This window comes from Arvicanthis niloticus, chromosome 2 (genome assembly GCF_011762505.2).
Source record: "Arvicanthis niloticus isolate mArvNil1 chromosome 2, mArvNil1.pat.X, whole genome shotgun sequence".
NCBI lineage: Eukaryota > Metazoa > Chordata > Mammalia > Rodentia > Muridae > Arvicanthis > Arvicanthis niloticus.
Genome location: NC_047659.1, coordinates 14,794,820 through 14,866,908, shown reverse-complemented (window position 1 = coordinate 14,866,908; position 72,089 = coordinate 14,794,820). Strand labels below are relative to the sequence as shown.

Below are 72,089 nucleotides of genomic sequence, written 5' to 3'. Positions count from 1 at the left end.
AGAAACTGGTCAATGTGGGGCAAGCTGGTCAGCAGGTAGGCCATGGCAGTTCCAGTGACCTCATCAGAAGTCACTTCCCTGGACAATGTCTTGTATCCACTAGAACCTTAGAATCTTCTGTGATGTCACCAGTGTTGTGGTGACACCAACTGCCTGTGGGGTATTCCTTCAGAGCCTCTGGGTTCACAAGCAGTCATGTTGTCCATGCTGCTCAGGCTGTTTCGTAGGGACAATACAATACAACCAGAGACCAGACCTAGGCAGAAGGCATTCTGTAAAGCAGGAAGAAGGAGATGGCCCTGGGGAAGACACAGTGAGTCCTGGGCAGTGCATGGGGAAGCTTCCTGGAGGAGGGGTCTTGAATAGGTCCTTACAGGAGAAGGGCTTAGCATCTGGAGCCTCACCATTCCTCAATGGCAGACCCAGAGTCCAGAATTTCTGATGATTACTTTCTCAGATATCCAAGAATTGACAAGCCTGTAGTTGGTTTGCTGAGAGATCTGAATTTCCTGCTGAATGGCAAAGGGTGCCAGGAGAAAGTTCTGTGAGAATAACAAAGACTTGCTCTCAGGAGAGAGTGCTGAAGCATTTCATCCTCAATAGATTCCTGTAGGTTATATAAATATTTGATGCCAAGTACAGAGAGGGATAATCCCCTTGTCAAGTATCAAGGTCTCAGAGACTTTGGTCTGGAACACACATGATGTGGGCTGAATTACAGTCTCGGATAAGTGTAGTAGTGTGTGGTTTCTCATCATGCATTTAAGAAGCAAGGATAGGTGTTGGCTTGTGGGACACGTTTGGTGCTGGTGTTTATGGTCAATATGTTTGGGCTAAGCAGTACAGACTACATCTTCAGATATAAACTGACAATGCCCTCAATTTCTTCTTGACTGGGAAAGCTTAAGCACATCAGGGTTAGTGGGACTGCAGTAGGGACTGAGCCATATGTTTAGTGATGGTGGTTGGGAGCAGGGACATAGGTGAGGATTCCAGCTTGAAGATAGCTTTCCTGCTCTTTCAGGAATTCACTGTGTCTCTAGAATTCCCTCTTCCTCAGGCTTCTCTGTGGGAGTAAGTATGGTTTCTCCTTTCCCTGTCCTATTTTCCCTACAAGTTTCCTTGTGTTTCTCTACCTGAAGGGTCTGTTGGGAAAGAGTCCTCCCAAGCCTACACCATCAGTGAGCAGGAGCAGAGAATGAAGAGGTTGGAGAAGCTCAAAAGGGACCTTGAAAGGATGAACAATGAGAGAGACGAACTCCGGGGCATCCTGGCACTTTATAGTGACAAGAATTTGAACAACAGGTAATCATTATGCCCAGTTCTCGGCTGTCTATCTTGGGCCCTCTCTGTTGACCCCAGATTTCCACATATCACAGGAGGCTACAACTCCAGGCTGTCCTCATGTCCAAATGCATTTTGCTGATTGGATATTAGACACAGAACTTGAAGTTCAGACAGGAGTGAAATGGGGTCACAAGCTCTTTTGATTCCTCCAAAAGAAAACTATAGCCTTTGGCATGAATCATTCAGGAAATAGCAGTATTAGTGTGTGAGCTCTTATCATGCATTTTAAGATGCCTAGACTGGTATTGCTTTGTGGGAGATGCTAGCTGCTGTGTGTTTATGGTGAATCATTTTTGTAATTTTCTGGAGCTGCTTTGGGTCCATTTAGTCCTGTCAACAACTGGGAGGCCCTGGTTCTATATGCTGCCCCTCAGTGTGAGTGAGTGGATTTCTGCCAAGTCATCACTGCTTTTCTCAAATTCTGTTCATTTTACACTGGTATAATGTCACATCACTGTATGTATTTGGCATTATGACAGTGCATGTGTGTGTGTGTGTGTGTGTGTGTGTGTGTGTGTATGTCTGTGTGTGTATTCCACTTAAGATCCAGGGAGTCTGTGTAGTGTGATGGGGCTGGAGAATTTACCTGACTGACTTTTTAGGTAATGATAGTGATGAGGCCATGGAGGGTCACTTGTAGCATCATAACACATGACCTCTGTCTGCACCTCTGATGGGCATTAGAAAATCCTGATATAGGCAGTAAACCCTTTTCCCTGTAAATACTGAAGTTTGGGAAATTATGTAGTGATAGAACCAAGGATTGAGAAAAACTTGTCTACAAGGTGAAAAAGTGTCATCACAGGTTTAAGTTGGACCCAGGACTGTGGCACAGGCTCCTGGAAAGTTCTTGAAGACCTAATCTATTCCTTCAAGACCCCTCATGAAGCCAAAGCAGGTCAGCTCCCATTTTTTAGTTCCCTAGCTCTACTGTGCCCAGATCAAGTGTAACAAGTTTAATAAGCACCAAGAGGACCCAGTACAAAGGCATCAGGTTGTGGCATATATGGGCTGGGGTAGTTCACGATTCAACTTGAATTGATGTAATCCTTGAATCCTTAGTTCAGGGATTATTTGCTCCTTGGGCCACATTCTTTCACAGGTTCAACTTTGAGATGATGATGCTGGTGACGCAACACGACCAGGTGATGAGCGAGCTCAAAAACATTCCGCAGCAGATCAGTGAGGCCTTGTACAAGTGCCAGGAGTTGACCAAAAATAATCAACTTTACAGGTGAGTGAGTAACACTGTTGTTTTCCCAGCACTAGGCACAGAATGTGTCCATCATTGTCTTTAAAACAAAGTGAAGACTCTGGTTCTATACTGTTTGCCTCTCAACAGGAAGCTTCCTTCCTCAAAGAAAGGCTCTAGGATTGTGATCTCTTGGTATCATTTTGATCAAGTGTGATGAGGCTGCGAGCCCCTCCAATCATTGTCCTTCCCAGCTCAGCATCTTCTAAATAGAAAAGGTGTGCACCTTGATGGAGACATCAATCAACCTTGAGTCTCTGGGGCACTGAAAACACATTTACAGATCTGGTTTGCATGAGACCCTTAGAATGATGTGTATCTGTTGGGTCTTCTCTCTTCTCCTAGAGAAGCTTTGACCTGTCTCTACCTAGAGGTGGTTCTCTAATACCAAAGACATATATGCAATCATGGGTCCCATGTCCTCTTCTGGGAGATACATGAGTCCCTGTTGGTGTCAGGGTTTTCAGAAGTACCTTGAGTCTTCTGGAATGTTGCTTTCTTCTGGATTTGACCTTCCTATATGTGAGTTCCCATGGCTACTCTGGTCTGTAGTCTGGGGCTGTCTGGGGATCAGGGCCCATGATGAGAAGGGATGGTACTTGGAGAAGTGGGAGGAAGATGGATGGTACCTGGGAATAATCACCATTTCTTCTTTGTGGTTCAGCATCAGGAACTGTCACCTCCTGACGGAGTCTCTTCATATGAAGAGTGAAGTAAAAATGCTCTGGAATGCAAACAGGCAGCTGCTTAAGGAACAGATTACACTGGAAGTGTGTTCTAAGGAAACAAGGAGGCTATGTGTTGAGGCCAGCATGAAGATCTATGACAAATTTTCCAAGTATATCCAACAGGTAAGATGCATGGAGGATGCTTAGGAGCATGTTGCCCTCATGTCTAACCATAAACACAGTCAAGCCCAGATAACCATCCTCCACCTTGTCCAGGCACTCTCCTAATTCTTATCCAGTTGTTCTGTGATCATTTACAAGACTTTCTGTAGAGTTAGGCACTCTCAAAAACTGGATGATTGGCAAGCACACCCTCCTGATCAACTACAAGCTGAAGTTCATTAAGACAGATGGGGTGAACACACATTACACTCCTACATGCCATTGTACTAGAGGGGTTCTATGTGGCTGCCTCCTTTGCAGTAGCACAGAACATTGAGTGATGAAGTCAGGGCCTGTAGCTGGTTTGCTTTGGACCCATGACTCGAGCTGCATATATAGGGGAGGATGGCCTATTCAGATGTAGGTGGGAGAGGAGGTCCTTGGTCCCATGAAGGCTAGATGCCCCAGTGTGGGAGAATTCAAGGGTATGTAGGTGTATGGGGGGGGTCAGTGGTGGTACATCCTCATTGAATTAGGAATAAGGGGATTGGAAAGGGGGTTTCTGTGTGGGGAAGATGAAGAAAGGGGATAACATCTGAAATGTAATAAAATATCTAACAAAAATTATTTAAGTAAAAAAAGGTGGGGGTGGAGGGCTTGTGTCTTTTCTCTTCCTCAACTCCTGAATTGCAAGATGGTCTCCTATCTGAGCCTAGACCTTGGTTCATACTGACAGAGCCTGACAGATAGCTCATCAGTCCTGGTTTCTTTCAGTGTCGCTAGAGTTCTTTCCTGTAGCTTGTATTCATGAGCTGACTGGATGAACAGGGATGTTTGAAAGACTTCTCTCAGGCTGAGAGTTGGGGTGAGAGATGTGAGGCTTCAAGAAAAAGATTTCTCAAACTCTCTCAACCTAGTCTGCAGAAGTTACTTAGTTTTATTTAGTCCCCACGGGATGGATTACAGTGTCCTGTGTCTCACATGAAACATCAGATATTCACAGTCGACATTCAATGATTCCTCCTGCATTTAGTTTCCTTACTGTTTCCTGCTCACTTATGATTTCTGGTATGTGTGTGTGGGGATGGGGGTCATAAGCATATCTGAGACAATACGTATATTGATGCGTGTGTTGAGTGGCCAGTTAATTACATGTGGTTTTGATCAGTCTTTCTGTTTTGGTTAAGCTGTCTGACCAGCATCTTTGAATCTTCTGTCACCTCCCAGGCAGAGCTCCTGGAATTGCTTTGTCTCAACTAACTGCTACAAGTATTCATTACTCACAGAGAGGAAGAAGATGTTCACATGTTTCACTGTTTTGAGATTTCTTGTTGCTGTTGTAAGAAAACAATTTCTTAAAATGGAAGAAGCTAATGCTGTCTGCTTCCGGTTTCAGACACACAACTTGGCCCACTGTGCCTTCTTATGAGCTTTCTTGTCATTCAGCTGAAATCAGCAGGGAAAGGAGGAGGGCGTTTGTTTGCCAGGATGGGTCTTACCCAAGACACATAGGCTCCACATAACCCACAGTTGAGTTATTCAACCCTTTATCAAACAAACAGAACCCATGTTGCCAACACTTAAAAGTCAATAATTTCACATTTAGCCTAGCCCACCCTTCTGAAATCTTACCATGTGACTTCAGTTTCTACTTCCTTGTCCTTTTGTCATTCATTACAATTTCCTAACCCGGGGTTTGGAGGCCCACCCATGTGAGGAACAACCACAAAGCAGACATGTAACTCTTGTAAGCACAGCAGGATATGGGGCACAAAGGGGTGCACAGCAACAGCTGGCTGCACACATGAGACAAAAGGTGGCCCCAAGGATGTCCTATTCAAAGGAAACTTATGGACCTGAACACCAGCCTCTTGTTCTAAGATGGGAGTGTGGGGCTCACCACAGTGTCAGTTCACTTTGCACCAAGGAAACATGAAACAGAGCAGCAGGTCATCATGCTGCTACACCTAGCTCAATAGAACAAAAGGAGACAAATAGTGGTGTAAAGTCAGATTGTCAACCATTGGTAGTGGGAAATCTATTTATCACTATTGAAACTGGTTATAGAGGGAAATCTATTTACCCATATTGAAATCACTTGTAAGAAAAACAAATACTTTAGTACATGGAGGTGAGTAGGAGGCTGCTGTGTCAAATCCATGGGCCTGAGAGCAAACAAGGCTGCCTAAGGGTCTGTGTCCACCTCTCTGCTCTTGGTGGATAGTGACTGCCTGCTGGAAGGTCAGGTGGCTCATTGCATCTTCTCAGCATCCTAGTTTGATTTCCTCATTACCTCCTACCATTTTTCCAACTTTGCCTAAGCTTGACTCAGTTATCTTTGGCCTTGGAGTTTGTCCTGGGTATAACTCTGTGAAACACTGAGTTGCTTGGTGTTGCATCTGCATCAAGCAGAAGGCCCATACCTATGGTGAGGTGCTAGAACAGGGCTGCCTCAGACAGCCCCTTAGGCTCCTGGTAGTCTAAAGCACTCACCCTGTGTTCTGTCTGTAGCACTCTGTAAAGGCTGTCATTCAGAAGTGATTTGCTTTGAGTTAAAATCATCCTCAAGGAGGGCTGGAAGAAAAGAGGAACTTCAGACATGGCTGATGATATAAAATGTGGCAGCCCTTTGAGAAGCCATGTACAACTCTTCAGAAAGTGTATAGTTTCTGTAGTCCCCATTGACCCAGCGACTCCAGAACAAGAAGTAGGTGTCCACAGAGAAATTAGGGCAAATCATGGTTGTAGTGGTACTCCACAGAGCTGCCCTGAAGTAGAAACTATCCAGATGTTCTTCAGTCAAGGAGTGAACAAGTATACTGTAGACCAGCCCTTCCATGGACTATTGCCTAGGGTGATCATACAAACCACCATTTGGTCTTGAACTAGTCAGACTTATTTTCCACAAAATATCCCTGAGAGAATCTCTTTACATGAAGAAAAGTCTCACTTTGCATCCTAGTTACAGAGATTTCCTAGTTGTCTGGGCTCATAGTTTTGGTTACAAAGCCACACAGGTTGTGGAAAATGGAGGGCCTATTGGAAGATGCTGCTAACTTTAGAGTCCCTGAGAAACAGTGAGCAACAGGCAGTAACTGACTTGTCCACCCTGATTCCATGTGCCTTTGCTGGGAACCAAGCCGAGTCTGCACAGCCTTGGGAACTTCCTAAGCAGGCTTGCATACCAGGCCAAAACCCCATATTTCCATCCTTTGTTTATTAGGGAAAAGCATTTATTTTATTGAGCTGTCTATAGGCTATGCCTACAATGTTCCTGTCCCATTCAAGTTTCTTTTTCCTTTTTTTAAAATGTACTCAGATTATGTTTGTGAGTACACTGTCTCTCTCATCAGACACACCAGAAGAGGGCATCTGATTTTACTAAGATGGTTTGTAGGCCACCTTGCAGTTTTGGGGAATTGAACTGAGGACTTCCAAAAGACAAATCAGCTCCTAATCACTGAGATCTCTCTCCAGGATTTTGTCAATTCAAGGGTTTATTTCTTATGGCTTTATAGTGTCCTGGATGATCTCTTACATTAACATGAACAGGGAAAGACAAAATGTTTCTGCAACTGTATGTATGAACATGTGCTTGTGTGTGTTGAGGAATGTGTGTGACTGTCTTTGGGTGTGATTGTGTGTGTCTATGTATGTGTTAGTGTGTGTGTGTGTGTGTGTGTGTGTGTGTGTGTGTATGTGTGTGTGTCCATTGCTGGGCTCAAACAATGCAGGATCATTTTGCTGTCTCTGAGATATGAGGTACTAGGATGTGATAGCAGGAGCCAAGAAGATTTCCTATACCTGTATAACTGTATTTTTGGGTCTCAGGCCTTCCACAGGATTCTCTGCCTCAGTCACCTAGGAGCAGCTCAGAATATTGTTCTGATCTAGTTTAAAAGAAATCCTGTCCATGATCATTCTTGTGATCCACAGAGTTTGTGTCGATTGTGTACTCTTTCTTCACTTCTGAGCTCTCTGGTATGACCTGAGCCTATTGTCCCTTAAGTCACCCCACAAATAATACTACAGTACCTATAAACATAGCAGGGGTATCCTTTTTCCTTCATGAATATTTGTTTTAAAGTTCAAGGCTTTCCACTGGGAAGATTTGCATGCAGCACACTTTTGCTGATTATAGTATCTCTTCAGTGAGCATGGATTTCCTGGGAGATGGTTTCTCTGGGGATTCACAGATGGAGGGGTTCACAAGTAGAACCAGGCAGGTTCCTGCACTCCAGATATAATAAGAGCCTTCACTTCAATGGTGGCTAGGTTCCCTGGAAGGCCTCTGTATAGTGTTTGATTCAGACATTGCTACACAGTTATTTTTCAGTATAATATATATGGACCATTGGAGAAATGTGGTGTTATATTTTAACTCCAGTAAAGTGTGTAGTTCACTGTTCACTTTTAAGCCATTTTTTAAATCTGAGAAAAAATCCCAGGCCCAGGTGCTCTGTGGCCCTTCTCCTTTGAGGATACAGGGAATGACATTAGGCTGAAAGGTCATACTGAATTGTCCTGCTCAATAAAGCTGGTGTTTGTTGGATAGCTGACATGGCAGGTCCTCAACAGGCCTTTGTCTCTTCCTCCCATAGGTCTGAAATACTCCTCCTGAAGCTTAAACAGGCAGACCAGGTCAAGATTTCCCTCAGACACAACTCTTCACAAGGAGAGCACATGTTGACGTGATTGTTACCATCATTGGCAGCCTTTAGACAATATTTTCAAGGCCAGTAACAGGCTGTAGGTCTGTGCTGTAAAATCTGCAGATAAAGAATGCTTCTTAGTTTAATTATAATGTTTTGTATTTGGTTAGAATTTTGATTGCTTTGAGTATATGGTTTCCTTGTTTTCTTTTGAAGTTTTGTTGTTTATTTTTTGTTATGTTATTAATTTGTTGTTTTACTAATTTTATATACTATATATATTGACTCCCCCATTTTAAGTTGGTATTGAATAAATTTAATGTATTTTCATGGATAAAAATGTAATCACTAATTTTTCCCTCATGAGACCTTCTGTATTCATGTGTGGTTCACTGTCTTCTAACACTGGAAGTATGAGGCAGGAATGGACATCTTCAAGTAGCATGTGGCTTAGGCTTCATTATTAGTTCCCAGCCAGTCACAGATACACAGAAAATTGTGCTTTTGATATGGATAGTGTTTCAAAATCTGTGGATCCCAACTTCATAATGAAAAATGTATCCATGCTGTATCTTTGTTGTTATAAATTTAACTATTTAAAAATGTACTATTATGTGGATGATTAAGTTGAATAAAGTAGAAACACAAGTGTATTTCTCTACTACATCCCAAGAAATAAAAATATTCAATAAAGGAGTATAAAAGAAATCAGTAAACATGGAGCTGTATGCCTCTTGTTTTCTTGAAATATAGCATCACTTATGAATTCCCAACAGAGATAATGAATTTCAAGACACTTTTGGAGATGTTGGTTATTTTTTTTTTAGGTTTGATTTTTTTATCCTTTCTTTATTGTTGTTCTAATGATAATGATGGTTTCTTTTTCTTTTTGCTCTTGGTCTGGACAATGTATTTGATGCTTTTATAAAAATTTGTTTTTTTATAAAAAAATTTGGAGGCATTGTTTCTGTTTTTGAGTTATTTCTTTTATATGTATGGATGTTTTTCCTGCTGTAGGTTTTTGCACTACATGCTTGCAAGTCCCCAGAGGCCAGGCCAGAAGAGGTCAGTGGATTTCACCTGTAATTGACATGACAGAGGATTGTTAATCATTGCTCTTTAGGTTCTCTGAGAAACAAATTCTCAAGTGGATAAGCCATCTGTTAAACCACTGCCTGGACTTTTGTCCTTCCTTGAGTGGTATATTATCTGCACTGGATCACACCCAATCAAAGAGAAAAGATTTTTGAGACCTGTAGGGTCACATTCCTGGGGTAGGCATGCTCAGTGTTTAAACTTTGAGGCCTCCATGTAGGGCATTAGAGTGGCTTCCTGATCATGCGTCTGGATATCTTATTGTTAGGGTTGGAGTTGATCTCTCATGTCTCTTCCTGCATGACAATGCAGATTGGGTTTATCAGATGAACTGCAGAATTGAGAACTCTCCTAAATGTGGTAAATAAATAATGTTAAAGTTCCATCAAAACAGTGTTTAGAGTAAGCGTCATACAAACCCAGGGAATGGAGCCTGCAGCAGAGGACACAGGAGTGTGGTGGTGAGTATTTCAGTTCAAGACTAGCAAGGGAGAGGGATGGTAGATGTTGCCAGTATATTTTTCATGTGGTCTGGAAATTTCATCTGACATCTTTTAGTTTTGAATTTAGCTTTATTTATAACTTAAAATTGAAAGTAGAATGCAGACATATTTTTCTTGCTTCTCATTTCTAGATCCACTAATTATGATCAGTTGTAGGCTGATCAGGACACTATGGGTAGGTAGTCAGATCCTGAATAGCAGATGTTGTCTTTGGTTGCCTCCCAGGATCTGAAGGTAAGTCCCCATTGCTGAAGATGCTTTAGATTTTAACATAAGACTTAAAGAATTCAAGCAAGTTCTGACCCAGAGCTTCCACTCTGAGTAGTTTTCACACTACCAGAGGTTGAAATGCAAGCTGTAAAGACAGGAAAGCAGTCAATACTTCTACCTACAAAGCCAGTGAACAACAACATGGCAAGTTCTCTCCAAAGGTGTAAAAGTGGTACTTTTATCTTGGTGGTAACCAACAACTGTCTAATTGGACTCAAGGAGTGCTCAACAGGAGGAAAATGACAACTGTCAACCTAGCCAACTGTTTGTGAGTAGTCAGGACATGGGTCTTGGGGAACATGCTACTGCAGCTTTCCTAAACCAGCACAAATCCTAACTGTATTCTGAGTACTTATCCTTCTATCCACGGATAAGTAAGGCTCTCACCCTTTATAAAGGAAGCTTCTTATTGCAGCAGACAAAGACCATACTCATCAAAATGCAAGTAACCACTGACTGTAGGCTGCCCAGCACCATTTGATACATCTAAAACACAATCCCTATACATTATGCTGTGGGGCCATCTCAGAAGTGGGGGCAGAAAGGTTGTAAGAGTCTGAGGACTAGCAAGTCTGCTGTGAGACTTTGTTTTCTTGATATCACAGGGAAGCCACATCCATGATATTTCAACAATATGGCTGCTAAAATGAGACCTGAACAATGATAACATCTGCTGACATGCCAACATGGATGGAGTAGTCTCACATGGTTCCAGATCTAAAGAGCTGTGGGCAATTAACAGCAGCTGAGAGAGGTAGAATTAGTGTTCCCCAGGACGAGCCCTCTTACTGGTTATCTATTACACAATAGACATCTCTAATAGAATAACAAAACATCAACAAGTAGACAACAATACATGGACTTATCAGGCTACACTTATATATTTATTCTAGTGTGTATAACAAGTGTAATTTTAAAAAAAGAGACTGTGTAGTTGCTAGTGAGTAGGACACACAGGTGTAGTTGAAGTGAAGAGGAGGGAATGTTATAGATATATTTTAATTAAAAACACAATTAAGAAGGAGACATGGAGAAAGCTAGAAAGTTAGCTGTGTGCTGGAATTCCATTTACCCCTTCTCCTAATTGGCTAAGACATGAACAAGCAGCTTTACATGCCTGCCATCAAATCTTCCACTCCATGATGACCCAATAGTGAACCAAAATAAGACTTGTCCTAACTTGCTTTTTGTCAGGAACTTGGTTGCAAAAAGGAAAATAGTGACTAAGGCACAGATCCATCTGACCCTTCTAAGACCCCATCTTACATTGTTATGACTCTAATTTGTCTGTCCTAGATAATATTCGAGTGCTGTGCATAGCCAAGGCAACTCTTGTGAAAGAAAGCATTTCATCGAGGGCTCGATTACAGTTTCAGGAGTTTAGCACATTATGCTCTTGGTGGGTAGTATGTCAATATGCTGTCAGACACTGGAGCACTGGTAGAGAGCTACATTCTGAGCTGTAGGCATAGAGGCAGGTATAGAGCTGGGCCTAGCATGAGCTTTTGAAACCTCAAAGTCCATCTTCTAGAAGGCCACACCTCCTAATTCTTTTAAAATATTGCCAGTCTCCAGTGACTAATCATTCAAGCATATGAGCCTATGAAGGCATTCTTATTCAAACCACCATACAGTCTATTACTAAACAAGGTCACAGATTTAGGAGACCGAGGCTTCAATTTTTGAATCAATCAAATCAATCTATAAGGGGGCCATAGTGTTTTCTAAGGGTATTTATATAGGTTTGATCCTGGGATGAAGAGGAAGAGTAAGAACTGGATTCATCTGGGAAGAATAGATTGCTGTGTGGCGTGGGGAATTAGCATGATTGCTTCAGGCATTGGAGTTCTTTTCCCTTGAGGCACAATCTAAATAATAATTTTTAAAAAACAATGCTCCCAGAAATCTTGTGTTTTTCAAAACTGGTAAAAGTAATTCACTGTGTTCTTCAGACCCATTATCAAATGTCAGAGTAGGACAAATGTATCATGACTAATGAGAGGATAATTTCTCTATTTAATGAATTAATAAAAAGTACTTACAGAAGCTAAGGTAAGATGAAGTACAATAAGGGTCATCAAAGATAAGTTGTGACCATATGTGTATTTTCATTAAGTGTTTGCCATAATGGCAATTATATAATGGGATCATTCTTTGGGTGTTGTGATCTATTCCCTTGGTTGTAAACCACAGGATCTCCAGGCTCTGAGAGACCCTTTTTAGGAAAGGAGCAGCTGAGGTTGGTCCAGTGGAAGCTCCATGTGTAAGGTAGGGAAATGCTAGGGGCTGAGGCAGGAATGGGTGGGTGGGTGAGGCAGCACCTGCATAAAGGCATAGGGAGGTGGTATAAAAGTGTGTTATGGAGGAGAAACTGTGGAGGGGGATAATATTTTGAAATGTAAATAACTAAAAATACAAGAAAACACAAGAGCAAAAGAACCTTAGACAAATCACAGATGTAGGCAACCCTGGAGATGGACAACCTACAACAGAGATCAGGAGCTAAAGATGCAAGCATCACCAACAGAATACAAGAGATAGAAAAAAGAATCTCAGGCATAGGAGATACCACAGATGATATTGACAAGTCAGTCAAAGAAAATACAAAGTGTAAAATACCTGTAACCCAAAACATTCAGGAAATTCAGGACACAATAAAAAGATAAAAAATATTAGAATAACAGAAATAAAAGAGGGTGAAGAATACCAGTTTAATGGCAGAGAAAACCTATTCAACTAAATCATAGAATTTTGGGCTTCTGCTCAAAGACCATCTGTTGGACTCTAAAGATACAAAACCAGGAAATGTGCTCCCCCAGAGACACTCAACGACAGGATTCCTTGCAATGACATGAGGTTTATTAATGATAAGGTGACCAGATGACAACCAGGATACTAGGGTTCTCTTGCATGCAGGCAAGAAGAACCCCACATTAAAGCTAAGGGCAGCTTATATACTATTTTTACAAAATTGATGAGGGCAGTTATACAGTTACTTCTTAACAATAACCATAAATGCCAAACTCCAACAGCCATTCCCAGGCCTAGTTTCTGTTCCCAGGCCTGGTTTCTAAGTAACTCAAATTTACACCTTATCTTTTTTATTACAAAGAAGGTCAGCTTAAGTAGCTTCTGTTTACCAAGGTTTACTTGTTAATGTCTCATAAACTCCTATCTTGGGTCTTTTTTCCTGGAATGTTTGTTTGAGTCTTTGGAATGTGCTCTTCCTGGGATGTGCCTCTGGGGCAGCTAATATTTGACTCAAACTTAAGAATCTTTTAATTTTAAGTTCAAGCTGAGACCTGAAATTACATTCTTACACATCCTTGTGTTGTGCAAGGCTTTACCTCACCTTTCTTCACTACCTGCCTTGCTTGTTCACTTTTCCTTCCATCTTGAATGCCTCTCTCATTGTGTTCCTATCCTTGAGTCTGTTAGTCCACTGCTGCCCCAACTACCTCCTTTCTCTTTCCCAAACCATTTTAGATTACTAGGAGAACATGGTGAAGACTCCCTCTGCCCTTTTCCCAGTTCTTCCTCAGTGCACAGCCTCAGCAGGGCTTTCCATCAAGGTAAGGCAAGAGAAGATGGAGAAGCAGATTTGTCTCCATTTCCTCTTCTCTCTAACAAAAGTCTGTCCTGTGTTTAACCATAGCTCCAAGTCATGCATTTATTTCCCCATACGTTTATAGACACTTACACACAGACAGACATTGGTTACTGTCTTTAAGGGATGCAGAAGGATTTGCATCAGTATACTGAGTATATACCCACATTTCAAATGCTTTCAAAGCAGCAAAATGAAGCTGATAGAAAGTTCAAACTTGGAGTGAAATTAAACATAGCTTCCCCATTTCCTTCTTTCTGTTTTTTGCACTTTGATTACACATATTTGTCTTCCAAGTACAATGTCTTTGCCGGACTCTACGTAACGAGGTTGAATTTACGGGTTTTAACACAGCACTGCATATAACACAGTGTTCTTTAACTATTTGTTCTCTCATAGATTATTAGATCCTGACCACAGTTGCCCCTCCTTCCTCTCCTTCCTGTCCCTCCCCTTATCTCTGCTTCTGGCACATCTACTCCTCCTTCATTTTCCTTTAGAAAAAGGGAAGACTCTCAGCATATCAAACAAACTTGGCACATCAAGTTGCACCAAGATTAGGCACCTCCCCTCATATCAAGGCTGGAACTACACAACTCAGTAGGAGTCAAAGTGTCCTTAAAGAGGCAAAAGAAAGAGATAGAGACATCCTCTTCTCCTGCTCTTAGGATTACCACAAGAAGATCAAAGTAAACACAACCATAACATATGCAGAATTGCCAAGGGCAGATCCATGCTGGCTTCCTGGTTGTCAGTTCAGTCTCTATGAGCTTCTGTGAACCCACATTAGTTGATTCTGTAGGTTTTCTTGTAACACAGTGTTGTTAGTAAGTACTTATTAATAGACTGAAGGAATATATAGGGGGTTGATCCGGTACTGCTATGTATTCAAATGGTAAATACTGACCCCCAAGATCTGGCTACTACCCACTGTATTCCCCAAATACTTGATGTTGAAAATTTTCTGGGTTCTTGATGCTGCAGCAGTCTGGCATCCTGGAGAGGCATCACAGTCTGAAACCTGCTGCTGGTCCATCAGGACTAAAGGAGACCTCCTGTTTTCTTTGTCTCCTTCTCCTCCTCTTCCTCCCCTGCATTTTTTCTATCTGTATTTTTATATTATCTCCTCCTATCTCAAGCCTCTCTTCTCCTTGTGGTCCCTACCTGTGACCCACACCCCACCTCCACAGCGTGGTAACTCACACTTTACCTCACTCTTTTCCCCCCAGTAATTGGCTTTTGCCAGTTTTATTTAACCAATAGTTTTAAATTGGGGAGCAAGATTTACACAACAAAGGCAGGTGTACATGAAGATCCTTTTATCTTGGAGCAACCAGGTCTTGGGGTTCAGAACTTAGCATTTCAATTGCACCTGAGCAAACCCTTAAAAATATGCATATTAGCACTTAGGTAGTTTTATGTTTAAAATAAAACACGGAATAGGAGCTAAGGTGCTATGAGAACTCAGAAAAGCTGCTGAGAAGAGGTCTGTGTTGCTGTGCATAAGCGATCAATCCTCTCTTAGGAATGTGAAGGCCCTGAGCAAGCAGAAATGCATGGAAATGAACAGATGCTACCCGAAGTAGAATGAAGGACAAACATGACTATTGTCAGGACATCATCAGCAATGAGAGAAAGCAGATCCTGATCAGACTCCTTAGTGCCTGCATGTTCTGGATCAGTAGTTCTGCATGAAGTCTTGGGCTCACATCCCCAGAAAAAAGAACAGAAAGAAAGGAAAGGAGGAAAAAGAAGGAGGGGGAGAGATGAAAGAAGGGGAGATTGGGGAGGAAGAGATGTGTTATTACAGCTAGGGTGGTTTTTCAGTTGTGATAAAGTGTTTAACTACTTCTTTGTGATTAAAAACAAAATCAGATTGTGTTAGGGTTTGGAGACCTGTGTTGGAGCTAAGCAGTACCACAACTAGCTATTTCTAATTTTAGTTCTTTAGCCACACTAACATATCTCAATGTCCTCCATGTGATATTCAGCCCGTGATACAAAATGTAACAATCACGTTCAGCCTCTCTTTATCTGGGCTCTCCCATTATAATCAGTCTCAGTAGTGTCTTCTCTCCTTTTTCTTTCATACCACGTTACTCCATTCACCTCTAAAATGGCATCCCACACTCTATAGGAGTCCAGAAATTATTCTTCAAATGCACATAGATTCATCAAGTTGGGAAGCCCTTGACCTACAACCACATAGAAAACAATACTCGGGTTGGAGACCCAGCTCAGATGCTGAATTGCAAATGTTTCCTACCACCTTGGGAGTTACAGTTTCTGGAGTCTGAGTTGCATCTGCAGAACTTCCTGGTGAGAGGAAAAAAGTCTCTGGAGTTGGAGCTACAGGTTTATTTGAGGTCCTCTCAACCCTTGCTTCTTGTGACCACCGAGTGATCATCAGACCTTCACATGAGTACAGTGACATTCATCCACATGCCTACAATAAATAAATAAATGTGATAAAAGTATTTGAGTGTAGTTTAGGTGTACAGACTTATTTGTAGGAGCTAATTTCTTTAAGCTTCTTGTGTATCAACTTTATTATAAAGATTCTAGCCAGCGACGGGGACACTGAAGGTCAAGCTGGGTGCTCAGAACTGGACCTTTTTCCCTGTGGTTGTGTGGCTTATCCCACTCACTAGCAGTTTCTCTAACCCTCCTTTTAATGATTTTTCTTCCATCCTTAAAAATAGAAGCTGCAAGAGTCTATTTTACCACAAGGTGTCAGCCCAGGGTAACATAATCTTCAAAGGCCTTTTACACTCTGATGAAAGTCAGGGAATTCAAAAATTATATAAGAAGCATTAAAATATACAGAACAGTGGAGTGCAGAAAATCTGTTTGATCCCAGCACTCAGGAGGCAGAAGCAGACTGATGTCAGAAAGAGGGGAAGTTTGGGAACCAGGGTCACATTAAAAACAAGACCCAGACCTACCTTGGGAGTTACAGTGTTGAATCTGAGTTGAATCTTCAGAACTCTGTAAAAGGGTCCCTGAAGTCAGAGCTACCGGTATATTTTGAAATCTTCTCCACCCTTGGTTCTTGTGACTGCCACACCGAGTTATCATCTGACCACCACCTGTGTATCATAATATTCTTTCATGTACCTACAATAAATAAATAAATAAATAAATAAATAAATAAATAAATAGCAAGATCTAAGCTAATCAAAGCTCATGATGACCCTGTCTCAAAAAAAAAAAAAAAATTGAAATGATATAAAATTAAATGGTTTTAAAAAAACACCATTTGGCACTGTGGCAAAACAAGGATAATCATGGAAAATGTTGACAGGCATTTATTTTTCTTTACATTTCCTAATCAGCCTAGTCTGGGAATGCTGTGCATGAAATTCCTGAGATGCTGTTATTGAGATCTCAGTCAGTAATTTCTGAGGACGGCTTCATTCAGAGGAGTAGATTACCCACTGACACTTTCTCTACTTCCTCCTTCTAAAATTTTCACGTTATTGACAGCAACATTTTTTTTTTTTCTATTGGTTTGTAATACTTGAGTGCTCCGGGATGTCCTTAATAGAAGAGGTTGAAAGGTGAGATGGGAAGGAGTAAATCTGGTGTAAAAGTCACTCACTAACTCAGATTAATTCTTTGACTGTGCTAACAGTTCTCTGGGAAACTGCTACATGTCTGGACACCAAGCACATGTTAGCTGCAGAGCAGTTGGTCTCCAAGTGTGATCTAGGATTAGTGCAGTATCACCTGGCAACCGGCGAAATGCACAATTGCAGATTTCTTCCAGACCTGATCCCGAATGGAATGTATTCCAGGAGTCAGTAGGTTTCCAGGGATCCCTCCAGTTAATTCTGAGTTCTCCTGCCTTGAGATGGATCACTACTGGGGACCCCTGCTGGCAGTTGCCAGCAGTTGGCATTGTGCACATGGAGGCCGAGGGGCGGGGTCTGTGGAGCAGGCTATGCTCTGCAGTGAGAATCAGGCTCCACATGGGACTGTTAGTCAGGACACCAAGTGCCTTTCCTTGGGATCCCACGGAGAAGTGGGTGAGTCCCAAGTCTCTTTCGCAGGCCCCATGCAACCTGCCTTTATAGGCCTTGGAAATCTGCTTCGGGCCTAGGAGTGGTGAGGTTGGTCTCAGGACTGGGCAAGCATGCAGAGGTACTCAAGGCAGCCCAGCTCTGAACACCTCTTCAGCCCCTACAGGCCTCGGGAGGAATTGCATGCATGTGGTGCACAGACATCCAGCAGGGAAAGATACATATAAATAAAAGAAAACAAACAACAACCTTCCAAAACCAAGCAACACCACAAAAGCTCCAAATGTGTCGCCACACTAATATTACCTAAAAATAAAGCCACATCTCAACATGTGTGGGAATTCTCAACATGGAAATTTGGGAAGTCTTTATCTGGGAAGTCATTATTTCAACTTTATAGTTATCCCCGAGGCTGTATTCAAGGACATGAGAGGCAAATAGCTCTGTATTTCCCTTTTTTAAACACTCTGAATGAATACTCCTTTCCTAAGAGGCTTTAGAACAATACAGTGGTGGCTCTCATTAATTTTGTTTGCATCACTGTTTCAGGACCATGTGAATGCCTGCACCATATTTTAGGGGTATCTAAACATATGACCTAAAGGGTACGGTGTGGATACAGTTTTCATCAATAAGTGGGTGTTCACAGAGTAGACCATGATATCCATGCCCCCTAAAAACTACTGTATAGAACTGGCTAGCTGGCTGGGAATTCACAATGTAGCCTGAAACTCATAGAGGTCCACCTCTGTCTGTGAATTCTGGGGATACAGCAGTGTGACAACACAGGTGGTGACAAGAGCTGTCAAAGTGTGAAGGCTTTGAAAATGATGTTTTCTAATTCACAAAAATGCAGCCATTTCTCTAATCAGCTAGATCAGTATAGCCAATGCATATAGCCACAGCAAAATACCAAAATAATGACCAGAACAACAAAAAAATATCAAAACCTCAAACCAGTGGAACAAAAAGCCTAAACCTCAAACCAAACAAAACCCAAACCAAAATCAAACAAACAAGCAAATAAACACAAATCACTGTGAGCAGTGTTCTCTTGCTGCAGTTTAGCAGTGGTGAACTAAACCATGTGGCCAGCCTTGAAGGCAGGGTATAAAGGCAGTTTCAGATGTAATAGGCTATGGAGATATTCATTGCTACGTCTCTTTAGGGTCTTTTAAGGTGAAGCCTTCCCAAGGCTAAGGATGGAACGTATTATAGGCTTTTGCTCAAAGACTTTTAACCTTAGTTAACTCATCTCCTTTAAAGATTATCGTGGACAGATCAAAACTAGTATTAATTTTTACTCTTCAACTTTTTCTCCTGAATGCTGAGCAGCTATGGATGTGCTTCTGCTCTGTCTGAAGCCCTGCCTGCTGCAAGCACAGCAAGAGGGGTATCCTGCACACCTCTGTGTAGAAACACACTTGCCCTGCCAATCTGGAACCTCTGCTCAAATATTTCTACTCATAAGAAGATGAACATTTTCTTGATGTACAGCAATAATTTTGTAACACATTGTATAATATAATATACACCATATAACATAGACTATAATTTCTAGCATCCTAAGTATCCTTCATGCTTTGTCCTGCTTACCTGTAGCTCCCCTCCTGTTTTTCTGACACATACTGCACACAGCAGCACTGACTTGGATATGATATTTCTTCCTTGGCTGTGAAATGGCTGCTGAACCTAATGAATTACAGCTTTGTTCATTCCCAAGTAGGCACTTTTTACCTTAGTTAGAAATATTGAATTTTCTTAGGTTCTCGGCTTGAAGTGGGATAGCAGTTCTTACTGTCCCCACACAGGTATGTCTAATAATGTCTTGGTCCTGACCTATAACATTGAGAAATGAATAATGGCAGTTAAACAGTTGCAGCAGTAGAATTCTCTGAAATGCTATTTCACAGAAAGTATTAGAGTTACACTTTTCAGATGATCCCTCTGAAACTCTAATATGTCATCATTTATCAAAGGCATTTTAAGAGTGGAGCAGGAATCCTAAGTTCTGTCTGTGACACTGGGTTTAACTTAATTGTGGATGATGCACTTCATATCCTGGACACATCCTTAATGCCACACACAATGGACAGCAAGTATGTAGAAGAGTCCACAGTATGTCATGCTCCATAAGTTTAGGAGCACCCATCTTGAAAGAGAGCATAACCTCCTCTCTAATACACTTTATTAGCATACCACATCACCCCCAACTTAGACCATTTGCACACATCCTTGTGGTTCAGATTAACCACATACTACTGATCATTATTCTCTCCAGTGATATTCATGACTGCATGGTAAATAATTTGTAGTGTCCTTAGGTTCTGTTTTCCAACAAGATTCAGCAATATTGATTAATCTGAGTAGTTGAATTTGTCTTTCACATTGATATTTTGGCCATCTGAGGCTCATGTATGAATCTCATCAGCTGCAGGTACCACACTGGTTGAAAGCTCAGGTCGTTCTCCCTGAAGGTCATGTTTGTTGTTGTTATCCGGTTGTACTGTCATGAGATTCACAAGTGAATCCCATATATGATTCCTTTATTCTTAGCTGGATCTCATCAGAATTTCTGGGTCTGGAAGGCAACATCTTTGCCCTGAATGTAGTTCATCATGCTGCTTCTGGATACTTTTGGAATGGTGCCACCTGTGCACATGCCTTTAAGCTGATTTCACATTATCTCACAATACTCAACATAGCCCATGAGTGTCAGGGAGTTACCTGAAATTTCCCAGCCAAATAATTGTTTGTTCCTACAGGGTTTATCATTGAATATACTTTGTTGACCTAAGTGATGCTTTTTGATAATTTATTGACAATTTATTTCTTCTGGCATTTTCTTCCTCTGTGAGGAAGGATTATATCTTCAGCAGGGTATTCCTGTAAATATGTTGACCATTGTGTGATTTTTCAGCCAATACTTTCATGCCTGTGTGCTAATTCAAGATCCAAAATTTCCATGGGATTACCTTCTGTCCAAAGAGGTCAAATGTGACTCTGAAGTGCTCTCTAAATACTTTCCAGGACCAGTCAATGCCAATGACTCTAGCTTTAGCATCCTAGTAATGGGTAAATACAAACAGGCAGCCATTAGCTGTAAATGATAGAGCTGCTGACTGGGGTAGCTTCAGATACTAACGGGGTCTACTGCCAAAGGCAGCCAGTGATTAAACATGTTACTCAACAGACCTTTTTCCTGAAGTCAGAAAATCTAATTTACTGGTAATAACACCCTGTGGCCAGTGCATAATCTATGATGTTTTTTAACTTCTTGGGGCAAGTGAAAAAAGGAAATAGAGAAAATTCACATATACGCACAAATACACACACACACACTGAATGAATGAATGAATGAATGAATGAATGAATGTATGAAGCAAAGGGCAGGATATAATAAGTTTATACATACAATTATACATGCATGGATACACATGCACACACACACACATGTATACAGACCTACAGATAGACATGTCTATATTCACACACTGAAACATTAGAGCAAAGCTCCAAAAGCAGGTTCCAAGTATTCCACACATATATACATATATCAGTAAACACAATTGGTGGAGAGTAGAAACAATGTTCTAATCCCCTTTATCACAACCTTTACATGGACACACATAGTCCATGGATGGAAGACACAGTTCTCCAGCCACACCACACCATGCTTTATTCTTTCATCCATCATTTATATATCCCAGCAAACTCTTTCAAGCAGTATATAATTAAATGTGAATGTTTCAGTTTCCTTCCAATAAATGATTATGATAAAAAACAACGTGATAATACATCATTAGCATTAAAGGAAATAACATTATGTATTAAGGTTAAAGAAACGAAGTTATTCTTATAAACCCACGTACATCCATAACCAAGCAACTTATTATAGATTCACAATATGTAAGCAAGAACGGTAAGTTTCTCAGCTAGTTTCCCTTACTGGAAAAGAACAATTGGCATTTATAAAGAAAGAAGTGATTGTTTTATTATTTATCTTTAAAAGTAATCTTGTAAAATTCTTAATAGAATCACAAATCTAAACATTTATATAGTAATCAATCCTATCTACCTTAAATCCTCAAAATGCATATCTACTCATTAGCAATTCTTAGTAAACCATATCAGGAAGCTGAAGTCAAAATAAGGGTATAAGTAATCAATTAACCCCCTTCCACCCTCAGTGAGGGTCCTGTAAGCCAGTGCTACCATGGTTTTGTTCTCTGAACACAAAAAGGTCCAGAACTTTAACTAATAAAAGTACGGCTTTGTGATCTTCATAGTGTTCCTTAAGGTTTTTGACATTAGAGTCAGTAGTAAAAAACATGGCTACAGACCTTCACTAAAAACTTTATTGTTCCAAAGGTTTTCTAAGGGTGGTGGTCATTGTCGACAATCTACATTTTCTTTAGGGTGGGGAGGGAATCATGATGTGCTCCATCAGCAATGTCTGGTAGAAATCAAGCATTGATATTGTGAATGCGAGAGACACTGTCAGGTGGGGGACAGGAAGCACCCCTAATGTTTTCAAATAACTCATAGATTAAGAGGGAATGTAAGGGCAAGAAGCAGAGAAGTACTTCATAACAGCATAACGTCATCAGGACACAGAGTATTCATGGCCATGCCACACCAAGGCTTACCCCTGTGGCTGTGGTAACCCATGGGCTGCATTCCATAAGTTTTAAGTCTTTTGTCCTTCCTCCTGCATGGTTCTTGGCAAGTCACTTCACACAAGCTGTGAAACTGGAGAATCTCCAGTTGTTTGACTTTGGAAGAGAAAACGACTAATCCAATGGGAGAGGAACTGTCTTCACCTCTAACCTACATTATCTTCAGCAACACTTGTGAATAATATGGGAACCACTTCAACACAGATCAGAAGAGATAATATGATGCTATTGGTGTTTACTCTGTCAGGGTAGCATCATGATAGCATCACAGTATACCATGCTGGATTATCCACAACATATGGACAGCTGAGAACCATGCAAATGATAAGAAACCCAAAAAGTTTAAAAATATTGGGGACCTAATTGGTTTTACAACCTCCTTCCATCCTGAGCTTTTAAGTTCATTTGGAGGAAATTGAAGGGATGCTGCAGTTCTACTGCCAAGTCTTTTGAGTAAGTGACCAACTCCTTCAGCTTCAGCAAGAACTACAGGCATTCCTCAAGTCTTTCCTGCTCTTGTTCAATAGATAATTGTGATTTGGTGGAGGGTTATAAGCATTTGTGTGTTTTTGTGTGTGCACACATACATGTGCACAGATACATACACACTCATGAACATACACACACAAGTGCATGTGTGAAAAACATGCAAGCACACTGTCACCTGTTTAGTTTCCCAATTAATGCAAATGCATGTGGCAATAACCTGTACTACTGTAGAAAAAAAAAGTTAACTTCTGCTGCATGGAGAGAGATCTCAGTGTGCAGAGGAGATAAAGAACTCTGGCAAAGTGCACAGACAAGGTGACGCTTGGAAGTCCTTTTCCTTGTAGCAAAGCCCACTTAGTAAGTTCTCCAGGCTGTATAGTAAAGGCTTGATTCCCCAGAAAGACCCAGCCCCTTGCTCTCACCCACTGCTTCCCTGTTGCTTCAAGATAAACATTTTTCTCCAAAAGGAGCTCTCTTAATCATGGAATGCCTTACTTCATGCACAAAGCAATGATGTCAGGAAACTAGAAAATCTTCATACAAAATCTTTAATTCCTATAAGGTGATTGTATCAGGGATTTGATTGGCTAACAGAAGGCTGATGATCTCATGGCCAAATGATGTATGATTTCATACCACAATATATTCCATGGAAGGGCTGGACCACACTGTACATTTTCATTCTTTGACTGATGAACGTTTAGATAGTCTCAATTTGGGGCTGCTCTAAGGAATACTGCTAAAACCCAAATGTCCCCTAGTTTTTCTGTGGACAGCCAATTCTCATTCTGGAATCACTGGGTAACCCAGAGACTGCAGTTCAACTTTCTGAAGAATTGTACATGACTTCTGCCAGGGCTCTATCATGCACTGCCAACAGCACTATCTGAAGGGTTCTCATCTCCCCCAAATTTCCAGGAAGTCAATTTTAACACAGTGTGAACAAGTTTGGGATAAAAGGAGCTACAGAGTGCTGCAGAAACAGAGCTGTAGTGTATCATGAGCATAAGTGGGCTGCACTGCACTGAGACAGACCTGTTCTTACCCCTCACCATGGCTGTGGGAATTCTGCTTGTGTTGGAAGCACCTGCAAGCACACAGCTACTCTAATCTCTCAAAGAACAAAATCCAGGCCAAGTTCTAAAGACAAGGATAACTGATTCAGTGTTAGGCAAAGGTGGAAAGAAAATGCTAGCTGGCATTGAGGATGAGAAGAAAACAGGCTGTAGGGGAGAAACAGTAAACCCCTGACCATCCAGTGAGCTGTTACCATTTACCCAGGATAGAGAAGGGACACAACTTCCCAGCTACCCTTTTTGCCTCCCCAGGACCTTGATTTGCCACAGCAGCCTCCTTTTAACCTTAGTGTACCCCATTCCTTTGGTTTCCTCCAAATGATTTTATTGTAAATGAACATTTTTTGCCTCTACAAACTCCTGAGAACTTTTATATTTACAATTACAGGTTTTGTTTGTTCCAGGGTGGACATGTAAAAAGTTGGGTGGCTTCATGCAATGTTTGATACAGAGTGGTAAAAACTTGAGTGGCCATAGTACTTTCTCACCTAAGGTGGGTACAATCATTGTTAAAGATGTTCCTTCCATGAGCAAGTGAACATGAACATGTGCAGAAAACCACAAATATGTGTATGAGAAAATACATAGAAACACAGTCAGACAGTCAGACAGTCAGTCAGACAGACAGACAGACAGACACATACACACACATTCAAACATACAGAAGCAACCACAACCACAAAAGCTCATACAGGCATCCACACCTACACATACACTCAACATGAGGACACAGATGCTCACCCATACCTGGGAAAGTACATATATGTGAATGCATGTGTGCTCATACACACATACATTTTTGTACAAAGACCTTCACACATGGCCATATGTGCACACACAGATACACACATTCACAAAAATACATAGAGAGAGGCTCCCATCTATACTCATATACCCACATGAACACCACTGGTAATGCACTAAGATCAAGAATTGAAAAATGAGTCCTCATAAAATTGCAAAACTTCTGTAAGCCAAAGGAGACTGTAAATAGGAAAAAATTGCAACCAACAGATTGGGAAAACATCTTTACTAACTCTGCATTTGAAAGAGGGCTACTAATACAATATATACAAAGAACTCAAGAAGATGGAATTGAGAATCAAATAACCATATTAATAAATGGGATACAGAGTTAAAGAAAGAATTCTCAACTGAGGAATACCAGATGGCTGAGAAGCACCTAAAGAAATGTTCAACATCCACTACTGGGCATATTCGCAAAAGATGCTCCAACATATAAGAAAGACACAGGCTCTACTATGTTCATAGCAGCCTTATTTATAAAAGCCAGAATCTGGAAAGAACCCAGATTCCTTTCAATAGATGGATGAATACAGAAAATGTGGTACATTTACACAATGGAGTACTACTCAGCTATTAAAAACAATGACTTCATGAAATTCTTAGGCAAATGGATGGAACTAGAAAATGTCAACCTGAGAGATGTAACCCAATCACAAAAATCACATGTGGTATTCACTCACTGATCAATGGATATTATCCCCAAAGCTGGAAATACCCAAGATTTAATTTGCATACAAGATGAAGTTCAAGAAGAAGGAAGACCAAAATGTGGATACTTTGGTCCTTCTTAGAAAAGGGGACAAAATACCCATGGGAGGAGATACAGAGAAAAACTGTGGAACAGAGACTGAAGGAAAGGCCATCCACAGACTGCCCCACCTGGAGATTCATCCCACATACAATTACCTAACCCAGACACTATTATTGATGCTAAGATAGGGGATATAACTGTGAACAACAAACTGCCTCCTGCAGACTTTCTCTGCTGAACTAATTCTATGCCTAGCTACAAAAGGAAGGTCTTAGGTCTCCACCACATCTGGCTGGACTATAGCTTCCCCTCCAGTTTAATGGAGCAGGGACATTGAATGAGTCCTATTGTTTCTGACCATCCACTTAAGTGGAACTTAGGTCCTTTCTGATTATGGGCAGTGTGCTCTTTTCTGCATGGCTGATGGTCAATGTGATCTTGCTGGTGCTGCAGGTGCACTAAGGGTCTTGGTCTTATGGTCCTTCATCCTTGCATCACTCTTATTTGTGCTCTAAGTGTGACTGTGTGGCATGGCAGTAAACAAGATGCTGGGCTAGTGTCAGTCAGTCCAGAGGTGCTGGCTGCCTAGCAGCAAACCCAAAGTCTACAGGAACTGCTGCCTGACCCAGGCAATCATTTATGTGAAGCCTCTGCCTCCATGGTCTTCTTTGTGCTGGTCTAGACATGGTAGGTGCTGGCTATGGTACTGGAGTGCCAGCTGTCTTGAGGACATCCCTTCTTCCACTCAAGCCACATTACCCTGTGCTTGGGGAAGTGCTGGCAGTGCTGGTTATGGATGCCTTCTGCTTGGATTTCTTCTGGCTCCAGTTTGCTGGCTTTGGGAAGTTCATGCAGAACTATCTAGAAACTTGGTGCTTCATCCAGATGGTCCACAAGAATTAATGGGATGCTTATTTGGATTAAGACTATATATTCATCAAATCTATTCTCATTAGTATCCTGAAAGAGAAAAAGAGAATGGGACACTAGGGATCTATTTCAGGACTTACCAGCTGGGCTCATAGCACCACTACAGAAGCCCACAAAGATGACAAAGGTGAGGTCACACAGGGGCATAAGAGCATCCTGCTCCTTTTGTAGAGTACTTCCTAGGGTCTTATCATACCCATACACCCACAGGATTGTTATAACCAGAGTCACAGGGAAGAAATAAAGAAAGACTTTCTATAATTCAATGAAAACACAGATGCAGCATACCCAAACTTTTGGGACACAAGAAAAGCAGTGTTAAGGGGAAATATCACAGTACTGAGTGCTTTCATAAGGAATCTGAGGTTATCTTAGCCCAGCAACTTAACAACACACCTGAGGTCTCTAGGACAAAAAGAGGCAAACCTATCTAAGAGGAGTAGATAGCAGGGAATACTCAAACTCTGGGCTGAAAACAACCAAATAGAAACAAAGAGCTAGATACAAAGTGTCAACAAGAGCAAGAACTGGTTCTTTGTGAAAATCAAGAGGAGAGATTAACCCTTAGCCAAACTAAGTGAACAGCACTGAGACAGTACACAAATTCACAAAATCTGAAATGAAAATGAATACATAACAACAAAAACAGGAAATTTAAAATTCATCATGTCTTACTAGAAAAGCTTATACTCAACAAATCTAGAAAATCTAGATGAAATGGATGATTTTATACACAGATACTGTATATAATGACTCCTTCAGAACCAGAGGTAACATGGAAGGGTGCTGTGTGAAGATCTATGACCTATGTACCAAGCAGCAATAGGTACAATGCATGAAGCATCAGGGGCAGGTTGCCCTCCTTACTAATAAACAAAGTCAAGCCCATGGAACCATCCTCCACCTTATCCAGGCACTCTCCTATGTCTTATCCAGTTGTTCTGTGATAATTTACAAGACTTTTGTGGAGTTAGCCTCTTTCAAGAAACTGCATGATTGGCAAGCAACCCCTCCTACTCAATTACAAACTGCAGTTCATTAAGATAGATAAGCTAAACACACATTACACACCTACAGGCCATTATGTTAGAGGGGTTTTATTTGGGTGCGTACTTGATAGGAGCACAGAGCTTTGAGTGATGTAGTGAGAGACTGTAGCTCATTTGCTTTGTAGGGTTAATATGACGTCACAGGTAGGAAGCAATTTGCAAGTTTTAGTGCCCACTGGAATTGCAAAATGAGTGGTTCCCATTATCTTTTTTTTTTTTCGGGGTGGGCACCGGGCAAGGGATTTGTATGTTTTCTCTCCCTTTTCCCTGCATTGCAAAATGGTCTCTTAACCCAGTCTAGACCTTGGTTCACAGTGACAGAGCCTGAGAAGCAGCTTGTCAGTCCTGTTTCATGTCAGTGTTGCTAGGGTTCTTTCCTGGATCATCTATCCAGGAGCTGACTGGATGAACAGGGATGTGTAAAGAAAGGCTTCTCTCTGGCTGAGGGTTAGGATGAAAGATGTCAGGCTTCAAGAAAAAAAAAATTTCTCCAACTCTCTCAACCTAGTCTGCAGAAGAAGCTGCTCACTAAGCGTTTTTAGTCCCTAAGGGATGGATAGCACAGTCCTGGGTTTCACTTGAAACTTTAGCTTTTTTACATTCAATGGATCCTCCAGCATTGAGGTCTCCTTACTGTTTCCCGCTCACTTATGATTCCTGGTGTGTCTGGGGGAGGGGGATATGCATGTCTGTGCCAATATGTATATTGATGGGTGTGCTGAGAGACCAGTTAGTTACATGTGGTTTTGCAGTCTTTGCGCAACATAATCCCAGGTCTCTCACTGAATCTGAAACTTCCTGCTTTGGTTAAGCTATCTGACAAGCATCTTTGAATCATCTGTCACCTCCCAGCAGAGCTCCTGGTATTATTTGGTCTCAAGTCACTGCTACAAGGGTAAGCTACTCATAGAGAGGAAGAACTTGGTAGCTCTCTCCACATTTTTACAGATTCTATTGTTTTTGGTTTGTTGTTATTGTTGTAAAATAAAAAACACATTATTAACATGAACGAAGCCAATGCTGTCTTATCCTAGAAACCTAGGCTCCATGTAAAGCACAGGTGGGTTTTCCAACCAAATAATACTTATTAAACAAACAGAACCCATATTGCCAAAACTTAAAAGTGAATAATTTCATTTTTAGCCCAGCCCACCCTTCCCAAATCTTACCATGTGACCTCAGATTCCCCTTTCCAGCCCTTCCCTCATTCATTACAACTTCCTATCCCTGGGTTGTTTGGCCCACCCATTTGCGGAACAACCAGGAAGCAAACATGGTACTCATGGAACCAGAACAGGATATGGGGCACAAAGGGGTGCCCAACAACAGCTGCACATATGAGACAAAAGTTGTCTCCAAGAATTTGGTGGTCCTATTTTAATGACCCTTTGGAACCTGAACACCAGCCTCTCATTCTCAAAAGGGAGTATGAGGCTCTTAGAGGGAAGAAGGCAAGAGTCCAGGAACCCCAGTGGCACATAGGATGGTTACTAGTCTGGTGGGAAAGCAGTGGGTTTGGTTGACTGATCATTGAGGCCATCTCACCTGGGTTCTTATAACTGGCCATCTGTTGGTCTTCAGAATCCAGTGGCCCCAGATACCAAGCTTCTTCCAGAATCTCCAAGTCTGTGTCCTTCCATGACCCAGAGACTTTCACACAGCACTCTTCCTCTCAATGCCTACCATATGGTGGCAGCAAGAGGAGCATCTGCATCTACAACACTCAGGTCAAGGGGTCAGGCGCCCCGGCTGGAAGTGACCTTCCTGGCTGTTTCTGCAAGGGCCTCTCCCTCTGCTCTACCTCCCAGGCTGCCAATGCTATCCTATCACTCTAGGCAGAGGAGCTCCTGCTCCTGTGACCACCACCCCTTCCAGGTTTATGGAATGAAGAGGTGTCTAAGGATGCCACTTCCGGAATTATCTAGGACCCAGATCATCCCTCCTGCTCTATGGTGCCTCACTCAGAGAGGCTCTGGTCCAGCCTTCTCCCAGGACAGAAAGAAAAGAACTCCATTTATTGTTTTGTAATTAGAGTCTTTTATAATAAAAAGTTTTAAAATATACTTATTATAAAAATACAAAGTTAGACTTCTTTGCCTATCCTGTACTGAGATAACACCCTGGAAATTCATGGTGTGTCTTATTGGCTTCACCATGAGGATTCATGAAATCCTACAGTGCATCCCTCTGCTGACATTCTTTTGCTGAGTATTTCATGGACATGACTGCTTCTGGACACTCCCCCTCACAGTTTTGTAGAGTGCTGCATTTCAGAGAAATCATTCCATGCTAATTCCCTAGCTTGCTTTGAATGTCATTAGGGATGTTTTAATATCACATGAACTGTAATGTGTTGTAAAGTTCATGGATAATAAACATGACTAACTGTCTTTTTAATGGTGCTACCAGGGTCTTCTGAGAGGGAGCCAAGGTAGGTTTAGAGAGCAGAATATGTTTCTACTTGAAGCTTCCTGGAGGATGTTCTTAAAACCCTCTTTCTTAGGATCTTGAATTGTGTGGACCAGCCTATCTGTATAGAGCTTATTAATTTTTATAGGATCAGCAAGTATCTGGATGGGAAAAGTTCCTGAAACAGAAATAAGTACAGGCCTGACAAGCAGAGCCTGGGTTTGTCTAAGAGCCTACTACACAGCTTAGGTCCAACTCCCTTCTCAAGTGTCAGGAAATGTGCTGAAACATAGCAATCTTTGGATTGATGTGTGTGTCTCTGTGTGTTTCTGTGTGTGTCTGTGTGTTTCTGTGTGTGTCTGTGTGTGTCTGTGTGTGTGTGTGTGTGTATGCGTTTGTCCATGTGTGTGTTAGCAGTTTTATGTTGTGTATTTCTGTATTGGTAGTTGCTTGTTTTAGGAGTTTGTAGTATGGTTGCTTGTATATACAAGTGTGTATTTAGGTATGTCTCTGTGTGTGCATGTGTGTGTGCATGTACAAAGGCATGAACTGGTTTGTTTCTGAACATATGTGTACATATTCATATGTATCTATACATATATACACTTGGTCAGCAAACATCTTAAATGATAATACAGTCCAGCTTTAATGAGAAAGTACTCTATCAGTTCATTTTGCATCACAGAAACATCAAATACAGTAGCAGGTCATCATGCCTCTCCACGTAACTCAATAGAACCAAAGGAGACAGATAATGATGTAAAGTCAGATATTCAACAGTTGGTAGAGAAAAACTATTCATCACTATTGAAACTGGTTGTAGAGCAAATCTATTTATCTATATTGAAATCATTTGTAGGAAAATAAAAGACTGTGGTACATGGAGGTGAGTAGGAGGCTGCCGTGTCAAATCCATGAGCCTGAGAGTCAACAAGGCTGGCTAAGGGTCCGTGTCCCATCTCTGCTCTTCTCTATTAGCAGTGGTATCACGTCTTTCTTCATTAATATCCCTTTTACAGTTCAATGCTTTCCCTTGGGAAGATTTGTATACCGCACACTCTTGCTGATTATAGTATCTCTTCAGTGAGCATGGATTCTGGGAGATGGATTCTCTGGGGATTTGCAGATGGAGGGGTTCATAAGAGGAACCCAGGCAGGTTCCTGCACTCTAGATATAATAACAGCCTTCACTTGAATGGTTGCTAGGCTCCCTAGAAGACCTCTGTACAGTGTTCTATTCAGACATTGTTATGTAGTTATTTTTCAATATAATATATATGGACTATTGGAGAAATGTGGTGTTTTATTTTAGCTCCAGCACAGTGTGTAGTTCACAATTAACTTGTAAGCTGTTTATTAAATCTGAGAAAAAATTTTAGGCCCAGATGCTCTGTGGCATTGCTTCTTTGGGGATACAAGGAAAGACCTTATCTCAAAGGTCATACTGGATTGTCCTGCGGAATAAGCCTGGTGTTTGCTGGATAGCTGACATGACAGATCCTCACCAGTCCTTTATGTCTTGCTCCCCTATGTCTGAAATACTCCAACAGAAACTCAAACAGGGCACAGAATAGGTCAAGGTATCCCACAGACACAATTCTTCACCAGGAGCACTGATTGTGCAAAGGAAGTGAACCACCATTGCATCTCATCCCTATAACCATGGAAATCTTGTGCTGAATTTTCTTCCTTTCTTTGGGTAACTATATATCATAAAGGCCTTTATTTTGTCTAGCCTCTGGTTCAGCAAGAGTGCATGTTTGGAAGTCTTCAGAGAAGTGCTGAGGGTCATTAAGATCTGCTGGTCATCCAGGAGGTGCCTGAGAATGCAAATTTTGCTTGTCCTCATGGGTCATCCTGAATCATTTCATGGAGATAAGTCAAGCAAAGTTTAAAGACTTTGAGGTATTGTCTGAAACATGACTCCTGCTTTGCCTTGCAAGGACTTGTCCAACAGCACCCCACCCCAATTGGGGCATAGCTACATTCATCTTGAAGACATTATTACCATTAGTCACAGCCTTTGCACTATATTTCTAAGGCCATCAACAGACTGTAGGTCTCTGCTGCAAAATCTACAGCAAGAGAATGCTGCTTAGCTTAAGAACTGTGTTTTGGTTTTGGTTACTTTTGATTTCCTTGAGTATATGATTTTCTTTCTTTTCATTTGAAGTTTTGTCATTTATTTGTTTTTGTTACTATAATTAATTTGTTGTTTTGTTAAGGCTATGTACTACATACTTTGACTCTCCTACTTTAAGCTTGTATTGAATAAAATTAATGTATTCTTATGAATAAAAACATAATCTCCAATTTTTATCTCATAAGAAGCTTCTGTATTCATGTGTGGTTCACAGTCTTGTAACACTAGAAGTACCAGGTAGGAATGGACCTCTTCAAGTGTAATGTGGCTTAGTCTTCATTATTCGTTCCCAAACAGTCACAGCTACACAGAGAATTGTGCTTTTGGTGTGTATAGTGTGTCAAAATCTGTGGACCCAACTTCATGATGAAAAACATATCCATGCTGTATCTTTGTGGTCATAAATTCAGCTATGTTAAAATGCACTACTCCATGGATTCTCATGATGAACAAACAGAGGAGAAACACAAGAGTGTTTCTCTAATACATCCCAAGAAATAAAATTCACTAAGGTAATATCAAAGAAATTAGTAACCACAGAGGTGTATGCCGTTTATTTCCTAGAATGGTAGCATCACTTATAACTGCAAAGCAGAGATCATGAATTCCAAGATCATTTGGCAGATGTTAGGATTTTTGTTTGTTTGTTTTGCTTTGGTGATGGTGTTGTTCGACTGATGATGAATTTTGTTCTCTTGGCCTGGACAATGTATTTGATGACATTTTTTAATTTGGTTAGGGCGCTGTTTCTGTTTTTGCATTATTTCATTTATGTGTATGGGTGTTTTTCCTGCTGTATGTCTGTACACTACATGCATGCAATTCTCCCGAGGCCAGAAGAGGTCAATGGATTACACCTGGAGCAGAAATGATGGAGGATTTTTTTTTTTTTATTTTTATCTTATGTGCATTGGTGTTTTGCCTGCATGTATGTCTGTGAAAGTGCCAGATCATGTAGTTATAGATGGTTGTAAGTTGACATGTTGATGCTGGGAATTGAACCTGGGTCCTCTGGAAGAACAGTCAGTGCTATTATCTGCTGAGCTATCTCTCCAGCACCCAAGATGGAGGATTCTTAATGTCACTCTTTAGATCTTCTAAGAAACAAAGTCTCAAATGGATAAGCCATCTATCCAGCACCTGCCTGGACTTTTGTCTTTCCTTGTGTGGTGTATCAGCTGCACTGGATCACACCCAACCAAAGACAGAAGATTCTTGAGACCTCTAGGGTCACATACTTGGGGTAGGCATGCTCAGTGTTTAAACTTTGAGGCCTGCATGTAGAGCATTAGAGTGGGTTCCTGATCATGCCTCAGGATCTCTTTTTGTCAGGGTTGGAGCAGATCTCTCCTGTCTCATCCTGCATGACAATGCAGATTAGGCTTTATTAGATGAATTGCAGAATTGAAAACTCTCCTAAAGGTGGAGGTAGTAAATAAATCATGTTGAAGTACAATCAAAACAGTGTTTAGATTAAGCTTCAGACAAGCCCAGGGGGATGGAACCTGCAGCAGAGGATACAAGTCTGTGATGGTAAATATTTCAGTTCAAGGCTAGCAGGGAGAGGGATGGTAGATGTTGCCTGTATCTTTGCTCTACCTACTGCCTTTACTCTGGGTAGTGACTGTGCTACCAGGCCCCTCCTTGCTTCCCTTAAATCTGAGGCTAACACAAACACAAACACACACCCACACAATTTTACAAAATACTATCTCAAAAAGATTAGGGCATCACATACCCACCATGACCTTCTATTCTTGAGAGTATATTGATGTGTAAATACAACCAGAAGTTAGAAATGTATAAGGCATTCAGTGATTAGTGACAGGCTTTGGTCCTGGCTGAACCCCAAGGCTGTACAAAGCATTTCTGATCTGCTTGCCATGCTATTTTCTTTCCCAGCAGCCACATCTGCTGCTCAGTGTCATCATCATTTTCTCCAATGCTGCACAGCAATTGTCCTGTCATCTCCTTAAAGTTGGAAGTCCTACTGAGATTTGTTGAAGGTTTCTTCTTATTTTGTGTCAATAATCAAAGGAAGGTAGTCTAGAATAAAACCTGCCATGGGGTCATCTCCAGTTAGATCTCTTTTATGCCAGCTAGCAAAAGACAAAGTGTCTTGCCCTTGATCTCCACTTATTGCCAACCCTGGTTATGCATGCTGACCTCTGCAGGTGTCTTTATACTAAAGGCTCACCCCTATATTCTACATTCATTGACTCAAAACTCCAAGAATGTGACTGAGGCATAGGTGTCTTCAACAAAACTCTAATGGTCATTCTATTGCTCAGGCACTGCTGTAAGCCACAATATTACCTTCTCCCTCATTAGAACAGTATTCTCTAATACTAAGAAATACAGTTTTGGTGCAAACTAATAAGAGGTCATCAGGAATTTGAGACAGTTGGTCTAGGGAGGAAAGGGCAGGATTAGCAATTTTGCATCTGGCCTTCTTCAGGGGTGTTCATCTTTTCAAAAATTTAAAAGCCCTTATACAAAGAGCAAAGACACAAATCTGGTGTATTTTAGAGGAAAAAAAACCAGATCCTTTGTCAGTGGAAGCTGACATCACTGGTAGTATGGTCAGCGAGCACCTCGCCATCAGATCCCATGGTCAAGGAGGTGAATCCCGGGTCTCCTTTGCAGGCAACTTGCTCCTCTCATCCACAGGCCTTAGGAATCTGCTCCGGGCCGAGGAGGAGTGAGGCAGGTCTCAGGAGTAGGCAATCAGGCAGTGGTACTTCAGGCAGCCCAGGTCTGATCGCCCCTTCAACCCCTCCCGGCTCTAGGCAAGCCCCTCAGGGAGCAGGTCTCTTCGTCCTGGTGCTAGAGCATAGGGTGCTGGTCAACTTTGCAGTCAAACTGGCTTCCACCACTAAAGTTTGCCAACTTGGCAGTTTCCATAAGTTTGCCTAGATGTATGAGTGACTGGTACCTCATTGTGCCATTTGGGCTGGTTTCCTAAATTGTGGATTTTCTTTCATTTTAAGTCCTTGGAACACCAGTCCTACTCTTTTGGGATCTGGGTAGGATTCAGGGTTTCTCCAAAATAGTCAATACTTTTAAAGAAGGCACTCTGGTGAAAGCAACAATCAGGCATTTGTATTGGTGGAATTTAAGTCCACTTCAAATTTGGTTATGCTTTTCTCTTGGGGTGGGGCATGTATCACATCCACATCTCGATATTAAATCAAGGCAATGTATTTAATATTAACATTAAGCACATGGGGAAGTAACGCTTTAAGAAACAGCACTTCTGTGAACAGCTTCCCATCTTCCAATACTTAATTGTGACAAAGCAAAAATTCATTTGAAACACTCATGAGACATGTGCTGCAAACTACTATGTATTCCAGTCATTGGGTTTCTTGGAATCTAAACTCCTGGCCATACACACGAGTCTGTGGGGCTGTGTCAACATTTAGTAGCAACAGCAAGCCAGCCATCCTAGTCCAGCAAAATAGAATTCACTGTTTAACTTGGAAGGAGGCTGGTGCGTGTTGGTTCAACTCTGGGAATTCTTGACATCTCTGCACTATGATGTTTCCTGCTGGGTTTGCTGTGCAGACTAATGAAACCTTCTCTCCTGTAGAAGTTCAATTATAGGTTTAGCTAATGTCTGGTGAAAGAAGGCATGTTTCATTTAACTGGTACTTTGGTTTCTCAGTTGGGGGCACACAGTCAACAATCACCCTTACTGATATGGGTTCTTTTCCTTAGTGATGTCCCTCAGCATGGTACCATGCAGACATATGGCTGGGCATCTCTTCTGGGCCACTCTGGCCTTCCACCCACAATCTCTAGGCAGTGGCTGTCTGACAGCAAGCACCAACAACTTGCTGCAGGTCACCACCTGTCTATAAAGTGTCATCCTTTAAGATGCATGGCATTACCACACAGTTCTTGCTGGACTGTTTGCCTGTACTGCAGCAAAAGGTTTTTGAGAACAGACATATCATTTGACTTTGTATTTGCTGTGTCTCCCATCATTGTTCAGTTTGGTTAAGAAATTAACAGTGAACATCTATATATTTATGCATCACTGTCTGCCAACTTGAATCACCAGACTTAAAATACACTCTAAACTTAGAGTGAACTGTTTCTTATGCTTTAGTACAATGCATGTTTCTCTATTCCTAGGTACCTCATGCCAAACCACTCACTTTATAGTATTGGTTAAAGTCAGCAAATGGCATGGAGTAATATATCCCGAAGACAGACTGTAAGCATCTCACAGGCAGGCTTGAACTCTCATTCTCTTTCTCCTCTTTAATGCTTATGTAATAATCAGCCTTGTAAGAACTTGTTGAATGGCATAGATTTTACCCAGAAGTCTTTCAATGGCAATGGTCAATACACAACTGGGCACAAGCAATCAGTCAAACAAAAAAGAGGAAGGTATTAACTATGTAACTGAGTGAGAAGTCACCTGGCTTCCAGTGCTTAAACTATTGTCAGCAGGATTTCTCACTGCCCTTCTTTATTTCTTGTTTGGCTTTTCTGTGTTTGCTTTCTTGTGTTCACATGAAGATATCTTTTGTCTTACATGGGTAGCGTTTTAACTTAGCAAACATGTTAAGGGTATCACTTTACTCTCTTCCACTGGAGATGATATCAGAAGAGGACTGTAACTTACCAACTAGATTTGGCTGCCATCCCTAAGCAACTCAGTGTGATCACATGAGTTAACTCTTGATGGCCAGGCCTGTGTCATTTGCTTGTTTCTATAACCAGAGGATGGCTGTTACATGGGACAATCAAAACAGATTTGTGTACTTTACATTCCAAATCAGCACTTAGAACCACAAATATTTTGTGTGGTAAGGCTTTTTAAAATCCACATATGTAACATAAAAATGTAACAATTTATATAATCAAAATAAGAGACCTTGCAGATATTATAAAATTTTAAACAGGAAGCTCATACAAGCTTTGCTTACACTTTATATAAATATGCTTAGCCTGAAGATAATTTAATATACATATTATGACTTACTGTCAGATGTGGTGGTACACTCTTTTAATCCCAGCACTTGGGAGGCAGAGACAAGTGGATCTCTGAGTTGGAGTTCTGCTATCCATAGCAAGTTCCAAGTCAGCAAGGACTATATACTGAGAAGCTACTATAGAAATGTACAATTAGAATATATTTACTATGCCTGAAATTTCTGTGCAAACCCTCATGTGAGGTCCACTTGTGTTTCCATGAAGAGACTCCAGTTTTGCACTTTGGAGCATTTCAACACTGTGGTTTTCACGTGAGGAATGCTCAACCTATAGTCTCCTCCTGAATGTTGAAGATAGGGAACTCTGGAATTCCCAGAGCACCTTAGTAAGAAAATACACAATACTGCTGTCAGGAAAAAGCTGACCTTTAGAACTTGGAAACATTCTAAGTATTATAATCTACTCCTGAAAATAACTTTCCACTCAATAAGGCATCACAGGTGTCCAAAATCCCAAAGTATTTGGAATATTTTCCAACAACCTACCTGTTGTGTGCCTAACTTGTTTTTCTTTCATTGGCCAAGGTACAGATTGGAGGTATAACCTTCTAGAAGTGAATTACAGCTCATTAAAAATGATGGAGACTATTATGTCCTGTTTATCATTCATAAGATGTGCAAAGCCAAGACTGGATTTGGCTCCATGAAGTTCTTAAGGAATAATTTTCTTGGTTTAGGAAAATTTTTAACAAGCTCCTCTCCACAGGGTTGACTGAGAAAGTGGGCTTGTCAGTGACTGAACACAACTTAATACCCATCAGAAATAGACGAGCAGCCACTTTTACCAACAGGGCTTGTCCAAAGGACACTCTGGCAGTGCAGCCTTTTGTGCCTTGAAGTAACTATTGGGATTCAGCTTCATGATTGTATCTTTTCTCTTTCCTACCTTCAGGAATGTTTCAGCATACAAAGCAGATAATTTTTGTTACAGATTCCATCATTAATGTGGAAGCCTAGGAAACATTATCTTCCTGAAGTTCTCTATCAACTTTCTCAAGCCTTGATGATAGAATCAATGCCAAAACTCAAAAATGCATTCCTAATTCCATTTATCTTTAAGGGGAGCAGGCTTTTGTCTAATTGAGAACTTGGAGTAAAATCTTCCTGTAGAAAAGAGAAACAGGCAATCCTATATGTTTCATATAAGTAACCGGTCACTCATTGAATGAATAATTGACATTAGTGAACTGGTTGAAGGCTAGTTAAATGTGTAGCTTATTTACTATTTGAATTTTAATTGTGTTGTTCTATTCTAGTTCTCAACTGAATAAGTACTTTACCTTGTTCCATCAAAAAAAAGTATTGTTTTTGGACAATGGTGGTGTATGCCTTTAGTCCCAGCACTTGAGAGAGAGAGACAGACATATCTCTGAGGCTGAAGCCAGCCTGGTCTACAGAGCAAGGTCCAGGACAGCCAGGGATACACAGAGAAGAGAAGCCCTGTCTCAAATACAAACCAAAAACAAAACAATAGTATCATAAATAGAACAGACTTCCATTTTCTTTCTTTAGGTGGCTGAGGCCACACTATTTTATAGCATTCATGGGGGTCAGTAAAGATATTACAAACCCAGAACAACTGTGGAAAATGAAGCCTCAGCCGAACCTGGAAGATGACAGTTACTTGGTAAAATAATGCCTATAAAAGGTAATAAATAAAATCTATATACTTCAAGTGTATTCTAAATCTCCTAGTGTTGGGAAGGGCACTCCTTTCTAATCTGCTGATCTCTGTGCTCAGGTGCCTGTAGCTGAAGCTGTATAGTACAATTGAAGTGACTTGACCAATTATCAGTGCTTAGCTGTATAACCTCCATTGTTCCCTGAAAACCCTGGGTCCTGCATTTCTATGAATCAACTGGACCAGATCATCCCTAGAGCCTTTGGGTCCTTTCTAACACCTGTGCTTCTGAGTTTGAAAGCAAAAGTCATGATGGCCTGTATAATAGTAGTTTTGTAAGCATTTTTATAGGTAGATTACTAGAGAGTTCACCATGTAATCAGTGACTCACTGCTTAAACCAAATGAACTGTTTTGTGTAAAGAATCAGTTGTCTCACTTTAGATCAATAGCAATGTTTCTTGCTACATAATTTAAAAGGTGGCAGGAATTTTTGGTGCCAAACAGTTACTGTTTGAAAATATTCAATGTGCAATTCTAAAAGTCACAAGCATATACGCCATAAAACAAAATTATTTTCATTTTTCCATTTATCTCTCTTACTTGCTGTAATGTAATGTTGAGCCAGAAAACTCTTCTTGCTGGTTCACTCAGGTTGTTTTAAAATGCAGAAATTACAGAGCCATTTTCTTTCTGGGTGGTGTGATTAGAAAGATATTGGATAGAAGAATGATTTATGTCAGGTGACAAGAGAACTCATCCTTAGACTCTGGCAACTGTGGGTACTGTGGGGATGATTCTGTGTGCAATGAGGACTAGAGCCTGAACATCTGACAGCAGTGGAAGCTTCTCCTCCAGCACACTTGGAGCTATGATAAAAGACTTAAATAAGCAAGCGGTTCAAAAAGAACATGATAGGAAACAATCTGTGGTCTTCATTTGAGTCTTTAAAATTTTTATTTCTCGTTATTCCCTGTGGAAACAACAAATTGTTCAACACAGTTTTTTTTTTTTTTTTTTTTTTTTTTAATTGCTGACTGGCACAAAACACAGTGGACAGAGAAGTATAATTTGTTGGAAAGCAGATTGTGTCTGCAGGAGTTCACTAGATAGTTAAATAGCTTTTTCTAAACTTTCTGATCATTAATTCATCTCTTTTAGAAATATAAAACAGAGTGTTGCTGTAGTAGGGACACATTCTGCTGTTGCCCCAAGGTGAGGGAACACAGGTGTGCATCAAGAGCCATGGATGGCAAGAGAGTGGAGGAGCTGCTGGCCAAGGCAGAGCAAGAGGAAGTGGAGAAGCTGCAGCTCATCAAGGTGCACAAGGAGCTAGAGCTGGAATTCGACCTGGGCAACTTGCTGGCTTAGGACCACAATCCCCCGACAGTGCTGCGCCAGGCCGGACCCTTACTGGAGGCTGAGCTGCGGGCTCTGGCTCCGGACAACATGCAGCTGCTCATCAACCAGCTACTGGCAGCTGCAGACCATGGAGTGCATGGAGGAGGCGGTGGTAGTGCGCTTGCTGGACCCTGCCATATGCCTGCCCAGCAAAAAGCTGCTGCCCTTGCCCCTGCCCACTGGCCTTAAGGGCATCCCATCCATCCCCAAAAGAAGACTAACCTCCTGCGGGACGAGGTGAGTGGCCAGTGGCGGTGCCTTGGGGCTACAAGCACGCACAGGATGACACTAAGGAATGGCTCATCAAGGTTCCTGCGAGCACCAACCCCATGGAAGACCAGTTCACCAAGAGGATTCAGGCCAAGAAAGAATGCGTGGCCAAGAAAGAGATGAACCTTCTGTGGAACCTGGCCCGCGAGCACAAGATGCAGATGCCCAGCTCAGCTGGGCTGCACCCTAAGGGACACCAGAGTAAGGAGGAGCTTCAGTGGGAAGCTTCCAGGAGCGCCTCCCCAAGGAGAAAACACCCTGACCCTCTGGCAAGAAGAGGAAGTTTCAGCCCCCCTTTGGGGACTTCCCAGCCAAGAAAAAGAACAAGTGGGAGCTACTTCAAATCATGAACAGTAATAAACCTCAGCTGACCGTGACAAGGGCCACCAACAAGCAGATGAGGGAAGAGGTCCAAGAGGAACCTGCCAAGAGGAGGAAGATGAGCCAGAAAGGCAAGAGAAAAGCGGGCCGGCCAGGACCTTCCTGCAAGAGAAAGGGCAGCCTGCCTGCTGGGTCAGGGAGAGAAAAGGAAAGGAGGCCTGGGAGGCAAGAAGCATTCCAGGCCACCTGAGTCAGGGGACAAGAAGACAGGAGTGCCGCGCCAAGGTGGGAAGAGGAGGAAGTAGTGTTCTCCCCTCTGGACCTGTTCTGAAAAGCTAGGACTATACTAAAGGTTAAGTTGTGCATGCTGCAGGCTGGCTCAGGAGGTGGCTGCTGTCCTCAGTGAGATTGACATTGAAGTGACAGGTTTGCCTCCCCAAGAGAGTCAGTGCTGGACTATGAACTAATGGAGACGCTGACTGGAAGTTAGTGTATTTTGGAACGTGAGAATTATAGAAATGATATGGTCAGAACCAGGAGTAAGTTAAGGCCTGCCTTTTTTATCTTGACTTTGGATACTGGGTAAGAGTTGATCAGATTTCTTAGTTATAGTAGATTGGTTTCAACATTTTTGCATTATTTTTGTAACAAAGCTTATATATTTATCAAAGGAAAGGAGGATGGGGGAAAATTATGTCCACCTGTGATTTACGAGTATTGTAAAGGTATGCTTTAACCTGATGTTGCTTTTAACTTTTACTGTTGGTAGTGGTTGTATGTGAAGTCAGTAACCTGGGTACCAGTATGGAGTGTGCTTGAGAAAAACAAAGGAGTTACAATGGTTATAAAAAGACCCCTCCCTGGGCGGTGGTAGCCCATGCCTTTAATCCCAGCACTGGGAGGCAGAGGCAGGCTGATTTCTGAGTTTGAGGCCAGCCTGGTCTACAGAGTGAATTCCAGGACAGTCAGGGCTACACAGAGAAACCCTTTCTCAGAAAAAAACCAAATAAATAAATAAATAAATAAATAAATAAATAATACATAAATAAATAAAAAATAAAAAGACCCCTTGTATTAGGAAAACTTTGCCACTAACTATTAATATTAAAAGTATAGTGCTTTTTGATGTTGGTTCAGGTTGTGCATTTGGCCAGTGAATTGCTTTAAGTGATATATTGGAATCACACTAAGTAATGGTAATTAACCTTAATTAACCTAAGTTAATAGTAATTAACTCCAGAAAATGGTTGTCATTTGGTTTGTAACTGATGGCTTTTGTTTAATTGGCTTGAGTTTAGCAAGTGCTGGTCTGGATTCAGTATGGAGCCAAGGCTGAGGTTAGAGAGGAGCAGCCACACCCAGCAGGAGAATTCATGTTTATTTCTGTCCTGGATGTTTCTCCCTGTTTCATAGTTTTATTTTTGGTCTTAATAAACCTATCTTTGCAAAATTAAATTATATATATATATATATATATATATATATATATATACATATATATATACATATATATATGTATATATATACAAAGAGTAAGACTATAAAATGAAATTCATACTTTCATTTATTGAAATCACCCTGCTACTCCTGCTGTTCTCATAAAACCACAAGCACATAATGAAATTCATTTCTATACTAGGATTGACTATTATTCCAAATCCTTTTCATTTTACCTAATAAATCCACTGCTGTTTCTCTGCAGAGTTGCCACCTTTGATCATTGTCATAGTGATACTACCTGGCTGAAGGAAGTAGCCCAGGACAACACAAACAATTTGGAAAGGACTTACATGATTTTTTTCACTCTTACACTTGAGAGGTTAGGTCACATTGTACCATAGATTCAGAAGGCAGAAGCCACAGATGACAGTGCCAAACACAGTCCTTCCTGAACTACTGGACACATTTAAATGGAGGTTTTACTGGATCTCATTGAACTCTTGAGTTCTCACTGGAACTCAGAAAGGAAGATATTGGAGAAGTGATGGCTAATGGAACTACAGAGCAGCAATTCAGTATCCCTGTTGACCTTTGCTCAAGATGCCTACTATGTCTGGTTGTAATGGAGAAAGGGAGAAAGTGGGGTTTTATCTTCTGAAGAAGAGACATAAACTTTACAATTGGATATTCCCCTGGATGTAAATTCCTTCCTATATTGCCATGAACAAGGGAGTTTACATTGCAAAAATGGGATTGTGGAAACACATGTCTGAATATATTAAAGCAATGTCTCCCCTCAAGGCATGTGCACAATAAGAAGATATAATCCAATTTGCATAAGATTAAAGGTGCAGGAGAACCATTGTTGCCTCTGGGAAACAGGACACCCTGGGGAAGTGGACTGTAGTACATGAATGGAACCTAAGGGTAGATTTATCATGGAGAAGAATCTCCGTCAAGCAAGAACCCTAGACCTTAAGGTACTGACAAAGATGAGCTGCCCATGCCAAGGCCCGAACCAACTCTCCCATCCAAAGTGCTTGACTTGTAATGAAGCAGAGAGAAATCTCTAGCTTTAAAAGGAAAAGTTTCCAAGGGGTATCCCCTGAGTCCAAAGAGAGACTCCAGGATAGGGTACCTCAGAAACTGGTCAATGTGGGGCAAGCTGGTCAGCAGGTAGGCCATGGCAGTTTCCAGAGACATCATCAGTCGTCACTTCCCTGGACAATCTCTTGTATCCAGGAGAACCCTAGAATCTTCTGTGATGTCACCAGTGTTGTGGAGACACCAACTGCCTGTGGGGTATTCCTTCAGAGCCTCTGGGTTCACAAGCAGTCATGTTGTCCATGCTGCTCAGGCTGTTTCATAGGGATAGTACAATACAAGAGACCAGACCTAGGCAGAAGGAATTATGTAAAGCAGGAAGAAGGAGATGGCCCTGGGGAAGACACAGTGAGTCCTGGGCAGTGCATGGGGAAGCTTCCTGGAGGAGGGGCGCTTGAGCAGGTCCTTACAGGAGAAGGGCTTAGCATCTGGAGCCTCAAAATTTCTTAATGGCAGACCCAGAGTCCAGAATTTCTGATGATTACTTTCACAGAGATCCAGGAATTGACAAGACTTCAGTTGCTTTGCTGAGAGATCTGAATTACCTGCTGAGTGGCAAAGGATGCCAGGAGAAAGTTCTGTGAGAATAACAAAGCCTTGCTCTCAGGATAGAGTGCTGAAGCATTTCATCCTCAATAGATTCCTGTAGGTTACATGAATATGTGATGCCAAGAACAGAGAGGGATAATCCCCTTGTCAAGTATCAAGGTCTCAGAGACTTTGGTCTGGAACACACATGATGTGGCCTGAATTTCAGTCTGGGATAAGTGTAGTAGTGTGTGGTTTTTCATCATGCATTTAAGAAGCAAGGATAGGTGTTGGCTTGTGGGAAATGTTTGGTGCTGGGGTTTATGGTCAATCTATTTTGTGCTAAGCAATACAGACTACATCTTCAGATATAAACTGACAATACCCTCAATTTCTTCTTGACTGGGAAAGCTTAAGCACATCAGGGTTAGTGGGACTGCAGTAGGGACTGAGCCATATGTTTAGTGATGGTGGTTGGGAGCAGGGACATAGGTGAGGAGTCCAGCTTGAAGATAGCTTTCCTGCCCTTTCAGGAATTCACTGTGTCTCTAGAATTCCCTCTTCCTCAGGCTTCTCTGTGGGAGTAAGTATGGTTTCTCCTTTTCCTGTCATATTTTCCCTACAAGTTTCCTTGTGTTTCTCTACCTGAAGGGTCTGTTGGGAAAGAGTCCTCCCAAGCCTACACCATCAGTGAGCAGGAGCAGAGAATGAAGAGGTTGGAGAAGCTCAAAAGGGACCTTGAAAGAATGAAGAACGAGAGAGACGAACTCCGGGGAATCCTGGCACATTATATTAACAAGGATTTGAACAAGAGGTAATCATTATGCCTAGTTCTCAGCTGACTATCTTGGGCCCTCTCTGTTGACCCTAGATTTCCACATATCACAGGAGGCTACAACTCCAGGATATCCTCATGTTCAAATGCATTTTGCTATTGGATATTCGACACAGAACTTGAAGTTCAGACAGGAGTGAGATGGGGTCACAAGCTCTTTTGATTCCTCTAAAAGAAAACTATAGCCTGTGGCATGAATCATTCAGGAAATAGCAGTATTAGTGTGTGAGCTCTTATCATGCATTTTTAAGATGCCTGGACTGGTATTGCTTTGTGGGAGATGCTAGCTGCTGTGTGTTTACGGTGAATCATTTTTGTAATTTTCTGGAGCTGCTTTGGGTCCATTTAGTCCTGTCAACAACTGGGAGGACCTGGTTCTATTTGCTGCCCCTCAGTGTGAGTGGATTTCTGGCAAGTCATCACTGCTTTTTTCAAATTCTGTTCAGTTTACACTGAGATAATGTCTCATCACTGTATGCGTTTGGCATTGTGATGCTGTATGTGTGTGTGTGTGTGTGTGTGTGTGTGTGTATATGTGTGTGTATGTTTGTCTCTGTGTGTGTATTCCACTTAAGATCCAGGGAGTCTGTGTAGTGTGATGGGGCTGGAGAATTTACCTGACTGACTTTTTAGGTAATGAGAGTGATGAGGCCATGGAGGGTCACTTGTAGCATCACAGCACATGATCTCTGTGCGCACCACTGATGGGCATTAGAAAATCCTGATATAGGCAGTAAGCCCTTTTCCTTGTAAATACTGAAGTTTGGGAAATTATGTAGTGATAAAACCAAGAATTGAGAAAACCTTGTCTACAAGGTGAAAAAGTGTCATCACAGGTTTAATTTGGACCTAGGACTGTGGCACAGGCTCCTGGAAAGTTCTTGAAGACCTAATCTATTCCTTCAAGACCCCTCATGAAGCCAGAGCAGGTCAGCTCCCATTTTTTAGTTCCCTAGCTCTACTGTGCCCAGATCAATTGTAACAAGTTTAATAAGCACCAAGAGGACCCAATACAAGGCATTAGGTTGTGGCATATATGGGCTGGGGTAGTTCACGATTCAACTTGAATTGATGTAATCCTTGAATCCTTAGTTCAGGGATTATTTGCTCCTTCCACAGGTTCAACTTTGAGACCACTATGCTGGAGATGCAACACGACCAGGTGATGAGCGAGCTCAAAAACATTCCACAGCAGATCAGTGAGGCCTTGTATATGTGCCAGGAGTTGACTAAAAATAATCAACTTTACAGGTGAGTGACTAACACTGTTGTTTCCCCAGCACTAGGCACAGAATGTGTCTGCCCATCATTTTCTTTAAAACAAAGTGAGGACTCTGGTTCTATACTTTTGCCTCTCAACAGGAAACTTCCTCCCTCAAAGAAAGGCTCTAGGATTGTGATCTCTTGAAATCATTTTGATCAAGTGTGATGAGGCTACGAGCCCCTCCAATCATTGTCCTTCCAAAGTCAGTATCCTCTAAATACAAAAGGTGTGCACCTTGATGGAGACATCAATCAACCTTGAGTCTCTGGGGCACTGAAAACACATTTACAGATCTGGTTTGCATGAGACACATAGAATGATGTGTACCTGTTGGGTCTTCTCTCTTCTCCTAGAGAAGTTTTGACCTGTCTCTATCTAGAGGTGGTTCTCTAATTCCAAAGACATATATGCAATCATGGGTCCCATGTCCTCTTCTGGGAGATACATGAGTCCCTGTTGGTGTCAGGGTTTTCAGAAGTTCCTTGAGTCTTCTGGAATGTTGCTTTCTTCTGGATTTGACTTGCCTATATGTGAGGTCCCATGGCTACTCTGGTGTGTAGTCTGGGGCTATCTGGGGATCAGGGCCCATGATGAGAAGGGATGGTACTTGGAGAAGTGGGAGGAAGATGGATGGTGCCTGGGAATAATCACCATTTCTTCTTTGTGGTTCAGCATCAGGAACTGTCACCTCCTGACAGAATCTCTTCATATGAAGAGTGAAGTAAAAATGCTCTGGAATGAAAACAGGCAGCTGCTAAAGGAGCAGATTACACTGGAAGTGTGTTCTAAGGAAACAAGGAGGCTATGTGTGGAGGCCAGCATGAAGATCTATGACAAATTTTTCCAAGCATATCCAACAGGTAAGATGCATGGAGGATGCTTAGGAGCAGGTTGCCCTCATGTCTAACCATAAACAATGTCAAGCCCAGATAACCATCCTCCACCTTGTCCAGGCACTCTCCTAATTCTTATCCAGTTGTTCTGTGATCATCTACAAGACTTTCTGTGGAGTTAGGCACTCTCAAAAATTGGATGATTGGCAAGCACACTCTTTATAGAGGGAAATCTATTTGTCCATATAGAAATCACTTGTAAGAAAACCAAACACTTTAGTACATGGAGGTGAGTAGGAGGCTGCTGTGTCAAATCCATGGGTCTGAGAGTCAACAAGGCTGGCTAAGGGTCTGTGTCCACCTCTCTGCTCTTGGTGGATAGTGACTGCCTGCTGGAAGGTCAGGTAGCTCATTGCATCTTCTCAGCATCCTAGTTTGTTTTCCTCATTACCCCCTACCATTTTTCCAACTTTGCCTAAGCTTGACTCAGTTATCTTTGGCCTTGGAGTTTGTCCTGGGTATAACTCTGTGAAACACTGAGTTGCTTGGTGTTGCATCTGCATCAAGCAGAAGGCCCATACCTATGATGAGGTGCTAGAACAGGGCTGCCTCAGACAGCCCCTTAGGCTCCTGGTAGTCTAAAGCACTCACCCTGTGTTCTGTCTGTAGCACTCTGTAAAGGCTGTCATTCAGAAGTGATTTGCTTTGAGTTAAAATCATCCTCAAGGAGGGCTGGAAGAAAAGAGGAACTTCAGACATGGCTGATGATATAAAATGGGGCAGCCTTGTGAGAAGCCATGTCCAACTCTTCAGAAAGTGTATAGTTTCTGTAGTCCCCATTGACCCAGTGACTCCAGAACAAGAAGTAGGTGTCCATAGAGGAAATTATTGCAAATCATGGTTGTAGTGGTACTTCACAGAGTTGCCCTGACGTAGAAACTATCCAGATGTTCTTCAGTCAAGGTGTGAACAAGTATACTGTAGTCCAGCCCTTCTATGGACTATTGCCTAGGGTGATCATACAAACCACCATTTGGTCTTGAACTAGTCAGACTTATTTTCCACAAAATATCTCAGACAGAATCTCCTTATGTGAAGAAAAGTCTCACTTTGTATCCTGGTTACCGAGATTTCCTAGTTGTCCAGGCTCATAGCTATGGTTACAAAGCCACACAGGCTGTGGAAAATGGAGGGCCTATTGGAAGATGCTGCTAACTTTAGTGTCCCTGGTAAACAGTGAGCAAGATGCAGGAACTGGCTTGTCCACCCTGATCCCATGTGCCTTTGCTGGGAACCAAGCCGACTGTGCACAGCCTTGGGAACTTCCTAAGCAGGCTTGCATACCAGGCCAAAACTCCATATTTACATTCTTTGTTTATTAGGGAAAAGCATTTATTTTATTGAGCTGTCTATAGGCTATGCCTACTATGTTCATGTACCATTCAAGGTTTTTTTTTTCTTTTTTCTTTTTTCTTTTTTTTTTATTTACTCAGATTATGTTTGTGAGTACACTGTCTCTCTCATCAGACACCAGAAGAGGGCATCTGATTTTACTAAGATGGTTTGTAGGCTACCTTGCGGTTTTGGGGAATTGACCTGAGGACTTCCAAAAGACAAATCAGTGCTCCTAATTGCGGAGATATCTCTCCAGGATTTTGTCAATTCAAGCACTTATTTCTTATGGCTTTATAGTGTCCTGGATGATGTCTTATATTAACATGATCAGGGAAAGTCAAAATGTTCCTGCAACTGTATGTATGAACATGTGCTTTTGTGTGTTCAGGAATGTGTGTGTCTGTCTTTGAGTGTGATTGTGTGTGTGTCTATGTATGTGTTAGTGTGTGTGTGTGTGTGTGTGTGTGTGTGTGTGTCCATTGCTGGGCTCAAACAATGTAGGATCATTTTGCTGTCTCTGAGATATGAGGTACTAGGATGGGATAGCAGGAGCCAAGAAGATTTCCTATACCTGTATAACTGCATTTTTGGGTCTCAGGCCTTCCACATGATTCTCTGCCTCAGTCACCTAGGAACAGCTCAGAATATTGTTCTGATCTAGTTTAAAAGAAATCCTGTCCATGATCATTCTTGTGATCCACAGAGTTTGTGTCGATTGTGTACTCTTTCTTCCCTTCTGAGCTCTCTGGTATGACCTGAGCCTATTGTCCCTTAAGTCACCCCACAAACAATACTACAGTAACTATAAACATAGCAGGGGTATCCTTTTTCCTTCATGAATATTTGTTTTAAAGTTCAAGGCTTTCCCTTGGGAAGATTTGCATGCAGCACACTCTTGCTGATTATAGTATCTCTTCAGTGAGCATGGATTTCCTGGGAGATGGTTTCTCTGGGGATTCACAGATGGAGGGGTTCACAAGTAGAACCAGGCAGGTTCCTGCACTCCAGATATAATAAGAGCCTTCACTTCAATGGTGGCTAGGTTCCCTCGAAGGCCTCTGTATAGTGTTTGATTCAGAATTGCTACACAGTTATTTTTCAGTATAATATATATGGACCATTGGAGAAATGTGGTGTTTTATTTTAACTCCAGCACAGTGTGTAGTTCACTGTTCACTTTTAAGCAATTTTTTAAATCTGAGAAAAAGTCCCAGGCCCAGGTGCTCTGTGGCTCTTCTCCTTTGGGGATACTGGGAATGATCTTAGGCTGAAAGGTCATACTGGATTGTCCTGCTCAATAAAGCTGGTGTTTGCTGGATAGCTGACATGGCAGGTCCCCAACAGGCCTTTGTGTCTTCCTCCCCTAGGTCTGAAATAATCCTCCTGAAGCTCAAACAGGCAGACCAGGTCAAGATTTCACTCAGACACAACTCTTCACAAGGAGAACACATGTTGAAGAGATTATTACCATCGTTGGCAGCCTTTGGACAATATTTACAAGGCCAGTAACAGGCTGTAGGTCTGTGCTGTAAAATCTGCAGCTAAAGAATGCTTCTTAGTTTAATTATAATGTTTTGGATTTGGTTAGAATTTTGATTGCTTTGAGTATATGGTTTCTTTGTTTCATTTGAAGTTTTCTGTTTATTTATTTTTTGTTATGTTATTAATTTGTTGTTTTACTAATTTTATATACTATATATATTGACTCCCCCACTTTAAGTTGGTATTGAATAAATTTAATGTATTTTCATGGATAAAAATGTAATCACTAATTTTTCCCTCATGAGACCTTCTGTATTCATGTGTGGTTCTCTGTCTTCTAACACTGCAAGTATCAGGCAGGAGTGGACCTCTTCAAGTAGCATGTGGCTTAGGCCTCATTATTAGTTCCCAGCCAGTCACAGCTACACAGAAAATTGTGCTTTTGATATGGATAGTGTGTCAAAATCTGTGGATCCCAACTTCATGATGAAAAATGTATCCATGCTGTAACTTTGTTGTTATAAATTTCGCTATTTAAAAATATACCACTATGTAGATGATTAAGTTGAATAAATTAGAAACACAAGTGTATTTCTCTAATACATCCCAAGAAATAAAAATATTCAATAAATGAGTATAAAAGAAATCAGTAAACATGGAGCTGTATGCCTCTTGTTTTCTTGAAATATAGCATCATTTATGAATTCCCAACAGAGATAATGAATTTCAAGATACTTTTGGAGATGTTGGTTATTTTTGTAGTATTGATTTTTTATCCTTTTTTTTATTGTTGTTCTAATAATAATGATGGTTTCTTTTTCTTTTTGCTCTTGGTCTGGACAATATATTTGATGCTTTTATAAAAATTTGTTTTTTATAAAAAATTTAGGGGGCATTGTTTCTGTTTTTGAGTTATTTCTTTTATATGTATGGGTGTTTTTCCTGCTGTAGGTTTTTGCACTACATGCTTGCAAGTCCCCAGATGCCAGGCCAGAAGAGGTCAGTGGATTCCTCCTGGAACTGAAGTGACAGAGGATTGTGAATCATTGCTCTTTAGGTTCTCTGAGAAACAAATTCTCAAGTGGATAAACCATCTGTCAAACCACTGCCTGGACTTTTGTCCTTCCTTGAGTGGTGTATTATCTGCACTGGATCACACCCAACCAAAGAGTGAAGATTCTTGAGATCTGTAGGGTCACATTCCTGGGGTAGGCATGCTCAGTGTTTAAACTTTGAGGCCTCCATGTAGGGCATTAGAGTGGCTTCCTGATCATGTGTCTGGATATCTTATTGTTAGGGTTGGAGTTGATCTCTCATGTCTCTTCCTGCATGACAATGCAGATTGGGTTTATCAGATGAACTGCAGAATTGAGAACTCTCCTAAAGGTGGTAAATAAATCATGTTGAAGTACTATCAAAACAGTGTTAGGGTAAGCTTCATATAAACCCAGGGAATGGAGCCTGCAGCAGAGGACACAGGACTGTGGTGATGAGTATTTCAGTTCAAGACTAGCAAGGGAGAGAGATGGTAGATGTTGCCAGTATATTTTTCATGTGGTCTGGAAATTTCATCTGACATCTTTTAGTTTTGAATTTAGCTTTATTTATAATTTAAAATTGAAAGTAGAATGCAGACATATTCTTTTTTCTTTTTCTATGTTTTTTATTGAAAACGTTTTTTAATACAATACATTCAGATTATGATTTCCTCTCCTGCAACTCTTTTAAGATACTCTCTCCCACTCCTTCTATTGGAATTCACACATTTTCGAATCTCTCCTAGACAACAATTAGCCATTCAGATAATATTGACCAACCAGCCTGCCTCCATCTTAGGTTTGAACATCATTTTATAGTGAAGGAAAATTATGTTCATTGCTGGTTAGGATTAAATATATCTCAAGGATTGGGCTATGCTCAACCAATAACCTTAACTCAAATGGTTCTGTACTAGCTGTTTCCAGAATGGCAAAAATGCCTTTGTTTATCCTAAGGAAAATCACCAACACCTGTGTTGATGCCTACCTGTTATGACCACTTTGTCATGATGCTCACCTTGCAACCATGTTTTGTCTCAGGTGGTTTTCATGATCCACTTGTTATGTTTAGGTTCTGCTTCTATAACAACACTCATTTGCCTGGCAGTCACTAGGAAGACCATGTTCTAAACATAGGCAGAAACCTGGAGGCAGAAACTGAAATAGAACCCGTGGAGAAACATTGCTCACTGGCTTACTCCTTATGGAACCTACTTTCTTATAATATTCAGAACCAGGCCTTCAGTTGGCAACACCCACAGTGGGCTGGACCCACTCCTAACAATAATTAATCAGGAAATTGTCCAACAAAGTTGCATATAGGCCACCTTTATGGAGGCATTTTCTCAGTAGAGGGTCTCTCTTTTTCTGATTGTTTCTAGCTAATGTCAAGTTGATCATAAACTAGCCAGCATATTTAACAATGATAAATATACCCTGAGAAAGAAATCAAGGAAACAATTGGATTCACAACAGCCTACAAAAGCAAATGATATTTTGGAGTAAACCTAACCAAGTACATAAAAGACATCTAAAGTCTAAAACACTGAAGAAATTGAAGATGACACTAGAGGGTAGAAACATCTCACAGAACCACAGACTGGTAAGATTAATATTGTGAAAATGACCAAGGCTAATTGTCACAGTGTATGTAGATCCATGCCCTCACATTTGCCCACCATAGGAGATCATATAGCTAAATAGCCAGGGTAAACTTCCTTTTATCTTATAATGTCATGTCCAGCACCACCTGGAATTCCTCCTTGTGCTAATGAGGCATCTTCAGCACACTGACCCCAGCCAATGATATACACTCAATCTGAAAGCTTTTACTCACCCTCCAAAGGTGATCAAAGGTGATCAAATAGCCTTTGATCTCCCCTTAAATGCACTGTCTCACTGAAGCTGTCCCCACTAGAGTCTGTTTTAACACTCTCAATGCAGCCTGTCATCTCTTTTTCTCTTGCCATCCACCTTACTTCTCATCTCTAGATCCACTAATTATGATCAGTTGTAGGCTGATCAGGACACTATGGGTAGGTAGTCAGAGCCTGAATAGCAGATGATGTCTTTGGTTGCCTCCCAGGATCTGAAGGTAAGTCCCCATTGCTGAAGATACTACAGACTTTAACATAAGACTTAAAGAATTCAAGCAAGTTCTGACCCAGAGCTTCCACTCTGAGTAGTTTTCACACTACCAGAGGGTGAAATGCAAGCTGTAAAGACAGGAAAGCAGTCAATACTTCTACCTACAAAGCCAGTGAGCCACAACATGGCAAGTTCTCTCCAAAGATGTAAAAGTGGCACTTATATCTTGGGGGTAACCAACAACTGTCTAATTGGACTCAAGGAGTGCTCAACAGGAGGAAAATGACAACTGTCAACCTAGCCAACTGTTTGTGAGTAGTCAGGACATGGGTCTTGGGGAACATGCTACTGCAGCTTTCCTAAACCAGCACAAATCCTAACTGTATTCTGAGTACTTATCCTTCTATCCACGGATAAGTAAGGCTCTCACCCTTTATAAAGGAAGCTTCTTATTGCAGCAGACAAAGACCATACTCATCAAAATGCAAGTAACCACTGACTGTAGGCTGCCCAGCACCATCTGATACATGTACAACACAATCCCTATACCTTAGGCTGTGGGGCCATCTCAGAAGTGGAAGCAGAAAGGTTGTAAGAGTCTGAGGACTAGCAAGTCTGCTGTGAGACTGTGTCTTCTTGATATCACAGGGAAGCCACATCCATGATATTTCAACAATATGGCTGCTCAAATGAGACCTGAACAATGATAACATCTGCTGACATGCCAACATGGATGAAGTAGTCTCACGTGGCTCCAGGTCTAAATAAAGAGCTGTGGGCAATTAACAGCAGCTGAGAGAGGTAGAATTAGTGTTCCCCAGGATGAGCCCTCATTCTGGTTATCTATTGCACAGTAGACATCACTAATAGAATAACAAGACATCAACAAGTAGACAACAATACATGGACTTATCAGGCTTCACTTATCTATTTATTCTAGTGTGTATAACAAGAGTAATTTTGAAAAAGAGACTGTGTAGTTGATAGGGAGTAGGACACACAGCTGTAGTTGAAGGGAAGAGGAGGGAATGTTATAGATATATTTTCATTAAAAACACAATTAAGAAGGAGACATGGAGAAAGCTAGAAAGTTAGCTGTGTGCTGGAATTCCATTTACCCCTTCTCCTAATTGGCTTAGAATTGAGCAAGCAGCTTTACATGCCTGTCATCACATCTTCCCCACCATGATGACCCAATAGTGAACCAAAATAAGACTTGTCCTAACTTGCTTTTTGTCAGGAATTTGGTTTCAAAAATGAAAATAGTGACTAAGGCACAGATCTATCTGACCCTTCTAAGACCCCATCTTACATTGTTATGTCTCTAATTTGTCTGTCCTTGATAATATTCGAGTGCTGTGCATAGCCAAGGCAACTCTTGTGAAAGAAAGCATTTCATCGAGGGCTCATCATTACAGTTTCAGGAGTTTAGGACATTATCCTCTTGGTGGATAGTATGTCAATATGTGTAACGCGCGCCCCCAAAATCCCTTTTTGCCCGCGAATAAGGACAGTAGGCGATAGTCGGGTTTACTGCCACGAGGAACTTTTTTACTGCTCCATACGGTAAAGTGGAAAGACCCAAGAAACCGGAAGAGGGTCCCTTAAATACACCCTAGAGTGACGTATTCACTCCTGAATGGCTGCTTGCTCACTACCCAATATTACGCCTCGGGATAGGCCAGTGGCTTGGCGCTCTTTCTGCCTAGCAGCTGCGCAGAATGATTGTTTACTGCTGGGGAACCATGCAGCCAGCACCATGTTGGAAAAACGCACGTGTGCAGCCACAGCGGCTCACTACATCTCTCCCTGTTTAAATTATTAATATAAAACAGCCTTTCGCCCATTGAACGCAGCACCAACTCAGTGAGGGAAATCAGAGGCCTGATCCCCTGTGCAAAATGAGATATTGTAATGGGTTTAATTCCCATATCCAATCTCGATACCTTTTGACAGGGAAAGGAAGCCTCTATCCTGGGGCGCCACCAGGAGGAGGTAATTGGCATCAAACCTTTGTGCAATCAGGCATGCTTTCGGGAAATCTATCCACACTCGTGGAACATTCCCTGTCGAGTACCCACTCGCAAACACCTCTAACTGCTCAGGTACCGGTTATTTAGGCAAGGGCTGAGTGGACAAGACCTCTCATCTACCCCAGTGCAATGGGCCAAACCCCTGGTGTGCATAGACTGAGAGGGTCTCTGTCATAGGCTATTTCTAGCCTAGATCATCAAATTTCAGGGAGGATGCTTGCCCCAAGGCTGCGCGTGCTTAGGCTTAGAGCTACCTTGTCACGTTTTTGCTGGGCTTGAGCTTACAAACCAACCATTTATGAATACTAATTCACATCCTAGGAGTGTATAACGCAGGCCTATTCTGGCTCTTTGGAAAGAAAGAAAGAAAGAAAGAAAGAAAAGGCAGAGGAAATTTATTTTTAAGAAGTAAAATCTCCACGGGCAGCAGGTTTCATCCGCTGGAAATCCGAGCTTGTAATCACGGCTGTATCTGGTCCAACTTCCCATTCCACTTTCCTTTTAAATAAGCAGAAAGATTATGGCTTTAAATAAATGTATCATTCACAAATCTCAGAGGTGAAATACCTGGATATGGGGTCACTGAGACACAGCTCATTTGAGCCACATCTGCGAGCTGTATCAAATGTGCTTGGAGCGAATTAACTCTCTGATTGACCAACACATCCACTTTCTGTGGGAGGGTCAAAGCCTCAGAGGTTTTTTCTGAAATTTGATTAGCAACAGTAGCTGCTGTAATTTGATTAACCATGTCTGAGTCAGCTGTCACAGCTGCAATTTGTAGGGATGGTAATAGCAGCGATAAGGGCTGCAGTTATATTAGAATCTCCTTTCTTGTCAGGATAAAATCAAGGTCTCAGACGTCTGAACGGGGATAGGGATCAGAGTGGTAAACTGGCTATTAGACCTGCCTATAGAAAAGCAGACCAGCACTGTAATATAAAGCGAGTTACATTGGTACAAGTTAGCAGCAGCAACACCTTTTAAGAAGGCAAGGGCATAGGTTTTTGAGAAGCAGATAGGTTAACCATCTAAATTTACTGTATATACTAGGAACCCGATTTTGGAGAGTCCAAATGGGAGCTGAGAGCGTCTGCAGATGAATCCTTCGGGGGGTCTTTTTCAGGAACCGCGAGTCACCCCGTCAGTCGCTCTGGCAACCAAAATGGATTGTCTTCCCCCTGTGGAAACACACAGACCGCTCCCCGGGAGCTTATTAAAATAGGATCCGGGCCTTTCCATAGACCAGTCAAAACATCTTTCCATTTTACCATTTCTTTTGGCCTAGTTGGTTCCAGGCAATGGCGATCAGCCGCTGTATTGCCCTGACTGTCCAAATTCAGAAAGTTGAGGATAAAAAGTGCCAGAAAAATAGTAGCTCGTGGGACCGTGGGCAGAGCTTTCTCAACTTCTCCCTTTTGTTTTATCAAATAAGTTTTAAGGGTGCGGTGAGCACGCTCAATGATGCCCTGTCCCTGGGGGTTATAAGGAAGACCCGTCAGGTGTGTCACTTCCATATGGCGACAAAATTGTTGAAATTTTTGAGAAGTGTAGGCTGGCCCATTGTCCGTTTTAAGGATTTTAGGCTTTCCCCAAGCACTCCAAGCTTCGAGGCAATGTTGAATAACATGGGCCGCCTTTTCTCCAGTCAAAGGAGAGGCAAATATAACTCCAGAACAAGTATCAATAGAAACATGCAAATATTGTAATTTACCAAAGGATGGGATGTGGGTAACATCCATTTGCCAGATTTGTAAGGGCCTGATTCCCCGAGGGTTAACTCCTGTATGGGGAACAGGTAGGAATTGACAGCAGTTTTGGCATTGAGTAACAATATCTCTGGCCTCCCTTCTAGAGATGTTAAATCGACATCTTAATGTCTCAGCTGTCACATGAAACCTTTTGTGAAAAGCTTTAGCCAAATCTAACCTTGGCGAAAGGGCAATTGCAATTAACCTTGTGGCTCGATCTGCCAGGTCATTACCATGGGTCATAGGTCCCGGTAAGCCTGAGTGAGCCCTAATATGAGTTATAAAGACCGGGGATCTACGCTTAGCCAGGGTAAGCTGAATCTTTTGAAAAACTTCTACAAGTCTGCTAGATGTCTTAATTAACCCAGCAACTTCCAATGCTTTTACTGCATTAACCACATAGAAGGAATCTGAAACAATATTTAAGGGACCTGGAAAGATTTCCAGAACCTCTGACACCACTAAGCATTCCACAATTTGAGGTGAGGTTTCATGATATTGTTTGGATGTAACTTTATCATTAACCACATAGGCACCTATTCCTGTTTTTGACCCATCCGTATAAACTACCATTCCATCTGGGAGCGGCTCCTGAGACACAATACGTGGAAATATGATAGCTTGAGTTAAAGCAAATTGTAAGATGGGATGCTTAGGATAATGATTATCTATTTGACCATTGAAGGAAGTAACCAGCACTGCCCACACATCAGAGGTCGCCATTAATATTTGGACTTGATGAGCAGTATAAGGCACTATCAAAACCTTAGGCTCTCTTCCAAAATGAGTAATGGCTGCTTTTAGCCCATGAAGGGCAAGTTGAGCAACTGCATCTGGATACCTTTCAATGATCTTTGCAGGAGACGCATTAGGGTGGACCCATAACAAGGGCCCCTCCTGCCATAATACAGCGGTTGGTAAGTGTCTAGTTTTAAAAACACATAAGTCAAAGGTTTTGGTTTCATCTATGCGTTTCAACTGGGCATCTTGCAAAGCGCTTTCTACTACTTGCAGAGCACGGCTCGCAGCTGGTGTTAAGGCCCTCGGTGAGGAAATATGAGCATCCCCTTCTAAAATATCAAATAAAGGTTTCAGCTCGGCCGAGGGAATTTTTAAAAACGGTCTTAACCAATTTATATCACCTAATAATTTCTGAAAATCATTTAAAGTATGTAAATGGTCTCTATGAATCTCCAATTTTTGAGGAATTATCTTTTCTGGATAGATAACTGTCCCTAAAAAGGAACCAATCTCTGAAAATTGAACTTTCTCAGTAGCAACATGTAGACCCCACTGTTCTAAGGTTTTTAATAATAAGGGGTATGAGGTCTGTAAAGTACCTAAATCCTTATGACACATAATAATATCATCTGTATAATGAGCCAGCAACAGCGAAGGAAATTGCTTCTTAATTGGCTCGAGGGCCATTTGAACATACAGCTGACATATGGTAGGGCTGTTGGCCATGCCCTGAGGCAGGACTTTCCACTGATATCTCTTATCAGGCTCAAAACGATTAACAGTAGGTAATGTAAACGCAAATCTTGGCCTATCTTGTGGACATAAGGGAATAGAGAAAAAACAATCTTTAATATCTATAATTATAATTTTCCACTGCTTAGGCAAGGCAGAGAGTAGAGGCAAACCTCGTTGCACAGAGCCAAATAGTCGCATCTGTGCATTGACCGCTCTTAAATCATGTAAAAGCCTCCACTTCCCGGATTTTTTTTAAATAACAAATATAGGTGTATTCCAGGGGGAGGTAGAAGGTTCTAAATGACCGAGCTGCACTTGTTCTTTAATTAGTTTTGTAGCAGCTTCCAATTTCTCAGAGGATAATGACCACTGAGGAACCCAGACGGCCTCCTCTGTGAGCCAGGGTATGGGTATAGAGCCCTCAGTGGCAGCTAGGAAAAACCCAGTCCTTGCCTTCCTGCGTTTGATTCTTGTGAGACAGGATCTAACCTTCCTTGTTCGTTCCTGCCAAGACCTTTTCCTTCTTTAAATCCCATGCTTTTCATAATGTTTACAGCTTGTGGGGAGTATTCACTGGTCAGAACTAGCCCTAGGCCCTGTAAAATGTCCCTTCCCCAGAGGTTGACGGGGAGGGGAAGCACATAAGGTATAAAACTTCCTGTCTGACCCTCTGCTGCCTTCCAAGTCAACGAGCGGGAGCTGACTGCAGGGCTGGCTTCATATCCCAATCCTTGTAGGGAGTGAGATGATTTCTCTACAGGCCATGCCTTAGGCCACCAATTAGCGGAAATGATACTTTTATCCGCTCCTGAGTCCAGAATTCCGGTAAATTTCTTCCCCTCTATTGCTAACTGTAAGGTGGGTCTAGTTTTAAAATCAACCACCAGATGAGCGAAGTCAGTTCCTGAGGAACCAAGCCCCTGAGAACCTCTAAGCTTCTCAGTGGATGGAAAACAATCATGCAAGCTTGGAAGAACAATTAATTGAGCAATCCTGTCCCCAGGGGAGATAGAGAATACACCTTGTGGGCTAGAACAGAGAACTTGAAGTTCTCCGGTATAACCCTGATCTATTACACCGGGGTGTACCACAAGCCCTTTTAAGGTGAGAGAGGAACGGCCTAATATAAGACCAACGCTTCTCTCTGGCAGGGGGCCTCTGTAATCGACTGGGATCGGCTGCACCCCCATGTGTGGCATTAATAAGACTCGGGAGGTGGAGCACAGGTCCAGTCCTGCGGAACCCCTTGTGGCTCTGCAGCGAAAAGGGTCCCCTGAGTGTTCCGCAGTGTCCCATATCTTTTGGGGCCCTGGGATCTCGGGCCCGCATATCCGTTTTTTGAAAAATTTTCCTCCTTAATGGCTGACAGATTTGGGGGGGAGAATTTGACCTTTTATATCCCTAATAGAACGGCAATTTTGAGCCAAATGATAGCATTTTCCACACCTAGTACACAGTTTCGTTGGTATTTGATTATTTGGGCACTCCCTTTTTCTATGTCCGGCCTTCCCACAGGCATAGCACCGGGCCATATGTTTTGAAGGGAAGGTTCCACGATTCTGACCCTTAAGCAGCATTGCCGCCATTTCTAAGTTCGCCGCCGCGAGCCCTGCATTAGTAAGGGGACCTCCCAATCCTCGGCACACTTTTAACCAATCTTGTAACCCCTTAGTTCTTCGCGGCGCAATAGCGGCGCGGCATTCCGCCGTGGCGTTTTCAAAAACCATCTGTTCTATTAGCGGCATCGACTGTTCTGGATCCCCAAAGATTCTACCCGCTGCCTCGGTCATCCGTGCCACAAAGTCAGAGAATGACTCATTAGCTGTCTGAATTATCTTGGACAAATAAAGGTTACTGCCTTCCTTCCTAGGGAGGGACTTCCACGCCTTTATCGCAGCTGCTGCTGTCTGCGCGTAGACCTGCCAAGGATGAGCGTTCTGGTCATTCGCGTGTACGCCAACTCCCGCTAGCATATCAAAAGTCCATAATTCCTGTCCCTCAGTATTTGCATTAATCCTAGCTTGTGCTTGTAACGCCTCATGCCACAAGGCCTTCCACTCTAGGTATTGGCCCATATTGTTAAGTACCGCCTTCACTGTGTTCTGCCAATCTCCTGGAGTCATGGCGGCTGTAGCTAACCTCTCTACTTGGGCTACAGTAAAGTTAGCTCCAATTCCATATGCGTGCACTGCTTCCGCTAATTCTTTGACCTGTCTATAATCTACGGGAGCATAAACGCGGGCGCCTTCTGCCGCTTCAAAGACCGGAAATGCAAGCTGTAGCTGCCTCTGATCTGCCGGGCTGAGGAATGAGTTAAGGCCTCCGCCCGAATCATAAGTCGGAGGCGAGGGTGAGGCTGAGGAATTCAAAGGCTTTCTTAGTCTTACTTTGGAACCGCCAGCCTTAGTACAGGCCGCTGGTTCCTGCCCCAGGCCCTCTTCCTCTCCTTGTGCTAGATCTTCCTCGGAGCTGCTAAGGTGTATGGAAGCAGGCTCCTTAATTGGGTGCGGGGGTTCCCGCTTCTCTTCACCAGCCGGTGAAGGTTTCCTAGCTTTAACAGGCCCTGCAGTGGCCTGTATTCCTCCTGAACATTCTTTCCTATAACCAAACTCTCTGGCCAGTCTCTCTCCAGACTTCTTCGTCTGTTTCTCTTTTCCCAACCCTATGGCTGAGCACCTGTTGCCACATCCTGGTTCTGATAGCTTAGAGCAGACCTTTTTTGAAACCTCTCCACTCGCCCTATTAGCTGTGCCTCGAGCTAGTTCCTCACAACAAAAATAGACTGCCAACGAAAACCACACAAGGCCAGCTACTACAGCAGCGGCAGTGAATGAAAATTCGGTCGCAACAAAGGTCTCCACGCCAAGCATACCTTCCACGATGGACCTCGGGATCCCGTAGTTTTTAACCCGTCCCCCAAGCTTGGGTGGTCTCCTGCAGCGCCTTAAAATTTCCCGGGTTTCTCGGCACCAGATGTAACGCGCGCCCCCAAAATCCCTTTTCGCCCGCGAATAAGGACAGGAGGCGATAGTCGGGTTTACTGCCACGAGGAACTTTTTTACTGCTCCATACGATAAAGCGGAAAGACCCAAGAAACCGGAAGAGGGTCCCTTAAATACACCCTAGAGTGACGTATTCACTCCTGAATGGCTGCTTGCTCACTACCCAATATTACACCTCGGGATAGGCCAGTGGCTTGGCGCTCTTTCTGCCTAGCAGCTGCGCAGAATGATTGTTTACTGCTGGGGAACCATGCGGCCAGCACCATGTTGGAAAAACGCACGTGTGCAGCCACAGCGGCTCACTACAAATATGCTGTCAGACACTGGAGCACTGGTAGAGAGTTACATTCTGAGCTGTAGGCATAGAGGCAGGTATAGAACTGGGCCTAGCATCAGCTTTTGAAACCTCAAAGTCCATCTTCTAGAAGGACACACCTCCTAATCCTTTTCAAACACTGCCACTCTCCAGTGACTAATCATTCAAGCATATGATCCTATGGGGGCATTCTTATTCAAACCACCATACAGTCTATTACTAAACAAGGTCACAGATTTAGGAGACTGAGGCTTCAACTTGGGAATCAATCAAATCAATCTATAAGGGGGCCATAGTGTTTTCTAAGGGTACTTTTATAGGTTTGACCTTGGATGAAGAGGAAGAAGAAGAACTGGATTTATCTGGGAAGAATAGATTGCTGTGTAGTGTGGGGAATTAGCATGATTGCTTCAGGCATTGGAGTTCTTTTCCCTTGAGGTGCAATCTAAAAATGTTAAAAAATTTTAAAAAGCTCCCAGAAATCTTGTGTTTTTCAAAACTGGTAAAAGTAATTCACTGTGTTCTTCAGACCCAGTATCAAATGTCAGAGTAGGACAAATGTATCATGACTAATGAGAGGATAATTTCTCTGTTTATTGAGTTAATAAAAAGTACTTACAGAAGCTAAGGTAAGATGAAGTAAAATAAGGGTCATCAAAGATAAGTTGTCACCATACGTGTATTTTCATTAAATGTTTGCCATAATGGCAATTATATAATGGGATCATTCTTTGGGTGTTGTGATCTGTACCCTTGGTTGTAAACCACAGGATCTCCAGGCCCTGAGAGACCCTTTTTAGGAAAGGAGCAGCTGAGGTTGGTCCAGTGGAAGCTCCATGTGCAAGGTAGGGAAATGCTAGGGTGCTGAGATGGGTGGGTTGGTGAGGCAGCACCTGCATAAAGGCATAGGGAGGTGGAATAAATGTGTTATGGATGGGAAGCTGTGGAGGGGGATAACATTTGAAATGTAAATAAATAAACAAAACAAGAAAACACAAGAGCAAAAGAACCTTAGACAAATCACAGATGTAGGCAACCCTGGAGATGGACAACCTACAACAGAGATCAGGAACTAAAGATGCAAGCATCACCAACAGAATACAAGAGATAGAAAAGAGAATCTCAGGCATAGGAGATACCACAGATGATATTGACAAGTCAGTCAAAGAAAATACAAAGTGTATAATACCTGTAACCCAAAAGATTCAGGAAATTCAGGACACAATGAAAAGATCAAAAATATTAGAATAACAGAAATAGAAGAGGGTGAAGAATACCAGTTTAATGGCACAGAAAACATATTCAACAAAATCATAGACTTTTGAGCTTCTGCTAAACGATCATCTGTTGGACTCAGGGAACACGTTCCCCCAGAGACACTCAAGGATAGGAATCATTGCAATAATATGAGGTTTATTTATTAATGATAAGATGACCAGATGACAACCAGGGTACTAGGGTTCTCTTGCATGCAGGCAAGAAGAACCCCAAATTAAAGCTAAGGGCAGCTTACATACTATTTTGCAAAATTTATGAGGGTAGTTATACAATTATTCTTAAACAATAACCATAAAGGCCAAACTCCAACAGCCATTCCCAGGCTTGGTTTCTGTTCCCAGGCCTGGTTTCTAAGTAACTCAAATTTGCACCTTATCTTTTTACAACAAAGAAGGTCAGCTTAAGTAGCTTCTGTTTATCCAGGTTTACTGTGTTATGGGCCCATAAACTCCTATCTTGGGTCTTTCTTCTTAGAATGTTTGTTTGAGTCTTTGGAATGTGCTCTTCCTGGTATGTGACTCTGGGGCAGCTAATATTTGACTCAAACTTAAGAATCTTTTAATTTTAAGTTCAAGCTGAGACCTGAAATTACATGCTTACACATCCTTGTGCTGTACAAGGCTTTACCTTACCTTTCTTCACTGCCTGCCTTGCTTGTTCACTTTTCCTTCCATCTTGAATGCCTCTCTCATTGTGTTCCCATCCTTGAGTCTCTTAGTCCACTGCTGCCCCAACTACCTCCTTTCTCTTTCTCAAACCATTCTTGATTACTGGAAGACCATGGTGTCAACTCCCTATGTCCTTTCCCCAGTTCTTCCTCAGTGCACAGCCTCAGTTGGGCTTTGCATCAAGCTAAGGCAAGAGAAGATGGAGAAGCAGATTTGTCTCCATTTCCTCTTCTCTTTAACAAAAGACTGTCCTGTGTTTAACCATAGCTCCAAGTCATGCATTCATTTCTCCATATGTTTATAGACACTTGCAGACAGACAGTCATTGGCTACTATCTCTAAGGGATGCAGAAGGATTTGCATCAGTATGCTGAAGATAAACTCAGATTTCAAACTCTTTCAAAGCAGTTTAATGAAGCTGATAGAAAGTTCAAACTTGGAATAAAATTAAATGTAGATTCCCCATTTCCTGTTTTCTGTTTTCTTGCACTTTGATTACAGATATTTGTCTTCCAAGTACAATGTCTTTGCAGGACTCTAAATAATGAAGTTGAATTTACTGGTTTTAACACAACACTGCATGTAACACAGTGTTCTTTTACTATTTGTTCTCTCATATATTATTACATCCTGGCCAGAGTTGTCCCTGCTTCCTCTCCTTCCTGATCCTCCCCTTATCTCTGCTTCTGGTGCATCTACTCCTCCTTCATTTCCCTTTAGAAAAAGGGAAGCCTCTCAGGCATATCAAACAAACATGGTACATCAAGTTGCACCAAGATTAGGCACCTCCTCTCATATCAAGGCTGGAACTACACAACCCAGTAGGTGTCAAAGTGTCCTTAAAGACACAAAGGAAAGAGATAGAGACATCCTCCTCTCCTGCTCTTAGGATTACCACAAGAAGATCAAAGTAAACACAACCATAACATATGCAGAATTGCCTAGGGCAGGTCCATGCTGGCTCCCTGGTTGTCAGTTCGGTCTCTGTGAGCTTCTATGACCCCACATTAGTTGATTCTGTAGGTTTTCTTGTAACACAGTGTTCTTAGTAAGTACTTATTAATAGACAGAAGGAATATATAGGGGGTTGATCTGGTACTGCTATGTATTCAAATGGTAAATACTGACCCCCAAGATCTGGCTACTACCCCACTGTATTCCCCAAATACTTGCTGATGAAAATTTTTTGGACTATTGATGCTGCAGCAGTCTGGCATCCTGGAGAGGCATCACAGTCTGATACCTGCTGCTGGTCCATCAGGACTAAATGAGACCTCCTGTTTTTTTTTTTTTTGTCTCCTCTCCTTCTTCCTCCTCCTTGTCTTCCTCCTCTACATCCTCTTCCTCCTCCCCATCTTCCTCCTACTCCTTCTCCCTGTCACCTTCTTTTCATATTCCTCTTCTTCCTCCCCTTCTTCTTCCTCCTCTTTCTCCTCCTCCTCTTTCTCCTTGTCTTCCTCCCCTGCCTTTTTTTATATCTCTATCTTTATATCTCTTTCCTCCTATCTCTCTCCTCTCTTCTCTTTGTGGTCCCTACTTGTGACCCACACCCCACCCCAACAGCCCGGTTACTCACACATTACCTCCCTCTTTTTACCCCCCCAGTAATTGGCTGTAGCCAGTTTTATGTAACCAATTGTTTTAAATTGGGGAGCAAGGTTTACACAACAAAGGATGGTATACATGAAGATCCTCTTATCTTGGAGCAAACAGGTCTTGGGGTTCAGCAAGTAGCATTTCAATTGCACTTAAGCAAATCCTTAAAATATCCATATTAGCATTTAGGTAGTTTTGTATTTAAAATAAAACATGGAATGGGAAGCTAAGGTGCTATGAGAACTCAGAAAAGCTGATGAGAAGAGGTCTGTGTTGCTGTGTGTAAGTGATCCTTTCTTAGGAAGGTGAGGCCCTGAGCAAGCAGAAATGCATGGAAATGAACAGATGCTACCCAAAGTAGAATGAATGCCAAACATGACTATAGCCAGGACATCATCAGCAATGAGAGAAAGCAGATCCTGATCAGACTCCTTAGTGCCTGCATGTTCTGGATCAGTGGTACATCACGAAGTCTTGGGCTCACATCCCCATATAAAAAGAACATTAAAAAGAACAGAAAGAAAGGAAAGGAGGGGAAGGAAGAAGGGGGAGAGATGAAAGAAGGGAAGATGGGGGAGGAAGAGAGGTGTTAATGCAGCTAGGGTGGTTTTTCAGTTATGGCAAAGCATTTAACTACTTCCCTGTTTTTAGAAACAAAATCAGATTGTTTCAGGGTTTGGAGACCTGTGTTGGAGCTAAGCAGTACCCCAACTAGCTCTTTTTAATTTTAATTGTGTAGCCACACTAACATATCTCAATGGGCTCCATGTGATATTCAGTACATGATACAAAATGTGCCGATCACGTTCAGCCTCTCTTTATCTGGGCTCTCCCATCATAATCAGTCTCAGTAGTGTCCTGTCTACTTTTTCTTTCATACCTCCATCACTCCAGTCACCTCTAAAATGTCATCCAACACTCTATAGGGGTCCAGAAATTATCCTTCAAAGGCACAAGGATTCGTCAAGTTGGGAAGCCCTTGAATTAGAACCACATTAAAAACAATATGTGGGTTGGAGACACAACTCAGATGGTAAATTGCACATGTTTCCTACCACCTTGGGAGTTACAGTTTCTGCAGTCTGAGTTGCATCTGCAGAACTGCGTGGTGAGAGAAGAGAAGTCTCTGGAGTTGGAGCTACAGGTTTATTTTGAGATCCTCTAAACTCTTGCTTCTTGTGACTGGCACACCGAGTTATAATGTGATCTCCACATGCATACAGTAACATTCATGCACATGCCCACAATAAACAAATAAACATGATAAAAGTATTTGAGTGATGTTTGGGTGTACAGACTTATTTGTAGGACCTAATTTGTTTAACCTTCTGGTGTATCAACTTTATTATAAAGATTCTGGCCAGCAAAGGGGAAACTGAAGGACAAGCTGGGTGCTGGGAACTGGACCCTTTTCCCTGTGGTAGTGAGCCTTATCCCACTCACTAGAATTTTCTCTTACCCTCCTTTTAATGATTTTCCTCCCATCCTTAGAAATAGAAGCTGCAAGTCTATTTTACCACAAGGTGTCATCATTGTTCAGTGTGGTCAATGAATTAACAGTGAACAGGGATAGATTTACATATCACTGTCTGCCAGCTTGAATCACCAGACTAAAATACACTTTAAACTTAGAGTAAACTCTTTCTTATACTTTAGTACAATGCATGCTACTCTATTCCTAATTACCTCATACCATCCCACTCACTTTATAATATTGGTTAAAGTCAACAAATGGCATGGAATAATGCATCTTGAAGTCAGACTGTAAGCCCCTCACAGGCAGGCTTGGACTCTCCTTCTCTTTCTCATCTTTAATGTTTATGTAGTAATCAGCCTTCTAAGAACTTGTTGCATGGCATGGATATTACCCAGACGTCTTTAAAATGGCAATGGTCAATACACAACTCAACTGAAACAAACAATCAGACAAACAAACAAAAAAGAGGAAGGTATTAACTATGTAACTGAGTGAGCAGTGATCTGGCCTTGGGTGCTTAAACTATTGCCAGCAAGATTTGTCACTTGTATTTCTTTAGTTCTTGTTGGGCTTTTCTGTGTTTGCTTTCTTGTGTTCACCTGAAGACATCTTCTGTCATACACGGGGTGGCATTCTAACTTGGTAAACATGTTGAGAATATCTCTTCACTCTCTTCCACTGGAGATGATATCAAAAGAGGACTGTAACTTACCAACTAGAGGAATTCACTCTGAATGGCCAAGCCTGTGTCATCTGCCTGTTTCTATAACCAGAGGATGGCTGTTACATGGGCCAATAGAAAAGCTTTGTGCATCCTACATTCCAATACAACATTTAGAACCACAAATATCTTGCATGGTAGGGCTTTTTAAAATCCACATATTAAACATAAAACTATAATAATTTATATAAGCACAATAAGATATCTTGTAGACAAGATAAAAGATTAAACAGGAAACTCATTCCGGCTTTGTTTACACTTCATATACATATGGTTAGTCTGAAGATAATTTAATATAAATATAATGACTTCTGTCAGATGTGATGGATCAAGCTTTTAATCCCAGCACTTGGGAGGCAGAGACAAGTGGATCTCTGAGTTGGAGGTCTGCTATCCATAGCAAGTTCCAAGTCAGCAAGGACTATATACTGAGACCCTACTGTAGAAATGTAGGATTAGAATATATCTACTGTGCCTGAAATTTCCATGCAAAATCTCATGTGAGGACCACTTGTGTTTCCATGAAGAGACTCCAGTTTTGCACTTTGGAGCATTTTAACACTTGTGAGTTTTCACATGACGGATGCTCAACCTATAGTCTCCTCCTGAATGTTCCAAGATAGGGAACTCTGGAATTCCCAGAGTACCTTAATAAGAAAAAACACAATACTACTGTCAGGGAAAGGCTGACTTTTAAAACTTAGAAATATTCTAAGTATTATACTCTACTCCTGAAAATAATTTTCCACTCAATAAGGCATCGCAGGTGGTCAAAAATCCCAAAGTATTTGGAATATTTTCCTGCAACCTTCCTGTTGGGTACTTATCTTGTTTTACTTTCATTGGACTGGACTAGGTACAGATTGGAGGTATAACCTTCTAGAAGTGAATTAGAGCTCATTAAAAAACAATGGGGACTATGACGTCCTGTTTGTCATACATATGATGTGCAAAGCCAAGACTCGATCAGGCTCTATGAAGTTCTTCAGGAATAATTTTCTTTGTTTGGGGAAATTTTTAACAAGCTCCTCTCCACAGGGTTGACTTAGAGAGTGGGCTTGTCAGTGACTGAACACAAGTCAATACCCCATCGTCAAGAGATAACCAGCCACTTTTCCAACATGGCTCTCCCAAAGAACACTCTGGCATGGCAGCCTTTTGGCCCTTGAAGCAACTATTGGGATTCACCTTCATGATTGTATCTCTTCTCTTTCCTACCTTCAGGAATGTTTCAGCATACAAACCAGATCATTTTTGATTCAGATTCCATCCTTAACCCTGGAAACCTAAGAAACAGTATCTTCCTGAAGTTCTCTATCAGCTGCCTCAAGCCTTGATGATAGCATCATTAGGAAAACTGAACAATGCAATCCTAATTCTATTTATCATTAAAGGGAGCAGGCTTTTGTCCAACTGAGAACCTGGAGTAAAATCTTCCTGTAGAAAAGAGAAATAGTTAATCCTTTATGTTTCATATAAATAACAGGTCATTCATTGAACAAATAATTGACATTAGTGAACTGGTTGAAGTCTAGTTAAATGTGTAGCTTATTTACTATTTGAATCTTAATTGGGTTTTTCTGTTCTAGTTCTCAGCTGAATAAGTACTTTACCTTGTTCCATCAAACAAAAGTATTGTTGCTGGACAATGGTGGTGTATGCCTTTAGTCCCAGCACTTGAGAGAGAGAGACAGACATATCTCTGAGGCTGAAGCCAGCCTGGTCTACAGAGCAAGGTCCAGGACAGCCAAGGATACACAGAGAAGAGAAGCCCTGTCTCAAATACAAACCAACAACAAAACAATAGTATCATAAAGGGAACAGACTTTCATTTTCTTTCTTTAGGTGGCTGAGGCCACACTATTTTATAGCATTCATGGGGGTCAGTAAAGATATTATAAACCTAGAACAACTGTGGAAAATGAAGCCTCAGCAGAACCTGGAAGATGACAGTTACTTGGTAAAATAATGCCTATAAAAGGTAATAAACAAAATCTATATACTTCTAGTGTATTCTGAATCTCCTAGTGTTGGGAAGGGCACTCCTTTCTAATCTGCTGATCTCTGTGCTCAGATGCCTGTAGCTGAAGTTGTATAGTACAATTGAAGTGACTTGACCAATTATCAGTGCTTAGCTGTATAACCTCCATGGGTCCCTGAAAACCCTGGGTCTTGCATTTCTATGAATCAACTGGACCAGATCATCCCCAGAGCCTTTAGGACCTTTCTAACACCCGTGCTTCTGAGTTTCAAAGCAAAAGTCATGATAGCCTGTATAATAGTAGTTTTGTAAGCATTTTTATAGGCACTATGGCAGATCACTAGAGAGTTCACCATGTAATCAGTGACTCACTGCTTAAACCAAATAAACTGTTTTGTGTAAAGAATCAGTTGTCTCACTTTAGATCAATAGCAATGTTTCTTGCTACATCATTTAAAAGGTGGCAGGAATTTTTGGTGCCAAACAGTTACCGTTTGAAAATATTCAAAGTGCAATTCTAAAACTCACAAGCATATATGCCATAAACAAAATTATTTTCATTTTTCCATTTATCTCTCTTACTTGGTGTAATGTAATGTTTAGCCAGAAAACTGTTCTTGCTGGTTCACTCAGGCTGTTTTAAAATGAAGAAATTACAGAGCTATTTCCTTTCTGGGTGGTGTGCTTAAAAAGATATTGGATAGAAGAATGATTTATGTCAGGTGACAAGAGAACTCATCCTTAGACACTGGCAACTATGGGGTACTGTGGGGATGATTCTGTGTGCAATGAGGAGGAGAGCCTGAACATCTGACAGCAGTGGAAGCTTCTCCTCCAGCACACTTGGAGCTATGAAAAAAGACTTAAATAAGCAAGCGGTTCAAAAAGAACATGATAGGAAACACTCTGTGGTCTTCATTTGTGTCTTTAAATTTTTATTTCTCTTAATCCCCTGTGGAAACAACAAATTGTTCAACACACTTTTTTTTTTTTTTTTTTTTTGGATTGCTGACTGGCACAAAACACGGTGGACACAGAAGTATCATTTGTTGCAAAGCAGATTGTGTCTGCAGAATTTCACTAGATAGTTAAATAGGTTTTTCTAAACTTTCTGATCATTAATTCATCTCTTTTAGAAATATAAAATCAAAGAGTAAAACTATACAATGAAATTCATACTTTCATTTATTGAAATCACCCTGCTATTCCTATAAAACCTCAACCACATAAGGAAATTCATTTCTACACTAGAATTAATCCAAATCCTTTTCATTTTACCTAATAAATCCCCTGCTGTTTCTCTGCAGAATTGCCACCTTTGATCATTGTCATAGTGATACTACATGGCTGAAGGAAGTAGCCCAGGACAACACAATCAATTTGGAAAGGACTTACATGATTTTTCCACTCTTACACCTGAGAGGTTAGGTCACATTGTACCATAGATTCAGAAGGCAGAAGCCACAGATGACAGTGCCAAACACAGTCTTTCCTGAACTACTGGACACATTGAAATTGGGGTTTCACTGGATCTCAGTGAACTCTTGAGTTCTCACTGGAACTCAGAAAGGTAGATATTGGAGAAGTGATGGCTAATGGAACTACAGAGCAGCAATCCAATGTCCCTGTTGACCTTTGCTCAAGATGCCTACTATGTCTGGTTGTAATGGAGAAAGGGAGAAAGTGGGATTTTATCTTTTGAAGAAGAGACATAAACTTTACAATTGGATATTCCCCTGGATGTGAACTCCTTCCTATATTGAAATGGACAAGGGAGTTTACATTGCAAAAATGGGATTGTGGAAACACATGTCTGAATATATTGAAGCAATGTCTCCCCTCAAGGCATGTGCACAATAAGAAGATATAATCTGACTTGCATAAAATTAAAGGTGCAGGAGAACCATTGTTGCCTCTGGGAAACAGGACACCCTGGGGAAGTGGACTGTGGTACATGAATGGAGACTAGGGGTAGATTTATCAGGAGAAGAATCTCCCTCAAGCAAGAACCCTAGACCTTAAGGTACTAACAAAGATGAGCTGCCCATGCCAAGGCCCGAACCAACTCTCCCATCCAAAGTGCTTAACTTGTAATGAAACAGAGAGAAATCTCTAGCTTTAAAAGGAAAAGTTGCCAAGGGGTATCCCCTGAGTTCAAAGAAATACTCCAGGAAAGGGCACCTCAGAAACTGGTCAATGTGGGGCAAGCTGGTCAGCAGGTAGGCCATGGCAGTTCCAGTGACCTCATCAGAAGTCACTTCCCTGGACAATCTCTTGTATCCACTAGAACCCTAGAATCTTCTGTGATGTCACCAGTGTTGTGGTGACACCAACTGCCTGTGGTGATTCAAGCCACAGGCTATAGTTTTCTTTTGGAGAAATCAAAAGAGCTTGTGACCCCATTTCACTCCTGTCTGAACTTCAAGTTCTGTGTCTAATATCCAATCAGCAAAATGCATTTGGACATGAGGACAGCCTGGAGTTGTAGCCTCCTGTGATATGTGGAAATCTGGGGTCAACAGAGAGGGCCCAAGATAGACAGCCGAGAACTGGGCATAATGATTACCTGTTGTTCATATTCTTGTCACTATAAAGTGCCAGGATGCCCCGGAGTTCGTCTCTCTCATTGTTCATCCTTTCAAGGTCCCTTTTGAGCTTCTCCAACCTCTTCATTCTCTGCTCCTGCTCACTGATGGTGTAGGCTTGGGAGGACTCTTTCCCAACAGACCCTTCAGGTAGAGAAACACAAGGAAACTTGTAGGGAAAATACAACAGGGAAAGGAGAAACCATACTTACTCCCACAGAGAAGCCTGAGGAAGAGGGAATTCTAGAGACACAGTGAATTCCTGAAAAAAAAGTTCCATCAAAACAGTGTTTAGAGTAAGCGTCATACAAACCCAGGGAATGGAGCCTGCAGCAGAGGACACAGGAGTGTGGTGGTGAGTATTTCAGTTCAAGACTAGCAAGGGAGAGGGATGGTAGATGTTGCCAGTATATTTTTCATGTGGTCTGGAAATTTCATCTGCCATCTTTTAGTTTTGAATTTAGCTTTATTTATAACTTAAAATTGAAAGTAGAATGCAGACATATTTTTCTTGCTTCTCATTTCTAGATCCACTAATTATGATCAGTTGTAGGCTGATCAGGACGCTATGGGTAGGTAGTCAGATCCTGAATAGCAGATGTTGTCTTTGGTTGCCTCCCAGGATCTGAAGGTAAGTCCCCATTGCTGAAGATGCTTTAGATTTTAACAT

The 72,089-nt window shown here is 41.7% G+C and overlaps 2 protein-coding genes and 1 pseudogene across 2 annotated transcripts in view; all 3 read left to right on the top strand.

Moving 5' to 3' along the window:
- The window catches only part of LOC143441121 (disks large homolog 5-like), a 17,426-nt gene extending 2,279 nt beyond the window's left edge, over positions 1–15,147 (top strand). Inside the window, exons 2-6 of the mRNA XM_076928218.1 lie at positions 133–313; positions 1,143–1,305; positions 2,450–2,581; positions 3,264–3,450; positions 15,082–15,147. Of these exons, the coding sequence (XP_076784333.1) occupies positions 133–313; positions 1,143–1,305; positions 2,450–2,581; positions 3,264–3,450; positions 15,082–15,147 (729 nt within the window). The remainder of the gene's footprint in view (positions 1–132; positions 314–1,142; positions 1,306–2,449; positions 2,582–3,263; positions 3,451–15,081) is intronic.
- A 24,635-nt stretch (positions 15,148–39,782) lies between these two features.
- Positions 39,783–40,834, top strand: LOC117702759 (ribosome biogenesis regulatory protein homolog; annotated as a pseudogene).
- Positions 40,835–42,907: 2,073 nt separating this feature from the next.
- Positions 42,908–68,190, top strand: LOC117702600 (disks large homolog 5-like). The gene is made up of 5 exons (XM_034493702.3): positions 42,908–43,016; positions 44,253–44,415; positions 45,556–45,687; positions 46,373–46,560; positions 68,078–68,190. Exons 1-5 carry the CDS (start codon positions 42,908–42,910, stop codon positions 68,188–68,190), a joined length of 705 nt encoding a protein of 234 aa, XP_034349593.3.
- The last annotated feature ends 3,899 nt before the right edge of the window (positions 68,191–72,089 follow it).

Excerpts from the sequence above, each read along its gene's own strand:
- LOC117702600 (XM_034493702.3), top strand. The coding sequence starts at position 42,908 with ATGGAGAAGAATCTCCGTCAAGCAAGAACCCTAGACCTTAAGGTACTG. Across the intron at positions 44,416-45,555 it reads AACAAGGATTTGAACAAGAG|GTTCAACTTTGAGACCACTA; the intron begins GTAATCATTATG and ends CTCCTTCCACAG. Across the intron at positions 46,561-68,077 it reads TTTCCAAGCATATCCAACAG|GAATGTTTCAGCATACAAAC; the intron begins GTAAGATGCATG and ends TCCTACCTTCAG.